Source organism: Thermobia domestica, chromosome 10 (genome assembly GCF_964235325.1).
Source record: "Thermobia domestica chromosome 10, izTheDome1.hap1.1, whole genome shotgun sequence".
Lineage (NCBI taxonomy): Eukaryota > Metazoa > Arthropoda > Insecta > Zygentoma > Lepismatidae > Thermobia > Thermobia domestica.
The window spans coordinates 23425479-23486426 of NC_137463.1; the positions used below are offsets into that span (position 1 = coordinate 23425479).

Below are 60948 nucleotides of genomic sequence, written 5' to 3' on the forward strand. Positions count from 1 at the left end.
GTTTCCGTTCGTGATGTCCCACGTCGTTTTCTACTTCTTCGTCCGAGTACCAGGGTCTTGTTTGTATCTCCTGTTTCCTTGGGCGCTTCTCGCCTAGAGTCTCTAGTGTCAGGGCCGTTCACGTCAGCGTTGTTCCTAGGGGTACTTGGGGTTCGCGGCCTCCTGAGATCTGTTGTGTGGGGGAGCGCTTGCTCATTGGCAGTGGTGTCACTTGGGTTTTGTATCAGGTTCTTGCTGATATCATTTATTCTGGCCAAGGTTCTCTTATATGCTGCTGTTGGGGATAAAACTAGCTTGGCCAATCAGGAACGAGGAGACAAAGCTTTCTATCCCGTCCGCGCTCTTGAATAACTACTTTTCAAGGGTCACTTTTGCAGCGGGTGACTGGAGTGCTTTGTTTGTGCTAGCACGGAAGTTTCACAGTTGGAACCTGGAATGTTCATTTCACGAATGTTTTTGTGACAAAGTTTATATTTCCACTCGAAAGTAGCTTGATTTCGTAGCGTAAACACACACATGTTGTGGCCTTTCACACATTCACATCCGGGTGTGCCCTATTGCCTGAATTCGTCTCGCTTATATAGCAATCCTCGAAGTCGATCTAAAGGAACAAGACGTGAAAAGCAGGGAATACGAGTTTACCTCCTCGAAGAAAAAAAAGACAGCTTCTATTTATTACAAATCCGAGAGAAGTGTTTCCACAACGCCGTAAACGTTCGGGAGGTGATTCCTGACACCACGATAAGACAAAAAGTATCAAGGAACCAGGGTGCACAAAGCTTTTTTTTTTTTTTTTTTTCGGAGTTAGAGGCTGCTGAAAACATAAAAAAATGAACTTTAAAGGTCAGTAACTCCAAAACTATTGGAACTACCGTACTCGGGTCAAGACTTCACTTAGGAGCTAATATGTTCCCTATCCAAAAATCCATGTTTCAGAATCCTAAGGTACTCACGCAACAATTTTTATAAAGAGAGTTTGACTAAGTACTTAACAACTACCTCTATAAAATTATTATGGAAGTACAGCAGGCCTAGTATATTTATTTTAACCTAAATTACACCTCTTACTTTATACATTTATATAATATGAAAATATATAAAGACAGCAAAGTGAGTCTTGCAATAAGTGCTACCATTAAAAGAATGAAATATTTGTTTCACGTCCCATGTTATGCCGTGTAGACCAAAGGAAACGGTGATGATGAAAGTTCTACCATGAATTATGTAAAATGAATAATCTATATTTAAGTGCAATATTGTAATTAATCGTTTCAATCCATTTTATTACTAATTAGGTTGTTTTTATTTCGGGTAATTTTATGCTGAATACATGTAATCATTAGCTTTACCCCTCAGTTTCTTCGTAAATTTTGTTAAACTTCATGTTCTACGGGGTGGTGCAAAAAAAGTTTATTCCCTTTTCCTCCAAAATGACATTTTGATATAATTACACTTTGTGCTAAGTGATTGGTCCCATTGTTGGTTGTCTGACCTTAGCAACAGTACACTCGTTATTTTTTTGTCGACATTGCAGATTAATTGTGTTTTGGTGTGGGGAGTAAACTTCCATTTTGTGTAAGCTCATTTTTGCGCCATCCTGTAGATTTGAAGGTAGAACATTGTAGGCATATGCTCTTTTATGTATCTTACACTCTTGTGGAAATGTTGTAATAAAGAAATTGTCGTTTCTTATTTGGATGAAATAATGGTTGAACATACTGGGCCTTATGCAGAGTCGTTCTGACGCTGATTAGTGCCATACTAAAGAGTTTGACTAACGTTTTCTGGAGTATTCAGGCCTTTAGTATGACGCTAATCATACGTCGAAATGACTCTGCATAAGGCCTACTCTGTTTTATTTACTAAGCATGCAAGAGATTGTAAAATACAGTGGCGGATCTAACCCGGAGTGGGGGAGCCTAGGAGCCCTAGTTTTTTGAGTGACAAACCTATTATTAACAATTTAACCTATTATTTATATATTTTTGAAAGTTTATAGTAAACTCATGATATAACTGTCATAGTCTAAATTTTGCCCCCCCCCCCAAGTTTTCACCCTCTAGATCCGCCTCTGATAAAATATAATAGTATGTAGAATAGAACAGGTGGTGTGATGGTTGAACATCTTCTGTTTGATTTACTTAGTATGTAAGAGATTGTGAAGTATAATACATAGTATGTAGAATGGAAAGAATACATATAAAAGTCAAAAATGTAAATATACAGTTATAAACAGTATAAATATAAAATTAATAAAACATTGGTATATGAATTTAACACTGCTAGAGCCTTTTTATTTCAAATTGCCCCTGCTGACGTGTGTTTTCCCGTACCTCCCTCGAAAAAGGGACAAGTTGCCATGGCTGAGATTCTTAAGTGATTGAATACGGACAGAGTTGCCACATTGAATTATTTCACGGGCTTCGCTGGGTACTGCCTTATTAGCTATTCTAAGTAGCCTACAATCTTCACTCTCCAAGACCGAACGACTGAATGACAAATTGGTAACACAACAGAGCTCATTCTCTTCTTTCCCCAAAGCAAAAGGAAGGTTTGCCCCGTAAGAAGTCGGAGGGGGTGGGGCCGAAGTACGTTTCACATAGTTTTCGAGGGCACACTTGAAATAGGAAGGTTCTATGAGCCCTGTTCCATAACGATTTGCGTCAATGCAACGCCAAATTTGCAATAATCGGCATACCAATTTTAATGACTTTTATTTATTTTGTGTGTCGTTGCTATACGCCAAATTTTGTCAAATTGGTACTGAATGTGACCCAATCTCTTGTTTCTCAAATTTGGTGAGTCCATTCAAAATCCATTTAACTATTTGATGCACAGTTAATTCTCGATGAAATCATTTACCAATACTAGATTTGTGTGCGTTTTTAACGTCTTATTTCTCAAAGGGTTAAAGTTTTTTATTTTCTAAACTTTGGCTACAACTATCTTAAATCTACTTTTTGGACTAGATTCTTTGGTAAATTATTGTAAATCTTTAGACAGCATATTTAATATTCTTATAGTTGGACGGGTTACAGTGGTGTAAGCCACTTTGTCGAATACTTCGACACATAAACCAAATTTAGATGAGTCAATCTGTTAACAGGAAACCCGTCATTCAACTGTCAACATATGCCAGTGGAAATATTAGTAATAAAGGGAAGAGGTGCTTTGCGGTTAGTGCCTCACCAATCATATTGCAGTAGTGTTAATCACAACACTTTGTCGACACTTCCCGGGATGCATTATCTCCAGATTTGGTTATATCCATTGGCCACCTCGATCTAACTCCACCGAACTATTTCCTGTGGGATTTTCTGAAGGGGAAGTTGTACACCACGAAACCCACTACCATCAATGGACTGAAGTACAGCATGCGAAGGGAAATAGCGGTTAGTCCTGCCAAACTATGCTGAACATGAGTGATAGGGCCAAAGAATGTTCTCATCAAAAGGGGTTCCTATCTAGATGATGTAATCTTCAGACACTGAACACAGTGTAAAACTCCCGTCCTTTGGCAATATGTTCCACATAGTTGGTAATAAATGTTGTGTTCAACATGCTGCACAAATGCACTAAATGTTTCCCATCAATATGGCCCATCCTATACTGTATAATGTGGTAAATAAACCCATTTTTTTCATTGGTTGCAAAAATTGAAAAACGTTATTTTATTTTCATACACTTGCATATAGTTATTTCAGAACAAGAATTTGAACAGTAATTAAACAAATGCTAAAGTAGAAACATGATACATATAAAATAAGGGCTGGTGAGGTGCATCTATAGTGATTTTGAATAGTATAATAAAAACCAGTGTCAGCAGTGTACAGAAATTAAACATTCAGATTGATATTACTACAATAAATATGTTGTCTTTCACATATATGAAAGGTATCTATCTACCTAATTCAATGTAAATATTGAACTATAGCAAAAACTACAAGTTATGGAATTTCAATGTGGATTACTTATGGTAAAGATCCAAACTTGACAATATGCTAAATTTGAGGGAACGCACAAGCCAACATTACAAACAGTATATTGATAAACAGGTTCTTTCGTCACTGTTTCATACCTTCTCAGTACAACCTTTTTTGTCAGTTTTCGGAGGAACCTGTGTGTGTGTAGGAACTGCCCATCTATCAGTCGTTCTATCTTCCTAGATCCACCCTGACTGTGCATCATCAGAACCTGTAATAATCAGTACAAATTATGTGCATACTTGTCTGATAGAAAACGTAGTGCTCACCTTTTTACCATACACAGTGTTGTATAAATGAGCAGCATTAACAACAGCAAACATAATTCAGTGGAAACTATCTTCTTCAACACTTTACACACTTGTATTTCCAACTAGCATATGACAACTTTTGATCCGATAGATGAACCCATCTTATGTTTGTTGTAGTCAACAACTGCAAATGGTTTTGTGATCTCTTTCCCAGATTTTCTCTTGACAGTGATCATGTTACCGAAATTCCTTGTAGATGTCATGTAAACATCTCTTTTGTCCTTCCATCGGACAACTTGTACCGTAATACAGTTTCTTGTAGCATGTTAGCACTCTTGTGCTAACATAATTTCAAAATGCTGTACCTCTTCTGTTTTGTAGAGTTTGATGTTGGGTGGGTGGGTATATTACCGCGCATATGTGAGTGTTTTTTATCCGGATGATGAGGGTTTTATGTCCATTTTGCTCTTACTTTACGAACATCCATGTATCTCCTACAGCATCAAATATTATATAAGGTAGCCTCCAGGGAGAAATGCCGAAGGATCTGTCTTCCGTTTGGCATTGTTTGTTTTCCTGTGCATTTCCATTCACAGTCGTAAATAAACAAAATAGGAAAGAAGTAGACGATTCATCCGCTCTTACTCTACTCTAGCGTTTTGTAAGACTATTTAGCTAATTTTTGTAGTCGTATTTACTAATATTAACGTGGTATAAAGGTTAAATATTCGAATGTGTCTATATAGAGATTCAAACAAAGAAGACGTGTTAATTTCATGTATAAAAATACTAACAGATGAAGAAAATGTTTGTTATGCTTCTGTATGTTGATCTATATTTATTATTTCATTGTTGATGTCTTAAATATGTAATTAAACTAATGTTTCGTGATAAAAGTAGATTGTGATTTGTAATGAATATAATTATATTTGTAATTAAAAATATATTTTTCAGTAAGATTTGTCCATAGTTTTATTGTAGTGATCCTGTCTTCAACATCCACGTCAGAACTAATTAACCGTTGCTGAATGAGTAAGTGGACAACATATATTAGTAGATGAGAGTCTTGCAATTATGGCAGCCACACAGAATATGTCACTGTAGACCTGTGAGTGATACTATAAAAGGTATTAGGTTGAATTGATTCTGGGCTTAACGGCCTTTTCATCAGCGGGGCTATATGAGACAGGACCTACTGACTAATGTGGAATCCGAACCACATGAGCTTTCGCCAGGAATCGAACCCGGGTCTCCCGTGCCAATAAAATGTATTGTGGATGCACAGAGGATGTAATCTCAGACACAGAAAATGCAGATTCTAATATTGCAATAGAACAAAATATACAAATATATCAGTACAAAAACAGTCATTTATAGTAATCTTTATTGCAAATAAAGTACAACACTGCCTTCAAACAGATCATTGTAATCAGTAACGATGACCACCATCAGACTGAATTTTCAAGCCGCAACAGGGGTACCCGCTTCCAAGAGAGCTTAGCGAACAGAGGTCCATCACCTCAGATATTCAGGCAAAGCAGTTTTACTAAATTTCATAATAGAAGAAAAATTAGAAGCTTATGTGTTGTTTGTACCAGCGTAATGAACAATGAAACAGTAGAAATTAGTTCTGTAGACCAGTAATGTATGCAAGGGCCGTTTAGGGGTTAATCACCCCATGAACAAGATATGGAAAAATAAACATTTACTATACTAAGATATATAAGGATCATTTATTATAGATTGAAGTGGCAACACTGCTGTGTTTCGATTTTCATTTGCCCGGGAAACAAATTACGAATATAGTGTGTTTTGGGGCGATGTAGCGACCGTGACCATGTGTTCTTATAAGTTGGTAAGGATATTATTATTATTATTATTATTATTGAAATTGGAGAATTTAATACTGCATCTGAAATCGCAGAACACGAAATTAAAAAGCAGTATGACTTACAAGCGGTAAGATGGAGCCGTGAACTATCCAGAGTTTACGAAGGAGGCATGAAGAATGCAGGTTTATGAAGGTGGGTGCGACGTATGCAGAGTTTACAAATGGGAGCGTTAGATAAACAAGGTTGAGATCAATATAACCGGAAGTTGTAGTGGATTTCTTTCACTTCCGGTTTGAGTAGACAGTTAAGGATGGAGATCAAATGTATTCTTAAGACAATTGAAAACATGAAACTACTTTCCGCTATATATTGCCATATTTGCTCCATACTAAACAACTTTAAAACCGGAAATGGTTTATTTTTACCACTTCCGATGGATGGATCACCTCCATGAATGAGCTCGGTTCCTAATTTTTACACTCTACAACCTAGCCAAAATAGATGCTGATTCATTATTTTTTTTATTTTTTATTTATTTATTTATTTTTTTTTTTTACCCCGGAGGGACGGGCACATGGACAGACTATTTTGGTCTCCCGGACGGACAGACAGGATAAATAAACGCGTATAAAGGAGTTTCAGGAACACTTTAATAAAAGAAAAGATTGTTCAGTACATCAAATATTGCAAACACACTTCTGTTTAATAATCGATAAAACTTTACGTACAAATAATGGCTTCAGGGAGTTCTGTTTAGTTCCTTCTGCGGTCAGGGCCGGCCCTAGGCAATTTGTCGCCCCGTGTAATGGCATCATTTGTCATCCTCCCTTTCTCCAGAAATAACAAATCCTAAAAGACACGATTTGAAGCATGCTACTCCATCATGAACAACGAAGGGGAGGGAAAGCGCACTCGCTCTCACAAAGACCTAAACACTACAAATATAATATCGTTGTCTTCTTTTCTTTAGACAATAATCTACAGTATAATGTTAGTGAAAGATAAAGCTAACACATCTGCAGAGGAAAGATGGTATTTTTTTTTTTTTTTTTAAATAAGAATTCAATATCAAACTTCAATTTCAATATATCAGTTTGCAATTTCAGTGCAACTAGCTCTTTTATCTTTATTTCTTGATTTTTCATCTACATTTGTTAAAAAATTGTTTAAAAATGTTTCCACATTCAATGATAAGGAACTTGTTTGTGATAAAAATAAGACTAGTTTCCATATAAAAACTGTGATTAACCAATTAATTGGAACAGGTGTTCACTACTGTTCGAGAAATGAGTTGTTGTATTGGGCAACACTCAAGCAATTCATGCAGGGATTTGTTTGACCATTTGCTTTAGCTCTGTCCGTGCGACCTAAACATGGTTTATGAATGTAGTGTTCAAATAGAAGGTCAGCTTCGTAAATGTAACTAACATCATCATGAAGTCTGTTTCCAATAAGAAATAGCCGCCTCGTGAAAATGAACGTGTTGCACATATGGTAGAGACGGTCCCTTCTTCGTCCAAATTTCCAAATCTAAAGGAAGTGGGAATTCGCTTGCCATCTCAATATAGCTTGAAAGTTCAACAAAAAATATACGTATATTTAAAACAACTGGTCAACTAGTGATAAACATGGTGATCAGCATATTTATCATTAAGTTAATATTCATGCCAAGCTAAACAACATCCACATTACCCAACACCGGAGTTAACTGGGTTATTTTCTTTATCTTTGTTGAACTTTTGTGACCTTTGGTTGATAAAATGAGTTTTACGTTGTTCTAATATGGATATTTTATTTCATCACTCGAGTGCATGTTTAAAGCGTTTATTATACATAGCACAAAAACCGCGCCTCATTTGTTTTTGGCAGTTGTCCAATGAAGCTAGAAACCTCCTTTTTAATTTTCTTTATATAATAAGGCTTCCAAGGTTAGTTCAAAGACAATTCGCTTTAGTCGATCATCCAGTAGTTGAAAAGAGAATTTGGTTGTTAATTCTTTTGCCGCCATGAGTAGCAGCATACATATGAATGGTGAGGATGTCCCTCCAGATACGGTGAGTACCTTTAGAAAATCATTGGTTGAAAATTGTAAGGAAAAAAATACGAGCAATGTATTAGGTACTTGTGCTCGAGTACGATCACCGTCAGTTTATATATATACACACAAATTGCATACGTTGAATAGTCACGTGATGGCTTTGGAGGGGGAAGGGCAAGTGTTTTTTTTTTTTTTTTTTTTTTTTTTTCAGTGGTTAACGGAAGATTTGACTTACGAAACAATATCTGATGCTCTGGGGTTGGTAAATGTTTAGAACATGGGGGTTCTATACAGAATCGTTTTCAGTGTCTTAGACCAACGTGTTGTGATAACTTTCGAATTTCGTGACGCATCGATGGCGTTATCAACGATTTATATTGAAAAAGGCCAGCTACTTTTCCGCAGGGTTGTCCAAACACGTTAAGATAAATCAAGGAAGACCGAATAATTCTCTTACCTCCGGTACTCCTCATGTGTTTAGTTGGAGCAGTGTTCATAGATTTCCTTAAGGAAATTTCCCTCCAATGACACATTTTTTTCCCTTTTCTTACAAATTCCCCCTACTTTGTTGAGTGACGAATTCCTATGACAGAAGTTATATGATAAGATTAATTTAGCTAAATTAAAGGAAGTGCGAACCACGTGTTTCTTTTATTACTTGCTTTTTCTATTTTTTAAATTTTCCCTTCACATTTTTTAAATACATACAGGGCCGCGGTGGCTCAGTGGTAGAATGTTCACCTCTGGTGCATGTGGTCTTTGGTTCAATCGAGCTCGCGCCAAATGAGCTCTGTGTGGACAAACCGTTTACGTGGGTTTTCTCTGGATTTTCTCGTTTCCTCGCAATTTCTTCATTCCACCATTTTTGCATTCATGTCTTCTCATCACCGTTTCCATTAGCCTAGCTGGCATAACGCTGGAACGTAAAATTTAACTATTTCACTTTAAAATATAAATACATCCAACCAACAATGGCTGCAACTTATACTACTTTGAGCACACACACACATGCACATAAACTGTTGCTATTGTGTTGGTTTCTTTCTGAAGAACAAAGAAAAATTTAAGCTCTTATTTTAGTCAATCAGTGTGCGCAAGAATTTCCCTCGAATTTTCACGTTTTATCGAAAAATTCCCCTTTACTCTATATGCTAAATTTACCTACGAAATTTCCCCAGATTAGAGAAATTTTCTTCAAACTACGAACACTGGTTTGGAGACTTTGGACCAAGGATTATAAAATAGAGGATGTGTTCATACGTATCTTTATCATATAAACTCAATGAAGCCAAAAAACAACCGAGCAGTTTGAGCTAGCACGTCTGATTGGCTACTCTCGTTTCCGCCATGATTGTTAACTCGAAACATTGCAATCTTAGTGGCTCAGAGTGGGCAAAGTAGGTGTGGCGAAGCTGTGACGTATGGCTTCACGATTTTGTTGTATGGACAAATCCTCTATTTTATAACATCCTTGCTTTGGACACCTCTATGAAGCAGTGATGCCAATCAGAAACGTTATAAAATCCCATCTCGTGAGGCAAAAATTTCCATTTTGCATCTTAATTTCGCACGTTGTACTACTACTACTAGCTATTATTAATAAATCAAAATGAAACTTTGTACACCGTGTGTTACTTTTTTTTTCAATTTCTCTGTGAATTATCAATAAATTTTGATTTTCCACTATTATAAAATACTTTGTGAACAACTAATTTCCTTCATCCAGAACAAGTATATTTTCTTACGTTTTTAGAAATGCAGTTCATACCTTTGTACTAACTGAGCCAAATGATACAGAAAAGTTTGTTCAACACACATTTCATGTGGAACGTTTGAAAATTGATTGTTTCTCGTTTGATATTCTGCTACCTTTCTTTCATTCGTTCCAGGGGGGAGCGATCGGAGCGACCGCCCTCCCCAGAAGAGGAAACTTTCTTATTTTATATATATAAATAAAACCCATCCCAAAGTTTGGAGTCCTTAAAAGTAGCAGTATGACAACTCACCACCACCCCCTAGAAGTTGGTCCTGGATCCGCCCCTGATTCGTTCACAGTTTTGTTTTCTTCTTTCTTCAAATATCAGAGTACAAATGTCATTTCTTAGTACTTAAATTTTAGAAATAACGTTATCATTAAGTTACTCCTCACTAGCATGGACTTTGCTGATAACAAAGAAAATGACTTCAGACTAAAAGTTGAGAACATTGACATGTTTTTGATACCTCATTATGTCTACTTTCCACTCGTAGAGAATTTTGTTTGTGTGGATCATACATATAGTGAAAACTCCCATATACTGTATGTTTCCAATTTTGACGATAATCTCCTTTATCCTACACCAAATAATTAATATCAAAAAATCCCACAAAATGGTAGTTTTCTCATGGGTTGGCATCACTGCTGTGGAATACTAGTGGCTGACCTTTTTTAATATAGCCTAAATGGTTGATAATATCGCCAATTGGTCACGGACCGTTGTAATCAACGATTGCTACAGAATTTAGGTATTAACATGTGGGCTCTTATAGATGCTACTTTTCGATATTAATCGTTCCTATAATGGTGCTTGAGCGATAATTGTTTTTTTCTTTCTTCCCATCTGTGGGAAGTCACGTGCCTGTATCTACGTGGGTTTTAGCGGGGTTTTAAATTTTTGCTGTCACCCTAAAATTTCCATGGTAGGTTTGCAAATGAACTAATAATGTGATGAACTATGGTTGGATCGGGCTCCCCCTAACTTCTACCGCCCCCCTACATTTTTCGGCTGGCTACCGGCCTGGGGAAAAAGTACATTATAAATATATTTTTATATGAGTTAATACTTTACGTTGATCAGAACTTAAATTCCAGAATATACGGTACAGAGATATATCACACACACACAATATATATATATATCGATGGTTGAGCGCCAAAAAGGCGTAACTGCAATTTTATTAGTTTAGAGGCTTAAGTGATATGTGCCTCTCTGGCACAGAACCAAATGCTAGTAACTCAGTTATACCTTTATATCTTTTTCGAATAACGTTCCAAGGTTAGAGATTTTCATTAAGGCGTCTTGGCACAAGAAAATTCAATCCATTATACATGTCCTCATAGCATTAACACAAAATATGAAAATTCGACAGTTACGCCCTTTTGGCGCTCAACCATCGATATATATATATTACTAACAAGGAATGTTTCCCAACTGTAAAAAGGGTTTACTAAAGCTGGAAACCGGATTTAACATATTCCTTTAAGGCAAGACCGTTTGCTAAGTTACAGCTGCTAAGAGCCGTAAACAACAAAGTTATGACAAAAAGATTTGTAGATTTTGAATTCAGATTTCTGGTGTCTGTGTTTGTTTATAAATCGATATATCTTCAAATACAAGTTAGCAATGAGAAACTTTTTTTTTGACAATTATAGTCTACTTTAAACACTAACCCTCCATCTGTCTTTGATTTTTTTTTTTTTTTTTTTTTTTTTTTTGTATTCTTAACCATGAGATGAAATAACTTCAGTAAATATGAATCATCTTTGATGATTTTTATTTCAAGTTAAAATTTCCTTCATACTTTGCAAGAATATGTCTTTAAACTTTCTTTGTTTGGCTTTGTCGTTCGAAACAAAATATTATGGAAAACACAAAAGCATGGAAATCATATACGTAATATATATTGTGTAAGATAAACGCTATATCATATTTTGTTCACTGCACCATTACTTATTTTCAATATGTAATGATTAGGACTAGGATTTTTGGTGGGAAAAAGTACTCAGATTGGTAATGGAAAGGTGAAGAAAACCAACGTTTTTGGTAGAATTAAAATTATCTTAATTAATCATTATTCTACATGGCAAATACAATTTTAATACTTTTGTATTAAATACCATACGTCTAGATATTTAGTCACTTTCAACAATATGTCTAATTGAACATTTAAAAAAATGTAAATAAATATCACAATTTGACCTTCGATTTGTTGAAATTTCAAGCCATGGAAGAGTGAAATAGAGATTAATTGAATTTGACAATACATCATCTGAATGTCAGACTTTCTTCAATGCCAGGAATGTTTTATACTGCGAATATGGAAGTTTACTGTTTAGAGACAGTAAGAGAACATACTTTGTTTTCACGGCAAACTCCAGGTTTTTCACACTAGTTGGATCATCAAGTTCTTCACCACTTGAGTGCTAAGAAAGTACTATGAAACAAAGTGATTTGTTCTCTTATGGCATTGTTAACTCTAAGACAAGAGCCTACAGTTTAACTTGAAATTCGAACCATACAAATTTCCATTGTGTCTTTCGCAGCAAAGATAAAAAGACTATGACCCAAGGCCGGAAGTAGGTAATTTGCCTTCCTGTGTAATTGCATCATTTGCTGCCTCCTTTCTCCAGAAAGAACAAATCTTAAAAGCCGCCATTTTAAGTATGCTACCTCATCATGAACAACGAAGATGATGAAAAGTGCACTCGCACACAGAAAGATCTAAACACTGGAAATACAATCTCGTTGTGCGTGTTTTTTCTTTAACCAATAATCTAGTTTGTTAGTGAAAGATAAACAGGATGTCTATCGGTCACGAAAGTTATGAAAAAGTCACGAAATCAGAAAACAGTCATGAAAGCCAAGAAAAAGTCATGAAATTTAGTTTTTGGGTCACTAATCTGTACAAATATAAGATAAGTATAGACTGGAAAATTTTGTTCTATAAAACGCCAAAATTCACCACCAAAAATGTGTGTGGTCGACTTTAGACGCTAACCAAGTCGCAAGCAAAGAACGCTTCTATCACATGCATGAAAATACAGCCTAATTCGCACCGAAATTTTCTCTTCAGAATGTTGTGAAATTTTATTGTTTGGTAAAGAAAAGGTCATGAAAAGTCACGAAATTTCATTTTGGAATTATAGTAGACACCCTGATAAAGCAAACATATCTGCAGAGGAAAGATGGTTGTTCTTTTTTATAGAATTCAATATCGATCTTCAGTCTCAACATATCAGTTTGCAATTCCAGTGGAACTAGCTCTTTTATCTTTATTTCTTGATTTTCCTTCATCTGTTGAAAATTTTATTAAAAAAAAAAAAAACAACGTGTTTCCACCTTCAATGATTAGGAACTTGTTTATGACAAAGACAAGTCTAGTTTTCATATCAAAACTATGATAACTGACTAAATGGAACAGTGTTTGCTACTGTTCGAGAATTTAGTTCTTGTATTTGACAACAATCAAGTAATTAGTTCATGCTGAGATTTGCTTGACCATTTTCTCTAGCACTGTCCATGTGACTTTAAACCAATGCGACCTAAACATGATTTATGTATGTAGTATTCATGTAGGTCAGCTTAGTAAAGTTAACTACAATCATCATGAAGTCTGTTTCCAACAAGAAATATTTATTTTAAGGTGGAACACTAGGTGTTCTCGGTGCTATTCTAAACGCTGCTTGAATAGTGCGGCATTGCCAGATAGTGCCGAGTGTTTACTGATCCAGATAATAAACTGAGTAATCATGGAATTCTGTTTAGATACTTAGTGGAGAACTTAGTTTTCGAGCCTTACCGCAATTTCTCTTCTCGAACTGCAATGCTAGAATCCAGGAATTTTCTTATTGCGACTACTACAGTAAGCCTATAAATTTGGCAACAATGCATTATGGCGTTCTGCGCAAATTTCGTTTCAAAATCTATTTCCTTAAATATAAATTAATATTTAAATAAAATACGAAAAGTAACACAAAAAACGGTCAAACAATATATCTATTTCGTGATAAGATTGTTACCTTAAAATACTTTACGCATATAAATAAACATTTCATAAAACGGAGCAATTCTAGTAAGATCTAACAGCAAGTGCCATCTTGTGTGCTCATTGTAAAATGAATCAAATATATATATATATATATATATATATATATATATATATATATATATATATATATATATATATATATATATATATATATATATATATATATATATTATTTGTTACATTTTACGATATCATGAGAGACAACCAAATGAATCAGTGCCTTGTGCTGTAGCTGAAACAATACTCTATCTTATAGTACAATATTTATAATGTGTAACGTTTCATTGCGCAGTAGTTAAGGCAATGACCTAAAATATGTACTGACTTCCGGGTGGTGATCCACCTTAACCCTAACAACGAACTTAAAAAGAATGGTATACATTGCATATATACAAAGTCATTTGATATATTTGTGTATTATTTGGGGACATGCTAATAAATCAAAAATACAACCACTCATAATATAACAAAAGAAAGCCATTAGAGCAATGTATGGTCGACTTATAGACTATCCAAATAAGAGTTTATTTATGGAATCAAATATACTGCCATTCGATTTATTAATTAAAATTCAATCCTGTATGTATGTCCATAATGTTTCTTCAAATAATATACATAGTAATCTACTTTTAATAAAGAGGAAAGAGGTACATAATTATAATACTAGAAGAAAGAATGATATTGATATTGATAATGTTAATACAACAAAGTATGGTATAAATAGCGTTAAGCATAACATTACACAAACTTATAATAGTCTGCCAAAAGATATAAGGATACAAAAGCAATACATGTATTTATAAAAGAAATCAAAAAACACTTTTGGAATAAATTTCCTGAATAATCTAGTAGCCATAAAAATGATAAATGAAGACAGTGGATACTGATACATTACTACATAAAAAAAAAAAATAGCAAAGAGACATACCTAGTCCCTTAAAGTGAGCTATTGCTCGTTGGGACAACATTTTCCATCTTCTACTATCCACATGTTATACCTGTCAGTCATAGGGAAGTTGGAGGACCAGTTCCCTTTCTAATTTAGAAATATTAAGTGTGGGAAATCTGGAAGACCGATTTCCATATTAATGACGTATATTAAGTGTGAGAAATTAGGATATTATCAAAATAAATTGTAGGAAATTTTGATTTCCAATTTCCGTATAGTGTGGTATTTATGTTACTTTTCGTTTTTTTTCTTTTTTTCTTTTCCTCTTATTTTTTTAAAGGACTTGTGTTAGTAAAAATATGTTTTGATTGTAATGGTATAATATATGGAGAGCAAATGTAGATATCTTGTATAAATCTTCCAGCACTGGTCTAAATTCTGTAGCATCTCTTTTGTATAATAAATAAATAAATAAAATAATATAGTTATGATAGATTTTGCCGTCCCTCGAAACTTCCCGCCCCGTGTAAATGCGGTAAAGCCGGCCCTGCTATGACCATATAGCTACGACGTAACTCAATTTAAAAAAGTAATGTAAATATTCTTCTAGTATGTAATAGATTAAAATTCCAGTCACAATAATTCCTAATTACGAAGCAATATCTTAACTTTCTCGTGTTGTGTTGTCATAAAGTTTATCCTTTAAGTACATTATGTCATTTTTTTCACCCCGACTTACACAATTTTTGTATTCCTCTGCAAAAGACCTCGCATTTACTGATAAGAACATTACAACACATTAGCGTTGCTAAATCAAGTATAAACTTTCAGGGTAAATCACAACAGAAATGCTAAAAATGGCCACTTAACGTTAATAAATCAAAATAATAAGACATTACTTAAAGCGGATTGACCATAACCTGACCTAACCTGACCCCTCTTATCACATTGATAAAAGAGAACGTGTGCACGCAATAGAGGTTTCAAAATATCTAGACAACACTTGGCACTGTTTGAGCGACCTCAGAAAAAAAAATGTAACACAAGCTTTCTTATCAATGCAATATGATACTCTTTGCTGTAATTGATTATATTTTTTCACTGTTTCATTAGGATGTTTGGCAATTTCGCTCTGGGTTTCAAAATTACGATTAATGAAAAAATATAGTTCGTGTCATAATGTCAATTCGTTCTTTTGCTTTATGTCTACTAGTGACGCATCCACAGGGGATTAACCGAATCCGGATGCCCCCAAATTTTCGTGATTCGACTAACATTTGTAGGCTTTGTTAACAGAACTATACTTGTTTAACAGAGAAATGATTGGTGTAGCCTGAAGATTTGATTTTACACCTCATCTGTACTTTTTCTTTTCTTATAAAAACCATCTAGGTTATTATTTTTCTAAAAAATATAGGCGGCAGTAATTAGCAAATTACTTATTGTTTTTTTCGGGCGCAGAATAACACAGGTTCAATATTATATAGACTTATTGAACCTCCCCAAAATACTTTGGACCCCTCCCCGCAAACATTTCTGGGTGCGCTTGATGTCTACTAGTACAGTACAGGGTGGCCCAAAAGTAGGTATACAGTACCGTACTGCATTTGATATCATTTCTTATTGTTATCCATCAGGTAGGCTTAGTTTCTTTATTATTTGTTCTTAATGTGTTTTTACTTACATCTTAAGCTCGGAAGAGCCGAAAGCAAATAAACCCATAAACTAGAATGTTATATTTGATCAATGCAGGGGTGTATACCTACTTTTGGGCCACCCTGTATATCGAAAAATGCACGAGTGTCATCATTAGAAGTATATGTGTCACTGTTAGAAGTATGTGTCACCGTTAGAAGTATGTCTCATTATTAGAAGTGTATATGTCACTGTTAGAAGTATATGTGTCACTGTTAGAAGTATACCCTAGTAGCAGAGACAACTTGCAAACTGCTTGCTGTATGCAAGCCGACCATTTGAATTGCAAGTCAGCCAAGCTTGCATCCGGCTTGATTTGAAAACGTGCAGGCATACCGCAATCTGGATTCCAGTAACGAAGTTACATGCAGGCAATCTTGCATTCAGTGTTCCATTCAAGCTTAACGCAAGCGTTTTACTAGTCAAGTCAATAGCCAATGAACGGTCAGTAATGCTATGACGCTCTGCAAAGGGTTTAAAGCATCACTTGCAAGTACAACAAAAGGCAGATTGTATAAAAGCATGAGTTTCATGTGCAAGCATAGAAAGCCAAAAGCCAAGCACGCGCCAACTAGCCGAAAGCTTTCTTGATACTAGGGTATGTGTCACTGTTAGGAGAAAAATGAAACAATCCGCTATTTCATAGTGTATTGTTTACATATACAGTTCATAAAACGTAAACAATCTGTTACTTTTAAAACAGGATAAAAACTTTGAATTCTTATTGGCAACGAACGAAATACTTTCAGCGCATAGTTTTTCGATTTTTCGAAAAGTACGCATGAGAATTTGCTCTCAAGTACGTTATTTTGATCCGCTCGATGCAATCTATCAATATATATATATATATATATATATATATATATATATATATATATATATATATATAAAGTTTAGGTATAAGTCATAATTTTGAATTATATCTCACCAACCATACTATGTACTGTAGTCTCGTCTACTTTTAAATTTGATTTGAGTTCAACGTTCCTTTCAGCAGGAAGACTATATGAGACATGAACCTACAGATTTAACGTGGAATCTGAACCACATGAGCTCCTTCTGGGAGTCGAACCCGGCTTTCCCACATCAAAGGTTTATACGCTATCCACATAGCCACGAAGGAGCTCTGTAGTCTCGTCTACAGGATAGCCACAAAGTCCAGTTACCCCTTGACAAATGCTAATGTAAGTTTTCCCATTACCTCTTTACGTTTAGTGGTTCCATTGTTTTATTGTATGAACGATAACAGATACTTCCAGTCAGGCCCGTATCCAGGGGGGTCTAGGGGGCCGGGCCCCCCCAAAATATTCACATTAGGTTTGCAAATGAACTATAATATGATGATGAACTATAATGTGGTTGGATCCAGCCCCCATAATTTCATCCGCCCTCCCCCCCCCCTACATTTTTGGGCTGGCTACCGGCCTGCTTCCAATTACAATATTGAAGAACGTGTTATTGCAAGTTGTTGGGTGCATGAGAGAAGCCGAGACCTCACCACCTGCGATAATGTACTTTTGGGGTTCATAAAGGACATCGTTGCACAAAACCGTTAGGAAACCACTGCCGAACTGACAGAAGCTGTGAAACAAACTTTCACTCAAGTTACACTTGAAATGTTCCGCAAAATGTTGCACAGAACCTGACGGCGTATTATTCTTTGTCATGAGGCTGATCCTTTGAACATTTAAATGTTTCCTATCTTGATAAAACTTCTCGGAAGCATTGTTGTTCATGTCATTCAGTTCTTTACGTGTAGTTATTTACGTACGTTTAGTAGTGTATGTTACTTATTTTCAGGAGGAACGGGAATTTGTGGCCACCCTATAGTATAGTAATGAAAAGTTTGATGAAGTATACTTTAGTAGGAATTTCATCCCAATAGGAGCATGGTTCTCGAACAGCATCAATTTTCAAGTTCACAAAAAATCGTTTTTCTAGATTTACTCGGAAATTACGCGTGAAGATTTATATCTATTCATATAATTTTGTTGAGCGGGATGAAATGTATTGATTAGTAAATCTCTCATCTTCAATTTTAAAAAAATGTTTCATGTATTAAGTCGCTAATTCAGTCGCTAGTACTCAAATAAATAATGATAATAAAAAGTTATTCTTTATAATTTCAAGGTTACGCTACCTCACTTAAAAATCAAGGTCAGAATTTAGACACGAGGCAAATAGTAATTTTCCATGTTATACTGTTCCAGTTTCCAGTCCTGTGAAAGGAAATAGTTTTTTCCCGTATTCATCATTGCTTTAGTTTACGCACGTTAATGATGTACGTTACACGAAATTTCATGTGGCCATTCCTCTCCAATTAATAATTTTATTTTCCTGCAGAAGCGTTTGTATTATGCATTTTGAACTCTATAAGCCACTTTGACGATAGCAAGGCTATAATATAGAGCAGTGGTTCTCAACCTGGTATCTATCACGACCCCTATTTTATCACATCCTCGTGCCAGTGACCCCCTTATAATTTCTGGTTTGTAATAAGCTTGTGTGGGATTTTTAATATATCTATTGCGGAGATTTCAAGATATCCATCTATAATAGTAGAATCCATTTCTTGTATATAGTGAATACAGTAACTTTCCTAAAAGCGAATGGATTAAAACCAAAATGGAGGTCGTTTGAAAATTTTAAAACTTTATAACTCCCTCAATTTTGGGTCATATGTTAAAAAAAAATAAAGAGATTTCTAATTTTGGTTTTAAAAACTTCGACAGTTGTTAAAAAATTTATTGAGTTTTTTAGATGACTTGATGCACGTCATGAAGATTGAAACGAACATGGCCGCACTAGTGAAATCACAGTAGGTCTATGCTCAGGTATCTCATTAGCTTTTAATTTTAATTGTATTTCAATAGGCAGGTTTGTTTCATTTGTATTTTTCTTGTATTTCAAAATGCAGTTCTTGCAAGTTTCATATCACACCTCTTTCATTTAAATTAATTTTTAAACAACTCTGTACCTGCTGAAAATGTTTAGGCTAATAGATCTATTTTTTGTTCTTCTTAACAGTATGGATCAGGGGCGGATCCAGGACAGACTTCTGGGGGGGGCGGTGGGTTGTAATACTGCTACTTAGAGCTGCTTTTAAGAGCTCCAAACTCGGGGATGGGTTTTATTTATATATAAAATAAGAAAGTTTCCTCTTATGGGGGAGCGATCGCCTCCCCCCACTGGATCCGCTCCTTATATGTATAAAAATAAAAATGTGCCTATCAGAAAAAAATTCCAAATAATATTTAAAAATATCTTCCGGTGTTAGATTCTAATTATATTCATCTCTTCCGCTTATCTTTGTGACCCCCCATGAAACCCTTTCGCGACCACCAGGTTGAGAAACCCTGATATAGAGGATATGTCCATACAGCAAAATCATGGGGCCATACATCACATCTTTTGCCATGCTCACTCCGCCATGTTTGTTGGCTCATCTTATAAACAATGTCCTATAAGCTAAAGCTAAAAATTGCAATAACTGGCGCACTCTCTTGGAAATAAACCTAACATGAGACATTAGATAAAGAATATTGTTGCTTATAGACAATGTAACTACGAGTGATAAAAGCAGTTTTATTTTTGCAAAAATTTGAAGCGCATTAAAATAAGGGACACAATAAAGAATAACGCTTCTTCAGTATACCAATCTGAAATAGTTGTACTTTATTCTAGTTAGTTTTTTGTGTTATCAATTCTTTTCCGGAATTGACTTTTGTATGCAGCACAGGAGAATACTTGGCGAAAGGCAACATGATCACTGTTCCCGAAAATATGCATTATTTTTCGCAAAGCAATTACACTCAAGTTGATTCTACTTTTCTGTTTGTAAGATCTACTGTACACTAGATAAATGAGCAAATAGCAATGCCACGTGTACACCACGTGAAGGAGTTTGGTTTATATGGCGTGATATTTTTTCAATTATTATGAAAATCGGAAGTGGTAGTGGGTGGTTGTATTTTGTGTTACTGCCAATTTTAAAAAAGAAATCAGATTAAAGATGGAATATATTGTAGGGACCCTTAATTGACTGCAGAAGACCACTCCTTGCTGTTACCGTTTTCACCCTATATAATCAATGATAAAACCGGAAGTGATTTATTTCTACTACTTCCGATATGAATAGAGGGTTAAGAGAAAAGGTAGTACTTAATCTTAGAAAATTAAATCGGTTCCATAAAGCCGCTTCTCGATATCTCTTACCGGTTTTGCTCTATATACATCAATACTTAATTCAGAAGTTGTGGTAAATTTCTGCCACTTCCGGTTTTAGTAGAGGTATTAAAGATGGAAATGAAAGATATTTTTGAGACGCTTAATCGATTGCAGGAAAGCACTTTTCCCTATTATTATGTGCTCTGCATGTGTCAAGGTCATCTTCTGCTAGTAAGTTAAGTTACTTGAAACGATACAAACAAAGAAACAGTAATAACTTCATAATAATTAGCACCAGAGATGGTGTGGATCGTGGGTCAACAGGACGTGACCTACTGCGACCGACCACCCACTGTGACCCACTCAGATCCACCGACCCACTCTGCTCAGTCCATTGCAAACAGCTTGTCTACATTTTACTTTCAAGGACTCAATTTTTTCTTCCTTTTTTATTTGTTTCTATTTACTTACCTGAGATGAGTATATCTAATATGTAAGTGAATAAAGAACTTTCGGATATTGATATTTATAATTGTAATAATAATAGCACTAGGACTTATTACTTGTCTTGTCTTGTCTTGTCTTCTTCACTATTAAAAGTGTTTTAGAAAATAAGGGCACCGGGAAATAACCAGCTTGTGCCATAAATGCTCAAAAGATTATTGTTGTGAGTTGAATAATTTGTTTGTATAGTTTGTATTATTTGTAAGTAGTCTTGCAAATGGCGGAAGCCGCCATTTGCATTTTTTGGGCCGACTAACTAGTCGAATTGTCTGTAACATGTAATATTAAGTGTATATAAGTATTAATTGTTCGTAAGTTAAGTTATTCGTTAGTAGAGATAAGGTATGTAATAAAAGAACAATGAGTCAAATCCGAGTAAAAATAGAAAATGTCATAATCAGGTAAAAGATTGTCAAATTCGGGATGGAGTTCCAACGGGAAGAAGAGGGCCAGTTACCCAGTTGATCGGGGTGAAAATATTGAATAAAGTGAAAAATAAGTGATATGAATACGTGAATGTTAAATGTAATTGTGTATAAATGATTTCATGGTCTAATGTGATGAGTGTAAATGATATACGATGAAAATTTTTCACTTTAAACACTTCCTCTTCGGCAGCTCACTATTCGAGATGTTTACACTGTCACAATCACCGCGGAACTCCGACTTATTACTTGGCTTTCGATACACAGTCGAATTTAACACTTTTATTTTTTTTTCTTCTTTTTCTTCTTCTTACTTTGGCCTACTTTAGCTTGATTTGAGACTTACACAAATTTCATCCCATTTTCTACTGGAAAGTATCTGCAAGTCAATAAGGAAATAATTATATATGATAATTAAATTGAAATTCATCGTAATATGGCCCATATGACAAACAGTTTAACATTTTATATCATAAAGCTCAAATCCACTGGTATTGTAACAGAGTGGTGCTTGAGGATTGATCGTAGAAATTCAAACTCTGAATAGTGATAATTTCACAGCCTTGTTTTAGTCTAAATGTAAACTTTTTATTCAGTGGAGGAGAGGGTGTGGATCATGGGGCAGAGTTGATGACGATGGCTTTTGGTGGATCGGAGTAGGTCAGAGTGGTTTATGATGGGTGGTGGGTTAGTGGGTCGTGGGTCGTTTTCATTCACCCACGCAATCTCTCATGAGCGCTAGACCAAAAAATAACAGTAGCATTCAATTTCTACACAAATTTGCTATTAAAATGACCTAGCACATGCTATGATTTCCATTTAAGACAATTGCGTAAAAATCAAGATGACGGACATAAGTGAGAAGTGTCCTCAAACATATCCCCATTCCTATTCCTTATGCATATTATTATTTTGGTTGTATTTTGCAGCGTTTATCACTTATTAGGGTGTTTCCACACCTTTGGACCACTCTTATAATATTAGAAACAATGTTTTAAAAAGAGAGGGCATTATTTATTTACCTTATCTAGGTCTTTTGAATGGAACTGAAAATAATTCTCACAATATAGTAATTTTTACTAGGTCATTTTTTGAGGTTGTGACAAATGGAATTTTAAAAACAACTTAAAGTACGTGTGTGGATAAACTTACATCATCATCATATGTATTCTGCTATTATTGGCATGTCACTTGCTGCAATTGAGAAGCTTCCATGCGCCACGGTCTTCCGCTAACCTCTTCGTTTTCGCGTAAGATTTTTTTGTTTTGATATTGTCCATTAATTGTAGTCTTCTTCACCCTCTCCCTCTCTTTCCTGCCACCATACCCTCTAGCACGTCCTTCATGATACAGTTTCTTATCCAATATCCCAACCAATTTCTCTTCTTCTTCTTCTTCTTCTTCTTCTTCTTAATAGTAATATCTAAAATTGTTCCTTTTCCCCCACAACTTCTAACACCTTCTTATTCGTTTTCCGCTGGACCATCTACGTCAATCCATTCTTCTCCATACCCACATTTCGAAAGCTTCCAGTTGTTTTTAATCTTTTTTATATAATGTCCATGTTTCTGACCCATACAGCACAATACTGCACACGAAGCATTTTGTAGATCTTTTTTTCAACTCTTATTCAAGATCTCACTAAATAATCTTTCGTTTGTCCTAAAGACTTCTTTCACCATTCCTATTCTTGCTTTTATTTCACGTTCACACTTCATATAATCACAAATACCCAAGCAGCAAAAACTAGTCACCTGTTTTATTTGCTCCCTTCCTACTTCTATATTTGACACCGACCGCTTCCTCCCAGTCACCACGACTTTTGTCTTGCTAGCATTTCTATTACTCACTATTATACAATTATTACTAATCACAATGATAAGAGATATGTATGACAAAGACTTAAGTCTTCACGTGATAAAATACCTTCTTTCATAACCTCAAAGGAGATTTTATACCTTAAGGTGCAGACCTAGGTCCCACTCATCTATACTATTTAGTTACGTCCTTAATAATATTTAAATTAAAAATTAATGGAAACGAAGGGCGTAGGGCGATGATGAAAGATGGTGATGATGGCGAATGTTAGCGTCCTCTGATAAAGGATAAGAATCTCAATTGTAGTAGGAACAAGAAGAAATATTTATACGATTTTTAACCCAGTATGAAATTCATTTCAAGAGACTAATATTGTGGAATGCATACTAATGTGCACAATTTCCATGAACCCAATTTGATTGCCTCACTTTGGTCCGTTGCAGAGATATAAAAAGCTTTCTTTGTTTATATAACTATAATATGTAGAGAATTCTATCTATCTGGAAAAAATCGAATGAAAAAAATAGTAAGCGAATAACAAAAATGATTAATTAGTACTTTCTTTAACCTTTTATCTGTGTAAGATTTATAAATGCTTCAACCAACTCAGATACCTACGAAGGAATTTCTTTAGGTCGTTCCAAATTCAGTGTGAGGATAAATTGTATTAAAATTTGTAAAATAACTCCTAAAATTAGATGAAATGTACAGAAAAGTTTAGATTTATGGAGTTGCAGACCCCCAAGACCCACCCTCTGCGTACGTCTCTGATTCGACTTATCATTTGAAACTTCAAAAAATAAAAAATAAAAACTTAGATGCAACATATTATGGAGAAATATGATCATGTCTATCCGGCCTTAAAAATAAAAAACGAGGCACGTACGGTGACTAAATTGAAAATTTACACACATTTTTTTTTCTAATATGAAAATAGTAATTGAATGAGAGTTTGTTTTACTAGAATATACATCAAGCTCATTTGTAAATGTTTATCAAATTATGTTTGTCAATAAGACGCAGTAAAGCTTATCTCATTATGATATTGGTTTAAGAAGCAAAAACTTTTCTTCTTTTTTTGATCTTGCGGAATCCCAATCGACATGTTGCAATGCAAGCTCGAAGTGGCATCATATCATCTTTATCTTACGGATATCTATACGGATGCAGATGATGAAATTACTCATGTTCTTACGATAGACAATTGAAGGTTCTAACCTTTCGATCCTCCTAAAAAGCTAGCGAAAATTCGGATTGCGGCAGAAAAGGATCCACAGATTCAGTGGCGTAATCACGGTTCTTTTTCGTGGTTTAACCCCTTCTTCTGAGAAAATATGGAAATACAAACATTTAAAATATTAAGATATAATAATAATAATAATAATAATAATAATAATAATAATAATAATAATAATAATAATAATAATAATAATAATAATAATAATAATAATAATAATAATAATAATAACCTCTTGATGAAATTCTGCGCACATCACTACTAAACATCTGATATATTTCTTATTGGGAACAATAAAACAAAGTACATTTTAAAAAACGTTACATATTCAATGTAAGATTATTATAAAACCTAGACTATATTGTTTATTTGAAATCTTGGAAGCATGATCATTAATGGTAACGGAACTGAAAATATTTTGGGTTCCGATTCCGAAATACAGTTTGACATAATCATCCTTAATTCAAAGTCATTACAAGTTGTCAACAATGTTCAACAACAATGACATGAACTTCAAGAAAGCCCCTACGGCAACGAAAGGTCGGTTTCGTTACGAATACCTATTTTTTTGTTTTCTCTGTAATATTGCTTCCATCTCGATATCAGTTTCGATTCCACAATCAGAACCGGTTTTCTCAGATTGATTTCGGAAAATTGGATTCAGCATCAGATTCGAAATCTTTTTTTTTTTTTTTTTTTTTTTTTTTTAATCAGGATATCTCTTTCGGTTCCGCAGTGGAATCGTTTTATCACGAAGTTTGATTTCGGTTCGGGAACCGAATCCCAGTATAATTCGTTTATCCCTATTGGTGCCGTTACCATTAACAGTGGCCCGTCCATGGAGTCCGTTGTTCAATCCGATTAGCGCCAAATGATGGATGAAAATCATGTGTGGGTTTTTTCTCGCGATTCTCTCTTTTCCTCTCACTTTCTTGATTCCACCATTTTGTTCATTATCATCATCATATTCTTCCTTAGCCTCGGACCACAATCCTGGGGTGTTAATAAAAGAGGTATCACTTGTTTAATTTTGCATGCAAACTAATCTCCGATAACAACAAAATGTTTTACTAATTTCGATTTAGGTGTATGCTTATCATTTACAGCTAGTCATTGTGTGACGTCAGTGCACTTCTATCTCCGTATGTAAAAGCGACACGAAGAGCACATGGCACGAAATGAGACCAAAAAATTGAGTAGGAAAAGGTCAGCGCCAGAGTGCAAGTGTTTTGCAGTAGTACAGCAAAACGATCAATGCTCATGGTTGCTTGCCAACACTTCTTGACGAAGGTCAAGCTGCTGTCTGCTTGCCAAACAACCCGTAAACAACTAAGAATGCGGATAACAAAGTATGAAGTCACAGAACCTCAAAATTATATTACAAGCAAGTAGTAAGATACGAACTCAGAACATATTTATGGATTAGTGTTGTGCAAATTACAATCCAAGATATCACTACTACACTATAGTCATCGCAAGAAATCGTGAAGCTTCACCTAAATCTACCAATTTTCAGCACCAAATTGAACAAGAGGGTGTTCCGATTTCCGTCCATCAAATTTTGCCAGTATCATATCTTGCGCTATATAGAGAACATCTTCTCTGTTTACAATGTTGTCGGATTGCCCGCTAAATTTCGTTTTGTTTATTTTTGTTGCCGTTGTTTGTAATATTTTTGCTATTATTATTGTTATTTTTTAGTTCATGCTATAGTTCTTTAAGTGCTGTTTTTTTTTCTTGTCACTTGTCTTATAAGTTCAGCAACACTGTTGATGCGCTTCTCTTTTCACGTTTTCTGAAGTGTGCGTTTGGAAGGCAACTCGATGAAGCGTACCGAACTCTTCTACTGTATGCATCACACGTGAACCAAAATAGTTCTATGATTGGTGCAGAGCCCAGACTTCACCAGTCACCGCGGTCACTATAGCAAACACTGCCTTTCCGCTGGTCCAGTGAGTAGCGCACCCGCTTTTGATGCAGGAAAAGCTTTGAAATTTGAACGCATGTTGATTCGGATTTCACCTTACACATCATCATCATCTTCATAGGCGTTCTGCCATCATTGCCAGCTTACATGCAACAATGTAGAAGCTTACATACTTCACGGTCTTCAGCTAACCTCTTCTCCTTTATGTTCGATTTTTCTTTTTTGATAGGTACCATCCATCAACTGTAACGTCCTTCGCCCGCTCCCTCTCTTTCCTGCCACCATATCCTGTCATGTCCCTCGTGTTAAGGAGAGTTTAAACTAGCCTTAAATGGCAACATTTGCCCCCTTATTTTCTAATGTATTTTGTAGGAAGTAAGAGTGGTGGATCTAGAAAGTAAAAACTGAGGTTGGCAAGCCAGACCTCAGACTATGATAGGTACACTCATGTCCAAAATTATTGTCGCATATTTATAACTGTCTTCTTGTAAGAATATAATTTGATAATGATTTTGCGGAGTACTTTTAACACTGATACTATGTGTATAATCGGGAAATGTATATTTGTGGTAAATTTCATAGGAAAAGAATTATAAATACGAAAATTATAATGAGTAAAATAAAATGTTGCTAAATGGACACGAAAATTTTATTTTCGTTTTATTGTTCTTATTTACTGCTCTTTTAACATGAAATTTGCCACATACATGTCTTTGCCGATTATACGCCTACTAACATTAGAAGAAATACCGGGAGAATTCGTTATCAAATTATATTCCTACAACAACATATTTATAGACATGCGACAATAATTTTGGACATGAGTGTACATGAGGAGTTTACTATAAACTTTCAAAAATATATAAATAATAGCTTCAATTATTTTTGTTGCTCATAAAAATAGAAGGTGTAGCCCCCCCTGGCTTCAGGCTAGATCCGCCATTGGGAAGTAACAACATTCAAAATAATTCAATCAAATTAAAGAGAGAAAAATTACTATTTTATCAAATTATTATTTAGTAATAATTCAATCAAATCACTATTTTATAAAAAATTACAGCCTTAGAGAAGAAGGTCATCCAATCTCCTAATTGTTGTATATGAATTAAACATTAAACAAGTTTTCTGTTCCAAGCTTATAACAATAAAATTGTAATTTGTACCTATGTTGCTTCCCTCAAGAATCACCACTGATCCTGAAGTTTACAAATCTATAACACTGAAATGTAAAGAGAAAAGTATTTTTTTTTTGTGTGTGTGTGTGTGTGTGTGTGTGTGTGTGTGTGTGTGTGTGTGTGTGTGTGTGTGTGTGTGTGTGTGTGTGTGTGTGTGTGTGTGTGTGTGTCTGTCTGTCTGTCTGTGTCTGTTTGTCTGTTCTGTCCGTCTATGTCTGTGTTTAGTATGATAAAAGAAACTACGTATATGGAATAAATTACGTCGGAAACAAAGCCAATTAGTGCTCGTAAATTCATACACTTAACAATTATATTTGCATCTAATGAAAAAGAAAAAGTGTGGAGATGAGACATAACCTCTCTGGAATAAAAAAATAGGCATATCCACTAGCGAATCCATACCGGTCGTTTGGGAGGGAGCAGATCGGCTCCAAGACGATGAATGTAAGCTTGAAATAAGGAGTTTTAAATCAAATCACAATAAAGTAATATATAGTGCAATTATATATATATATATAAAGTACCCTGGAGGTCGGTTACCCCTACCGCCCTCCCTGTGGATCCGCCAGTGGGTGTATCTCAAATTTTATTACTTAATTGAACTTATACCTTTTGGTGATTCACCATATCGATATCTCAGGAATTAGAAATTAGATTTCTGGGCTTTCGACATTTATGGCCATGTTACCCCGTCACACATATGAGGGATGACGTCTCTTGGCGATCATATTGTCCGGCAAATTTGGGAGGAACAAAGGAATGGGGAAGGTAGGAAGGTGATTAGGACCAATATGTAAGGTACCATCCTGGCATTTGTTTAGTGTGAATGAAGATAACCCAGTAAAAACTTCACTCAAGATGGCTCACCAGCTGGCCTTTCAGACCGAGTGCCCCCCACCGGCATCAAACTCGGGAGCACTCGCACCAATGGTCATCGAGACCTCAGGTACGAAATCTCCGTCGCCTATGATTCTTACAGCGATCGATAGATGTAGTTAAATCATAGAGATACTAAACTAATCAGTAACTTTATGAATAAAATCATATAGGCCTAATATAGTGCTGTTAACTCAACATTGCAAATTTAGAGATACGTCTATTGACTATTCCAACGAATAGGTCTCATCCAACTAAATAATTTGATTTTTGATTTTCAGTTTACCATCCCTTTCAGCAGCGAAGCTATGTGAGACGTGGACCTACAGTTTAACGTGAAATCCGAACCAGATGAAATCCCGCCGGCCGGGAATCGAACCTGGATCTCTCACGCCAAATGCGCGTACTCTAATCGCTTATCCGCGAAGGAGCTCTCGAATTGAACAAAAAATGACATCCCTTACAAATCCTCATGAGTAGTTTACGAGAAAATCGGCAGAAACTAGTTTTTTATGTCAATGAAAAATATGTCATTCATCGCCAAAGAGAAGAGGTTTAAAAACACTCCACCTATCGAGATGAAACCGATACTAAAAATAGTCCCATCAAGTTTTTCATTATGATATTAGTAAGATGGCATTTTGTACTATGGTTAATGAGAAATAATAACCTGAAACAATCATTAATTCTTAAATCATTAAATTTTATATATTTCTCAATTAAAATTTTCAGAATTGTTAATTTCTTGGAAAAACTATTGGTGCAGGAATCCAACAGGTAAATATACCGGTACAAAATTCCTATTATTGAAACTGAAAAGTTGTTTTCTAACCAAAAATTCTACGCAAATGTTGAAATTAGGAACCAGGTAAACAAGAGAAGAATGGATAGAAATGAAATAGGTTGCAAAGGGAAACAGCCATTGGAAGTAATCAACAGGAATCACGTGTTTAGTGTTGTCTTACGCACTAGACAACTGTGACGTTATAGCGTGGAAACTTCCTTATAGATTTCTTTCCAGGAACAGTAACTTCCTCTTAACAGTTATTTAATTAATGGAAGTGTCGTAAAAGAGCAAAAGGTCAATGAGAAATATAATGGAATAGAAAGGAAAAGAAATTGACTAGGACCAATTATGTAAAAGGGAAAAATTTTCTAGTATATTTTTCCGAGAACGAAATCAGTTGAAAATGCTCCAAGAGCATTGCCAGAACGAACTTAAAAAGAATTAATTTTTATTAACTTCTACAGGCTTTATACCAATTGTTCTATGTACTTTATTACTATACTCATTAAACAAATCTTGTAATATATCTATCCATTTATAATTTCCTTGAGCAGCGGCTGAACCTCGCCGACTGAAATAAAGAGAATTTCAATTCAATTCAATTCAAATTTTTCCGCATGTTTTGTTTGAGAATTCTGTTAAAACGTTCTACGGTTTTTTTTAAAAAAAAAAACACATGCTCAAAAATGGAGGGCTCAAAATCAGCGGCGTAGCGAGCATTACAAGATGGGGGGGGGGTGATGAAACTTGAAATTACCAAGTCTCGATTTAAAAAATGCCAAGTCTTGGTTTTAAAAAAAATACCAAGTGTTTCGAAAATCTTAGTCTCACTTTTACCAACCCTGCGTAAAACTTTACTGCAACCTTATTTTCATATTCGTTCCAATCCGTGGCCCCAAAATTGAAATAAAATGAGCAAAATATCATCTCTCTATGACTTATGGTTCTCGAGGTATGGCTCCTTAAATCTCCAGAAATTGGAACTCTTTTGGCCACTATCTGGGGAACGGTGGCCAGTTGGCCATTGGCCACCGGTTACTATTTGGTACCAAAATGTTCACCATCATCTTAGGTATTGATCAACACTAATGTGATCTCTCTATGACTTACGGTACCCGAGATATGACTCCTTAAATCTCCTGAAATCGGAATTTTTTGGTCAATATCTCGGGAACGATAAGAGTGACGCGAAAAACTCCCATCACTTCTTTCAGATAGTTTTAGATAGTTTTTGATGCTCTATCGAATGGAAGACTTAAAATTAAAAAAAAAAAAATCACAAGTAATATATACACACACACACACACACACACACATATATATATATATATATATATATATATATATATATATATATATATATATATATATATATATATATATATACAGAGAGAGAATTCAGTAACGAACGTGTTAAGTTCGTTGAAAATCCATTTTAGGAAAAAAAAAACACTTTGAAGTATAGTGCAAATTAATTTAACTTATATTTAGCCCAACCAATCCTCCTGAATGGGCAATATTTAAATATTTGATTATAGAATACGTAATATTTAAATTGAGAATTATTTTTCTATGTTTTTTTTCAAAGGACGGAATTTTAATAACGTGGGTTTTACTGATTTCTTCAACTTTACTGTCACATTCCGTGTTTACACAAAATGAATTTGCATTATTTACAAATGTAATAACAGTTAAATTAAATTTAATTATTAAATTATAAAATTATACATCACCAACTTTATCAGAAAGTAAGAAACAATTAAATAGAATTTTTTTAGAAGAAATCAATCAAATCAAACCATTGCAATTACAATTCAGAGTTTTTAGAAGAAATCAATAAAATCGAATCATTTCAATTTCAATTCAGAGTGCTTTTGAAGAAATCAATAAAATCAAGCCATTAGAATTACAATTCAGAGTTTTTAGAAGAAATCAATAAAATCGAACCATTTCAATTTCAATTCAGTGTGTTTTTGAAGAAATCAAAAAACAAGCCATTACAATTACAATTCAGAGTTTTTAGAAGAAATCAATAAAATCGAACCATTTCAATTTCAATTCAGAGTGCTTTTGAAGAAATCAATAAAATCAAGCCATTAGAATTACAATTCAGAGTTTTTAGAAGAAATCAATAAAATCGAACCATTTCAATTTCAATTCAGAGTGCTTTTGAAGAAATCAATAAAATCAAGCCATTAGAATTACAATTCAGAGTTTTTAGAAGAAATCAATAAAATCGAATCATTTCAATTTCAATTCAGAGTGCTTTTGAAGAAATCAATAAAATCAAGCCATTAGAATTACAATTCAGAGTTTTTAGAAGAAATCAATAAAATCGAACCATTTCAATTTCAATCCAGAATCTTTTTGAAGAAATCAATCAAATCAAGCCATTACAATTACAATTCAGAGTTTTTAGAAGAAATCAATAAAATCGAACCATTTCAATTTCAATTCAGAATGTTTTTGAAGAAATCAATAAAATCAAGCCATTACAATTCCAATTCAAAGTTGGGGTCGCGGGGGCTCAGTGGTAGAGTATTCACTCTGGTGTATGGGGTCCTTGGTTCGATCCCAGCTCGCGCCAAGTGAACTTTGTGGTGGAAAAACACCGTGTGCGTGGGTTTTCTCGGGGTTTACCTGTTCCCTTCTACTTTCTTCATTCCACCATTTCATTCATTTCTCATCATCACCGTCTCCTTTAGCCTAGTCGGCATAATCGTGGAACGTAAAACTTTCTTTTTCCATTTCAAAGTTTTAAAAGAAATCAATAAAATCAAACCATTAGAATTACAATTCAGAGTTTTTAGAAGAAATCAATAAAATCGAACCATTTCAATTTCAATCCAGAATCTTTTTGAAGAAATCAATCAAATCAAGCCATTACAATTACAATTCAGAGTTTTTAGAAGAAATCAATAAAATCGAACCATTTCAATTTCAATTCAGAATGTTTTTGAAGAAATCAATAAAATCAAGCCATTACAATTCCAATTCAAAGTTGGGGTCGCGGGGGCTCAGTGGTAGAGTATTCACTCTGGTGTATGGGGTCCTTGGTTCGATCCCAGCTCGCGCCAAGTGAACTTTGTGGTGGAAAAACACCGTGTGCGTGGGTTTTCTCGGGGTTTACCTGTTCCCTTCTACTTTCTTCATTCCACCATTTCATTCATTTCTCATCATCACCGTCTCCTTTAGCCTAGTCGGCATAATCGTGGAACGTAAAACTTTCTTTTTCCATTTCAAAGTTTTAAAAGAAATCAATAAAATCAAACCATTACAATTTCAAATCATTTAAAAGAAAATAAAAATAAATAATTCCACATACAAATCAATGGACTTTAAAGAAACAAAACATGGGCACTTAACACCATTAGTTTCCGGTGTCTACGGACATCATATTGATCTATCAAAATTGTTTCCTATCTAATATAGGAGCGTTAAGAAAAAAATAGGTGTCGTCCTCCTAAAACATCGGCTACGAGTCTACTATAGTGTGATTGACACTGATTTGAAAGTACAGTTTGAACCAAGGGCAACAAGTCAATCCATTCCATTCTTTTATCTAAAACCTCAGATGTTGGTTCTCGGTGAACGGGAAATAAAACTAATTCTTATTGCAGAGGAGAGAGGTTGCTCCTGGCATATGTAGGATTTTTTTTTTTTTTTAAATAATAATATCATGCAAATGCTTTCGAGACGAAATGAATAACCTTGGGCCAGGTTATTACCAAGAAAACTACTTATTAAACACAACAAAATCTAACCGAATAAGAACACGAGAAAAAAAAAAACTAGTATACATACACATACATACACACACTCCCCTCAATATTAACCAACCACATAGAGCCGCAGACAATCACGTGATCTAAAATTACTGCTGGTGCAATAAAGGCCCGATATGTCGTTAGTTATTATTTATCTCTCCAGCTGATGAAATCTACCAAACTTCTTACGTTTGATTTTTCTTCCCAAAAATTATGACGTTTTTTTGTTGTTAATGGCGTCAAACAAAATGCCTTAAAGCGAATTTGATTGGTAGTTGTACCACTGTAAGGTGCCAAGCCCTGTAAAGAGGAAACAAAAGTTGATAACGTAGTGAAAGTATTGCGAAATAGATCTGATGCGCATTGCGGGGCATCCCGTTAAAATTTTAAGGATGTTTTAGTTTTCTTTTCCGAGCAAAGTCCCAGCTCGTGGAAGCCTATTACTCAACACCTATTATTATGACATAATAAAGAAGTATATAAAATTGTGGTGCTTCTGTGTGGATCAGTCAGTACACACGATAGATATCAAACTGTAACATCTGCTTTAGAAAAGCAATAGCAATCGTTGTGCCTGATAAGTCAAAGGCTTACGGCCTTGGCTCTTCGAAATAATTTATTACCAAAGCAGTATTATTAAGTGATTGTGATTTTTTAAGTATTTATATTTATTTTTTTTATACAATTCAGTATTTATTACCAATACAAACATGGGACGATCAGAACTTATATCAGCCACAAACGAAATTAAAGAGGTAAGCTAAAGAAACGAATTTTTCTGTTTTTTAAAGTTTAGAGACAGATAACAATACTATATACATAGATAACAACATATCGCTACTATGTTCTGACGTATTTATAATTCGTAACAGTAATATATTCAAAGGGTCGGCTCTACCATATGTACAGCACGTGCATTTGCACGGAGCGGCAAATTTCGAGGGACAGCAAAATCTGTCATAACTACGTATATTATTTAAAATAAATATTTCTTGTTGGAAACATACTTCATGATGATGATAGTTAAATTTACTAACCTGGCCTTCTATTTGAATACTACATACATAAATCATGTTTAGGTCAAATTAGTTTAAGGCCACATGGATAGTGCTAAAGCAAATGGTCAAACAAATCTCAGCATCAATTGCTTGATTGTTGTCAAATACAAGAACCCAATTCTCAAACAGTAGCGAATACCTGTTCCATTTAGTTATAACAGTTCTGATATAAAAACTAGTCTTGTCTTTATCCCAAACAAGTTCTTTACCATTGAAGGCGGGAACTTTTTTTTTTAAATTAACAAATGTGGAAGGAAAATCAAGAAATAAAGATAAAAGAGCTAGTTGCACTGAAATCGCAAACTGATATATTGAGATTGAAGCTCGATATTGAATTCTATAGAAAGGATTATCGTCTTTCCTCTGCAGGTGTGTCTGCTTTGTCTTTCACTATCATAATGGATTATTATTTGAAGAAAAAACAGACACAACGTTATTGTATTTGTGGTGTTTAAGCCTTTCTGAGTGCGAGTGTCTTTCCTTCCCCTTCATTGTTCATTATGGGATAGCATACTTAAAATCGAGGCTTTTAAGATTTGTCCTTTCTGGAGAAAGGGGGTAGCAAATGATACCATTGCATAGAGCGGCAAATTGCCTAGGGCCGCTCCTGTATATTCATCAACATTCCTTTTAGATATATTAAGATACGTAAATACCAAGCGAATCTGATATATGGAGCTTATCATATAATTTCTAAATTTCTCTGAAGGTTTCCATGAAACCAGAGAAGGCTCGTTCTAGCTTTCAATTAAAAATATATAAAGTATATATATTGGTAATGTTTTGAGGATTAGCTTGAAATCTTAATTTTATTTATGTTGATTTTTGCGGGGATTGCTTAACATTCCAGATTCAATATGGGCATGGAAATTGTAGTTAAGCGAATAACTAGGTAAACGGTTAGATCTCTCATTTCGTAATTGGAAGCAGGCCGGTAGCCAGCCCAAAAATGTAGGGGGGCCCGATCCAACCATATTATAGTTCATTTTCAAGCCTATTCTGAAAATTTTAGGGGGCCCGGCTTCCCTAGACGCCTCTGGATACGGGCCTGATCGGAAGGTCCTGAAACCGAATCTGCCTGACAAATACTTTGACTAAAGTCTATCCAGGTTTTCTCCGTTCACTCGTTCTAAACGAATGCTAGAATGGAACCTTTATAGATAGGCACTATCGACTTCTTTTCAAAATGTTTTCCCAAATTCCATTTTTTTATTATTATTATAAAATGAATCCGCAGCTATGCCTGAAATATTGATTGGAGCTATTACCCTGACCTTAGTTCATTAAAAGTTTTAAAGTGCAACTTGTATTTGTACAAGATTACCAAACAGTCTGCTTGAGAATAGGGACCTAAGGAAAATATGGATGTTTATCAGTTGGTGTGTTATTATTTACTGATTACCAATAACAAGACACAGATCATCCAGCAGGAATCCTACACAATGAGTCATAAGCACTAGTGATAATCATAACATAAGATAGAGAAGAAAATAGCCTTCCTATTAGAAATGTAAACACCCATTAAGCAATCACAGGTCTAAAAGAAGACTTCGTAGACAAAATTACTCTTTTTTATCATTTAAGAGCTTGCTTGGCAGTAAGAATACGCGTTTGCAACGAAAGGTTTAACTCTTACGTCTGAAATAGTGGAAGTAGTATAGTACGAATTGCAACTCAGATAGGACTTTTAGAGACGAAAGCATAAGAAGACGAAATATTGAATTGTAATATTTTATTTGTGTCAAGCATGCTTCCGAAAGGTTTAAGTGATACTAACACAGTAAGACTACTTTCTTTCTTTCTTCTTTCAAAATATATATTTTATTTTGGTGAATATCAGGGATGGAGGAAGTACGCGATGGCTGAGGAACCGCAGAACCGGTTTTATGGGGGAAGCCGCAGCACTACATCAAATCACTGAGTGTAAAACACGCCATAGACCTTAAATCGTTAACATCAATTACTAGGATAAGGCTAGATTATTAAAGTTACACTCTCACGTCAAGATAACACATTGACCACATTATAATTTCTAATAATAATTTAAAAACATTAAGTGATTTTGTAACTCTTATTGCAATAGATAATTCCTCTTTAATACTTTCTGTAGAGTATCATTGATAGTGAACAATATTCTAATAACATGAAGTAATTTAACATAATTATCAATTTTTGTAAAGATTATATTATTGTTAAGTTCTGGTATAGTAGTTTAGTAACTTCTTAAAATTCAGAGCCTTAGAAAGTATAACGATAACATTTATAAAAATGTATATGTTGATATGGACAACAGTCTGTAGCAGGGGTGCCCACAAGGGGGGGCTATGACGCAAACTGCGTCATTGAAATATTAGGGGGGGTTAAAAATCTATATAAATATGTTTGATGGGGGGGGGTAAAATTAATCGAAAAGAAGATTTTTTCATGGAAGAACACCTACGGATAGACAATTGGGGGGGGTGCGTCATGGACATAAGGGGGGGTGGGCACCACTGTGTAACGTATGATAGCACTTTCTTCTATGGTCAGCCCTGAACATTTAACTTGTTAAGTTTTGTGGCCAGACATGTATAAACATGTTTTTTTTTTTTCTACAGTTCGAATAAAATACGGAAAGAAACCATGAATAATAGATGTATTTTCAATGATAAAGAAGTAATTTTGTGAAAAAATAAAAAAAGTAAATGCAGAAAACCTTCGAACAATAATCAGTTTAAATATATTTTATCGTTATTATTGAACATTTAGTGAGTAAACTACGTTTTAATTAGTTCCAGAAATTATAATATAACGAACTTAGGGCAACATATAGATGTTATAAAGGGCTATGGCTAGCCACAGGATTTTAGTTGGGCAATGTGTGGTCAGCAAGTTGCCTTGCATCACGAATTATTTCTGGCTTTCTAGATCGCAATTCGATACTAATATCCCAATTACTTAACGATACTGCACGGATTCACCGAGAATCGAACCCAGAACCACGTGTTCTAAGAGCACAAACGCGTATATGGGTGGGAGTATCATTATTTTGGTAAGACTGTTAATATTTAATGGAAGTTCATAATACTGTTCATAATGTTATCATTAAAATATTTATGATTTTTCTTTCTGAAATAAACTTGTCTTTTTTTTTTTTTTTTTTTGTATATACCTGTATATGTACTGGTCAGGTTGTAATGAGAACATTCTATTATACTTTTCAGCCCGTTCTGATGACTGGAGGCAACTATATCAAAGAGGGTAGAGATTCCTCAAGAAGCACTTGCATCATATTTTCTCCCAGCAGAGAAGATGAAGTTGGAGCACTTGCCAAGTCTCTTAAAGTATTCGAGGTGAGTACTTAATAAGTTAATAATCTTTCTTCAACGATAATAATAAATAATGTGTGTTTCTGTCATCAGCGTATACAAACAAATCCCCTAGAACCGCCAATCTTTGTACACAGATAGCTCTTCACATAGATCTCATTGCGTATTTTTCGATTTTCGATTCGGGGAGATCTGGGAGGTTACACCTATTCAATTTCTTCTCTGGTTATCTCTAAGAACGCCTCTCTATATGCAACCATCTTTACATATGTATTGTGCGGATTTACATAACAGCAGAGGATAAATACCTTGGCAATGAAATGGTTGTAGAGAAATACTTCTTTCTCTCTTTTTACCCAGGTTCGCAATTAAGACCAGGCACAACGGGTGCTTACTTTTTTAAATCAAGATTTTGAATTAGGACCCGCTAGCAATGGTTGCACACAGTTAGTAGATATAATAAGCGTGTAGATCAACATCATTGGCAATAATTCTGCTTTGATGGAGACAGTGATTAATTCTTACGGTCACTAGGATCACTCGTGACAGGAGAGCTGATTTCTGAATTTTATACATGTGATAATCATTAATATTACTACATGCAATAATGATAATAATAATAATGATACATATATACAGGGTGGACCAAAAGTAGGTATACAACCCTGCATTGATTAAGTATAATAGTTTATTACGATAATGAGGTTATTTGCTTCGGTCTATTCCGACTTTCACGTATAAGTGAAACGAAATTAGAAACAAATAATAAACTAGCCAAAGTTAAACCTGTATGAACAAGTAAATTACTTAGGTATATAAAATGCCATAAGTCGATCGGTACGAGACTGTACACCTACTTTTGGGCCACCCTGTATAATTAAACGCTTAATAAAATGATAAAGTGCATGGCTGCCTTACAACTTTAAGATTTTTATTGTAGTTAACAATATAACGGGTTTTCTTTCCTTGAGTTTAGACAGGCAAATAGGTAATATATTTTGCGTGAGTGAATGTAATGTACTCACGATCATACTCTGAGGCTAGGAGAAACGGTAATGATAATAATATTAAACGAAATGGTGGAATGAAGGTACGGGAGAACACCACGCACACAGAGTTTGTCCACTACAAAGCTCACTTGGCGCAAGCAAGGATCGAACTAAGGACCTCAGACATCAGAGGTGAGAGCTGTACTACTTAGCCACCGCGACCCTAATAGACAATAAATTATGAAGTTTCGATGTATGAAAATAAGTATATTTGTATCTTAATTACAAGAAGCGAGTACTTCTATTACTTTCAGTACTTAAAAAAAAAGTAGTACGGTAATCTAATTTCTAACCGTGATAAGTAAACGCTTAATGCAGTCACAATATGTTTAGTTCAAGAGCTACAAGTTATTATTATTATTATTATTATTATTATTATTATTATTATTATTATTATTATTATTATTATTATTATTATTATTATTATTATTATATGTTTCATGTTTATTTCAAGTTTTTTTCTAATAGATTCCTGCATGATTTGTTAATTCATGTATTTATTTTAATATGACAAACTAATGGCTCTATTGGTGTAGTATCACTTATATCAATAAAGATTATTATTATTATTATTATTATTATTATTATTATTATTATTATTATTATTATTATTATTATTATTATTATTATTATTATTATTATTATTATTATTATTTCCTTTTAGACTCATCAGGTAAATCTTCTCCATATTGAATCTCGTTCATCGAAGAGGTTTCCTAACCAATATGAATTTATGGTAGAATGTGATCCTGCTTCAGGAAACCTTGGAGCAGCCATTGAGCAGCTACGAGAACATTCACCGTATTTCAATATCATTTCACGAAATCACAAGGACAATATTGGTAAGTCAAAATATATAATAACATTTTTTATTCTTTTATTAAAATACATTTAAGTAGTAAATTAATGCTACATACACAACAAACTACTAGTAAAGATCAGTTGTGCTCTTTGAGGGAAGTCATATCTGTTAAACACATATTTTTATCACTACAAATTGAGAAAATAAATCTTTAAATATTGTTTACAAGAGCTAGAACAACGGTTTCTTGTTTTAGCTTCTAATAACGATAAAATTATAATTGTTATCAATGTGACTCAAAAACCGTTTCTGATAACCTTATAACCAATGAATATTGATGTTTATATTGTTCTAGTTTACAAAATAATAAAATTAAGAACGCATGTGGACTTTAAATCGTTAAAAGAAGTAAAAAAGAAAGAAAAGAAGTATTGTACATCAATTTTTCGTTTTTGTGATGTCATTTCATTCCTTGCCAAGTTTTTCTATTCGATTCAGTGATTTGGATCTTTTGGTTCCGGTTTTGAGAATGCATCTGTTCTTCTAGATTCGTACTGGTATCGAGTCACGTGATGACTTACTGTTGATGATTAGGTTAAGTTAGGTTAGCTGAGGAACTGGTTTCCGGTGATATTTAATGAATTGTTCCCAGGAACCAAGTTCCTTACGAATCAATTGATTGAACGATTCACTGAATGAAATGACCGAAGTGAAAACTTGCCCATTCCTCCTATGAATAGAATCAGTGGCTCACCTTGAGGGAAATCACGTAAGAAAAAAAATTAAATGACACCAGAAAAATTATCACTACAGGCTAAGGGAAGAGAGCTTCAAAAAGCACTACTCAAGAGAAAAAGTTGTTTTCCGTTACCTACTGATAAAATTTCTTTGGTAATGTGCACTGTGGAAAAATCACAGTGGATTAGCTTTCATTAAAGTTCACGTTTCATTCAGTGGTAGGCTATTGCAGAGAAACAGTCACTACACTAGGAGATTACAAATATCTATATTTACTTTCAAAAAACGAAAAAAAATGAGAATCTACACAAAAAATAGTGAGCTTAACTAGTAACAAATAACATCATGGTAACACATAGAAGTTTAACATTATTATTATTATCTTATCTATGCGAGAGAAAAGGTAGTTCCAAACGTTGCTATCAAGTAAAAATGAAATGCAATCTCAAGTAATAAGTAATTCTTACTTTCCGAACTTAAAACAAAATCATTTAAGTGATCTCATGAGTCATAACAATGAATTTTCCAGTCTGTAATGAGATTTCGAATAATAATAATAATAATAATAATAATAATAATAATAATAATAATAATAATAATAATAATAATAATAATAATAATAATAAAATATTCTGCCTTTTGGCAGATCCTAGGAGTTTTTTTTTTTTTTTTGCCTGGAAGTGTTTTTTCCACGTTTCTCGATCTTCAGCTTCCTCCTTTAACAACAAATATTTACTTCTGTTTCTCAAAGCATTTATCAGTTGTGTTCTTCTTCTTCCTACTCCTCGCTTTCCTTCCATCTTTCCTTCTGTGGCGGTATGAAGAAGATAATTTCTTTGCAAGATGTGTTCAATCAAATAAAGCAAGATATATATTAAGTATATTTTAAAAATAGCATATTGCCTATTTACAAAGATAGTACGGATGATTAATTTACGCGTCTCTGATAATTTATTTACAGGAACTGTTCCATGGTTTCCACGGAGAATTCGAGACTTAGATAAGTTTGCTAATCAAATTCTGTCCTATGGTTCAGAATTAGATGCCGATCACCCTGGCTTCACAGATCCTGAATACCGTGCAAGAAGGAAGTACTTTGCAGATTTGGCATACAATTATAAACAGTAAGTTTATATTCTTAGCCTATTTTCTTTCTTCGTTTCTCCTTAAAAATTTAAAAGTACAATTACAAACAGTAAGTTTATATTCTTAGCCTATTTTGTTTCTTCTTTTTCCCTTAAAGATTTAAAAGTACAATTACAAACAGTAAGTTTTTATTCTTAGCCTATTTTTTTTCCTTAAAGATTTAAAAGTACAATTACAAACAGTAAGTTTATATTCTTAGCCTATTTTCTTTCTTCTTTTTCCCTTAAAAATTTAAAAGTACAATTACAAACAGTAAGTTTATATTCTTAGCTTTTTTTGTTTCTTTTTTTTTTTCTTAAAGATTATGATTTACGTAGACTTTTAAAAATAAAAATCAAATAATCTTGTATGGACGTAGCCAATGAAATAGGTATACCTGAAGTCTTTATCTAGTCTAACAGACTTTTAGCTGTTAGCTGTTCAAATGGTTTTCCGAACTATTCAGTACAATGTATCTTTAATATGATAAACTCTTTAGTTAAATTTAATTATGTACATGAGAATCAAGTGAATAGTGTATTCCTATTAACTAGCAAAATTGTTACGATAATTATTGATAGTCCTGGGATTGAGATTTTTCAAAGGAACATACAGTACCTTTTCATTAGCGTATGTGAGGTTTCCACTGTAATCTACATACAATTACTTGATACGTCATGTAATCTGAATTATCAAGAGATGTTTTAGACCTACAATAAAAAAGAGTTAAGAGATGCCGGAACGAAATCCAGTATGTGGTGTATCAAGCATGTTTTGCTATAATTAAATAACTAAATTAAATGTGAAGTAAGATTAATTGAAAGTAATTTAATAAGATTCTTATGCAGTTCTAAAACCAAATGATATATGTTCTGACAACCATGATTATTTCAAGATACAGAATGTTCATCATTCTGGTATTAAAAAAAAAAAAAAATAAAAGTCTTCACATTTCCATACATCTCTTTATTCTTTAATTTTTGTGTAACCTTTTATCTTTTCTTTTACCTTACTACTATATATATATATATATATATATATATATATATATATTAAATGAAAGTTTGAGTAATTAATTTTTGAGACCACCTTATTATATCGGTTTGCAGTTCTTACTCATCCATCTGGATCAAATATATAAATGATATGGTTCTCTTGTAATAAAATCCTTAAATTTGAGACTTGTCATCAAAACTAATTTTTACTATCTTATAATTAACAACAACAATAGAAATCTTCTATTGCTATTCAATCGAAAATATTCACAAACATAGTTCATTTTAAAACATGACATCTTCAGTACCGGAAAACATTTGTAAATTCACTTGGTGACATTTCCTTAGCTTTTCCTCTAATAACAACACGAAGGGCGACCCCTAAGTCTAGATTTGCGACAATCTACAGTTATCTTCCTGCTGAGCGTATAATTTGATTCGGAAGAAAATGTAATAAGGACTTTATGTTCTGAAGTGAGTTATATTCATATTTGTTATGTGCATTCTCCAAGAAGATTGTATATTTCAGATAAATATTGTTTCAATGGGACCACTTTGAGAAAATATGAAACAACTGAACATCTAGTATAAACAGAAGTTCACGTAGCTAGCTAAATTTATATCGGCCATTCAGAAAAAAGCTATAGGTGCCTTCCATTTCAACTCAGGCAAAAAAATATAAAATTGTACCATCACCATCTCAGATATTGTTGAAACTTTTTTTATAGCAACTAGACATGTTTTTAAGAGACCCATATTTTTTTGTTTTGTCGAAAAAAATTTTCCCGCCAAGTAATGGGCCATCAAAGACGGGGAGTACAATTTATGAATTGTAGAAGACATGGAAAATGGTCAATTTCGGAGCCTCACCATTCGGCTATGGAGACAGGTAGAGTTATAATTCTTGTTGTGGTATGTACATAGAGATATAAATAAACTATATTTTATTATAGTTTGGTTTGCGCATGCATATCTTTTTGTACATAAATTAACAAATGAACGTCAATTTATCTGAAAAGTCGAAGTTTGCGAATTTTTTTCGAGCACTTCCAGTTCGAATTTTAAAATTCTGTTTTCACGGTTGGTAAGACCTAGTTACCCGCTTTCCGAAATAAAATTTGTGTCGCTTCTGTGGTCAACCGTTTTGTCGCAAAAAATTCGAGAAATTGTAAAATTTTCAAAAATCGCCATTTTTGGGCGCCATTTTCTCGAAAACACCATTTTTTAAAATTCTGAAATTTTGTCAGATGGTTCAACTTTACCTGAATAATAAACACACCAAATATCATTCTCGACCAATGCTTCATGGATTAACTGCAGCCTTTTAAAGTTAGCAAAGTTTCGCTAATTTTGATGTCACAGTTAGCAACACTGGGAACAATGAAAGTGCAATGATTTGATGATGTTTGTGGTTCACATTCATTAAATGAAGAATAAAAGGTTTTCTTGGCTGTTTTTTTTATTATTTTGATTAAAAAGGCTCTCTGACAGTAAAATGAGCCTCCCTCTACTCCTCCGTTTTCTTAAACTGAAGTAATCTGAGGTGGAAATTACGATTACGAAACACACAAATTTCAAGTTCACTTACTTAAAATGGTCTTCGGAAACAAAATTTCACTGATTTTTTTTGTTTTTGTTTTTGTTTTTTACATGGACCAATCATTTGCTTGGTTGTTGTCTTCTTTGCTAATAGCATGTAACGTGCAGATGCTCCAATAGATGTTGGTTCACTCATAACTCATCCAGGAGTGGATCTAGGGGGACGATTGCTACCCCCCCCCCCAGAAGAAGAAACTTTCTTATTTATATATAAATAAAACCCATCCCAGAGTTTGGAGCTCTTAATAGTAGCTCTAAGTAGCAGTATTAGGCCTACAATCCCCCCTCAGAAGTCCGTCCTGGATCCGCCCCTGCGTAGCACATTGTCGATAGTCACAAAACACTTATTTTCACTTCTCTTATGCTCTTCTGGAAACCTGTACCCCGCTGAAGGTTCATGTGGAAGCATAAACAGCACTTAAACTTCACGTAATTCATGATTTATTCATAATATTTCTGCTACGCACCACTGGTTATCATACGTATATGTATATAACAAAAGTTCCTTTTTGGAGATTTCTTAAATCTACACTTTGAATTGCAAAAGTTCGATTTTGGGGGAAGTATGAAGTTAGTTCATGGTGATCCGTTACTACCATAAAAACTTCGCAATTTTCCGAAAGCCAAAGATAACTTCGTTGAATACCAGTTACTGGTCGCATACTTTCCCTTTTTTCTTGCGGAAGTCGTCGAATTCAGTTCCAGGTAACAAAACGAGAGTAATACCCGGAGTTTGTACTTGCACTATACTCACGAATTCTCCTGCGGTTTTGGTGGGGACGCGGTGGCTCAGTGGTAGAGCGTTCACTTCCGGTGCTTGGGGTCCCTGGTTCAATCCCAGCTCGTGCCGTTCTGCATTCCACCATTTCATTCATTTCTCATAATCACCGTCTCCTTTAGCCTAACCGTGGAACGTAAAACTTAAAGATTTCATTTGATTTTTTTCTTCAGCGGTTTTAATACTGTGTATCTGTTTTAGCCTAAGGCTATGGCGCGTTGCCACATTCTTGCCCCCCCCCCCGCCTTCCCCACTACCGTCGTAGAGACCCTTGCATGGCCGGTTTCACTGCAAAAACACTGCTTTATCGGACCTGTCTGCATCTCGAACATCTGAAAGCGATTTTTAAAGTGGGATGCAGCACCATCAGAAATCACTGACACGGTTTGGGAAATTGTAGACACCTATTTTCACGTATTCAAACCTTTTTCTATAAAATATATTTTCGCTTTTCTTCGAGTATGTTTAGAATCTTGTCTATGACTATAAGTACATGAGCCGAATCGTGTGTTTTACCGTCGTTTAGTACAACAAATTGTCAATTGTTTCAATATTTCGGTGATAACTGAATTTCACTTTGCAGAATAACAGTCCAGTTTTCAACGAAGTCCACATGAAGTAAAATAGAAGTTGTATCTTGAAATTTTATACGGTGGTCTTCGGTAGCAATTGATTCTCTTTGGATTTTCTTGATGTAGTCATTAATTACAATTCTTACAGTTAAACCGGCAATGTACGATACGAAAACAGAAAGTGGCACAGTTTTTTTTTTAAACGAGATCATTATTCTCCCATATGGCATACGTAACCACTTTCATTTTCATCAGGATCAATACTTAAAGACACCACACTTATTTCTTCCACTCCAGGACATTCACCACATTCTTGAAGAAAGCTGTCATTTTCTACGGATCATACTACTAAAGGAAATAGGTCACTCATGACAGCTTCAATACAGGTTGCACCTTTGATTTGTAGCAACGCAGTAGCAGCTAACTTAAAATTTGCACAATACACACACTTCCCTCTCAGGTTGCGGACTGACACACTTTAGTCGAATACTATAAAATTCCGAGTGACCTATTTTTATGCTGGGATTGTTCTGTTTAAAAATTCAGTAAATTTCTTTGGAACGCGTAAGAAAACGTTTCGATTTTTTTTAAACTTTTTGTCATTTTTCGATCACTGTAATGACATCGCACTTAATTGAGACTTTGTCTGGAGCATTCCAAATCATACTGAGGTAATAGTTTAGGCCTTTTATAGATCATCAGAATTCATTGGATGGCCATTTCAAGTAAACTTAAAATTTGTGTGTTTCGTAATCGTAATTTCCACCTCAGATTACTTCAGTTTAAGAAACCGGAAGAGTAGGGGGGGCTCATTTTACTATTTCAGAGAGCTCCTTTGTTCAAAATAATAAAAAACCAGCCAAGAAAACCTTTTATTCTTCATTTAATGAATATGAACCACAAACATCATCAAATCATTGCACTTTTATTGTTCCCAGTGTTGCTAACTGTGACATCAAAATTAGCGAAACTTCGCTAACTTTAAAAGGCTGCAGTTAATCCATGAAGCATTGGTCGAGAATGATATTTGGTGTGTTTATTATTCAGGTAAAGTTGAACCATCTGACAAAATTTCAGAATTTTAAAAAATGGTGTTTTCGAGAAAATGGCGCCCAAAAATGGCGATTTTTGAAAATTTTACAATTTCTCGAATTTTTTGCGACAAAACGGTTGACCACAGAAGCGATACAAATTTTATTTCGGAAAGCGGGTAACTAGGTCTTACCAACCGTGAAAACAGAATTTTAAAATTCGAACCGGAAGTGTTCGAAAAAAATTCGCAAACTTCGACTTTTCAGATAAATTGACGTTCATTTGTTAATTTATGTACAAAAAGATACGCATGCGCAAACCAAACTATAATAAAATATAGTTTATTGATATCCCTATGTACATACCACAACAAGAATTATAACTCTACCTGTCTCCATAGCCGAATGGTGAGGCTCCGAAATTGACCATTTTCCATGTCTTCTACAATTCATAAATTGTACTCCCCGTCTTTGATGGCCTATTACTTGGCGGGAAAATTTTTTTCGACAAAATAAAAAAATATGGGTCTCTTAAAAACATGTCTAGTTGCTATAAAAAAAGTTTCAACAATATCTGAGATGGTGATGGTACATGCTCTGCCTGAATTGAAATGGAAGGCACCTATATCATACCTAGTGAGATCTCTATCGTGTCATCCTGGCTGCACAGGGTTTGATTCTTCTTTGTTTTGATCGGTTTCTTCTGCAAGATGTCTGCTCATTGCCAGTGAGTAAACGTTGAACCAAACATAAATAATGCTGAAGTTGAGACTTAGGTAGTAATTCCAGCCACTGAATTTTTATTCAGAAATGCTTTAGTTTTTACCTTTAATCCTTAGAAACACTAAAGAATAAGGAGTCCAGGTGGAGTAACATTACGAAGATAAAGCAATATATTTTCGAGAAGTAGTTGATCGTATCGTTAAAATATATATGTACAAAATATGTTATATATTCTCTTGTGTCTTGTGTCTAACTGTATACGCTAATTTTCTCCCTTTCTATTTTCAGTGGCCAGCCATTACCTCGTGTGGAATACACAGAGGAGGAAACCAAGACATGGGGAACAGTTTTTAGGGAGCTGACTAAGTTGTACCCAACCCACGCTTGCAAGGAACACAACCACGTTTTTCCTCTGCTTATTGAGAACTGTGGATACAGGGAAGACAACATCCCACAGTTAGAAGATATCTCGAATTTTCTAAAAGGTAATTGATTCATAATATTTTGGAGCAATTAAACAAACTATTTATATTCTCAGGAGAGAAGGTGTTCAAAAGAAGGAAGTAATTTAAAATTTATGCCAAAAATAAACTTTCAAAGGAAGGAAGTAATTTAAAATTTATGCCAAAAATAGACTTTCAAAGGGAGGAATTAATTTAAAATTTATGTCAAACTTTCAAAGGAGTAACTAATTTAAAATTTATGCGAAAAATAAACTTCCAAAGGGAGTAAGTAATTTAAGATTTATTCCAAAAAAAAAAAAAAAAAAAAAGTGTTTCAAAAGGAGTAAGTAATTTAAAATTTGCGCCAAAAATAAACTTTCAAAGGGAGGAAGTAATTTAAAATTTATGCCAAAAATATACTTTCAAAGGGAGGAAATAATTTAAAATTTACGCCAAAAATAAACTTTCAAAGGGAGGAAGTAATTTAAATTTATGCCAAATATAAAATAACTCATGATCCCTTTAAGTTAGGAAGCTGAAAATCCATACATAAACTCAATATTAAAAATAATTGGATACATGTTACAGCGTTTTCAAAAACTCCACTTCTGAAAGGGGGAGGGGAGCCATTTCTGTAATTTCTTCCTCGCGTCACCATGGGAAAATAGGAGAACCATTTGAAATGAATTTTGGAACACAGCACTTCAGTCGTGCTGGATTATTATTTTACTTTCATTGAAATACGCACCCTAAGGAAGAGGAGGGGGAGGGGAGAAGGCAGTTCAAATATACCTTTCGTATATTTTCCATAAATCTTGTTATTCTTCGAGTGCGAAGACTGGGTATTTTAGCTAGTACTAAATAAACACTAGACATTATAACTAGGTGGTTTCAAGGGACACGTAACTAATGTGGCACCAATTAGTAGCACATGTCACGTGAGAAACGTGAAACACAGTAGCAACTCATCAAAAGCTATGACCTGAACATGCAAGAAAAGTATTCTATGAGTTTTAACAAGAATAAGATAATTTCAAGAGATCAAAATGGCGGAGTGGATTTGTTAAATTTACTTTCTTTTCAGATGCAAGTGCATTACATTAATACACTATTAAATTTCATTTCAGACTGCACAGGTTTTACTTTACGACCAGTTGCTGGTTTACTCTCATCTCGTGATTTTCTGGCTGGATTAGCGTTTCGAGTTTTTCATTCGACGCAGTACATTCGCCACCCAAGCTGCCCTCTGTACACACCTGAACCAGACGCATGCCATGAGTTGTTGGGACATGTTCCTCTCTTTGCAGACCCTGCATTTGCTCAATTTTCACAAGAAATCGGCCTTGCTTCTTTAGGGGCACCAGATGATTACATTGAGAAACTTGCAACGGTAAGTTAATTTATTTCTTTCAGTTTTGTTCTTGTTAGACACTAAACAGTGTTCATATATTTATTCTCAATTTCTTCGATTATTGTATACTATAATGAGAGTTTTCTCCTTTCTTTAAGTAACTTTTTACAAATTGTACGTAAGAAATCATTTTTGAAATGTGATTAACTCCTTGATGCTATAATCAACAAAGGACTGTGGTAGGTTAAATGATGCAACTTGACAATGATTCATGGTTAGCACATTGGCTTTACATCACTTTTGTTTCTGGTTGTTTACACAGCTATATATTAGGAGTTTTTATACATTACCAGCTTTAACAATTTCAACGGGCCTATCCGTTGCCATAAGCACCGCGCTAAATCGTGTCTAGAGATTCCAAATTAAAATGTGAGATATTGCAAGCAAGTAACTTACGTGGGGTGCCCTAAGTAATTCGAAGAAGATGCATATACTTTATCATTATTATTGATTTTATCCAAACAAGTTGACTTTTGACAATGTTCTATCCATATTTACATCACGTGCTATACATCGTTTTTTAGCTCTTCATTATGCCTTTGTAACTAGCTTTCAATCAGCTCCTTAATATAGTTTTGACATATGTGGACGACTTTATTTTTTTTTTTTATTATTGATTTTCCATTGACGTTAATGTTAATGTTTCGTGCTTTTTTTTTCACTATGTTCCATGCATTTTAGAACAATTTGATTTACAAATATAGAATCTACATAGTCTCTTCTACATTTGAGCTGAATTTCAGCAATCTCCTCCAAAGTCTGTTCACATCATTGCAGCCGGAGAGAGACTTTGTATAATTCGGACCCAGAACTTAGTGCTCCGCGGAAGAAAGAAAAAAATAGCACCTATTTGACTAAATTACTGTATTTGTCTCTATTTCAAAGTTAACCATAACGAATACAACACAAGTTACGATATATATTAATAAAATAAAAACGACTGGAATTTCTATTCAGATAATATATTTTTTCAGGCTCCTAAAGATGCTCTTTTTCCATAAGAATTTAATTTCTTTCCTTATTAAGACTATACAAGGCTTAGAGAACTTGTCAGTTTGCACCTCGATCAGAACTGTACCAAAAGCTTTGCTAAGAATAAGATCGTAGCTATATTTACAATTAAGATCATAACGCCTTTCTTTTCCTAAAGCGACCTAATATGCATCGTAATCTGATTTACGAAAACTGCACTAATACTGAATTTTTAAAAATAAGACACATCTATTTTATCACGTGTTTTCTTTAAACCGAAGGTATAACAGCAGAAAAATCATCTTCTTTCTCACCTCAACCAAAGGTTGTTAGTCAGCATGAAAATTTTAAAACTTTCCTCTCTCTTAGGAGAGCTCTTTTATACTTTGATAAGGTCTCTTCTTCATAACTCCATTTAAATATTCTATTCTTGGTCTTCCTCTTCCTGGTTTTCCTTCTGTCTTTTCCTCTGTCAACACAGTGATCCAGAGTGCCGAGGTGGCTAAACATGCTGTTTCTTGTTTTCCTATTATCTTCATGATCTGTCGTCCTTCATTAGCTTCCTTTAGTACGTCTTTATTCCTTTTCCTTTCGGCCCATGCTATTCGCAGCAGTTTTTCCTCAATGTCCACGTCTCTTATCCGTGAAGTCTTAATAAATCGTTTTCGAACGTCCAACGACACATTTCTTGATGTTACCAGTTCTATTTTCTTATTGAATGCTTGTTTAGCTTGCACTATTCTTGAACTTACGTCTTTTTCACTTCTTCCATCCGAGGATATTAGACTTCCTAAATAGGGGAACGTCGTAACGTCTTCAATGAATACAAATTTAATTTACTTGAATGAAGTCAATGCTCGTAGATAATGAAGAAAGATTTGTGCAAAATATTGACGATGGTGAAACATGGGGGCATTTACAAGTAATGAACAAAATCCACTCTTATTATTTTTGGTGACCATGGCTTATTGTAGACACTGTACTAATATATAAAAGCAAAGATGACATTTCAGGTTCTTATTAGATGTTTTGTTAAAAGTCATTGATTACTTATGTCATGCTGCTTTTTTTTTCTTTTAGTGCTACTGGTTCACCGTAGAATTTGGATTGTGCCTACAAGACGGCCAACTGAAAGCTTTCGGTGCTGGTCTTCTATCATCATTCGGAGAGCTTCAGTACAGCCTGAGTGGAAAACCAGAATTAAGGCCATTTGAACCTTCAAGAACATGTCTCCAGAAGTATCCTATTACAGAATATCAACCAATTTACTACGTTGCTCAAAGTTTTGAGGATGCCAAGGAGAAAATGATGTAAGTAGTCTTGGTTTAGTTTTCTTATTAGTACAAATGTGTTCTGGCTAGGGTAAGTTTTATCTGAATTAAAAATTTAATTCGATGAACAGAATTATGCTATACTGTCTGAATAAGAAAAAGGAACTTTACAGAAGAAAAAGGATAACAATACATGGTATTTATTCACAACTTCTTTTTAAAAAATGGCAAAATATGGTATTTTGTCAAACTGTCGGTTTTTACAAATTGTATTTATAAATCTCATAAAAGAAGTGAAGTTCAAAATAAAATGAATTTATATCTTTCGATAAGGGATCATTTTTGTGTAAGAAGCATCAAACTGTGGGCAAACTACAAGAGCCTTATTCTGTCTTCTGCCTTTTACCGAAAATTGAATATATGCTTGAACTATGCTTGAATATATGCTTGCAGTTATTCTTATAACTGATTTCCTTCATTCAAGAGATATCCGATTAGAAATACTATATGTTTCTTGTTTATTGAAGTTCATCATCCCTTTACAGCACCGAGACTATACGGGACATGGACCTATACTTTAACGTGGAATCTAAACCAGCATAATGTGTTCAATGCTTTCCCACCGGAAATCGAACCCGGAAACACAGTTCTAGCCACTAGACCAGTGTAGAGGACTAGAAATATTATTAGTTTGAATGTCATGCAATATAAATATTTATTATGGTTTTGTTTCTATTACGAGAGTATTATTTAAGTTCGAAAGAGTTAAAATTTACAGTCCATTTGATACAAATTGTCCTTTCTGACAGTTGCTTTCCTCTGTTTTTTCCTTTGTGCACGTAGTCATAACAAACAGGCAAGAAGAATTGTTTCTATGGCAACAGCACATTCAGCCAATTATAGTGGCTCATTTCTCTCGCTTTGTAATGGTAAACATTCCACCCTTTCCGCACGTTGTCAATTTGAATATAAAGAAATGCACATTGTTTTAGTCGGATATCAACTTGAGTAGTGGACCTACTGGTTAATGAGAGTATTCTTTTTAGTTGTCTTTTGACATTTAATTTTATAAAACTGAGACTTTCTTGCAGTGAATAGTTTCATATTTCAATACCCGACGCAAAAGCTGGCAACATAGCATTGAACACCACGTGCGCGCAGCGAGCTGTCAGAAAGGACCAGTAGTATCAATTGTAGTATAATATACTATGTATGTGTGTATGTATGTAGAATAATGTATTTAAATAGTATGTGTCTATATTGTAATTTTTATTTTGATACAGGAAATATGCTCAAACCATTCCTCGGCCATTTGGTGTTCGCTACAACCCATATACTCAGAGCATCGAGATTCTGGATTCCAAGCCACAGATTGAGAACCTCGTAACTAACATTAATCAGGAAATGCAAATTCTCATAGATTCATTACGAAAGCTTTAAGACTTCTTATCTTCAGAACAATAAAGAATGATTAAAAAAAAAAAAAAAAAAAAGTAAAAACGCTATTTTTGAAAGCTTCAGCAGGAAAACTTCCATAGAATCATCCGTTCTTATGACAGAAAAATATACTACTAATGCACTACACCATCAACATCGCATATATTATTAAAAACAAATACATTAGTAATAATAATGTAAACAAAAATGATAAATTATTTCCACAAGGTTCATGTAAGAATGATGTGTATTTTACATGTCTTTAGGCTTTACATACATATGTAACTCATTACTTCTGTAGAGACGAGATTTTGGGCTGAAATAGCCTTAAATATCATTTGAACAGTGTTGTTGAACAATCCAATTTTAATGAGATATATTTTCATATCTAAATACATACGTACTAAGTAAAATCTTCGTTTATTTGTGAGATATTTTTGAACAAAAAGACTGTTAGATTGAGAGAGATTATGTAGAAGACTGGAAATCTGTTAGGTTAGATACAGATAGTTTAGTTACATTGATTACTTACAGATAAATTTATTACTCTTCTCAAATTGTAAAGGTATAAAATTATCCTTGAAATGGTACTTTACCGGAAATATAGAAGTATGAATTAAAAAGAGTTCAAATTAAAAATCTACCCAACCTACTTACGTCAAGGGCATTATTAAAGTAGTATAGTTCCTAAGTGCGTAACAGTGCAGTGCATTTTTAATGTGTTCAGTTATGTAATATGAATGTTATTGTCTAAATGATGTATTCAAAGCATCGTAAAGTCAGACAAGATTATAGAATATGTGCGTAGTTTTCGTGTTTACTTTTGAGAATGAAAAAAATTAGTTCTGTTCTCACACTTTTTTTTAAAAAAAATCACTATATATATTCATTTTCTCATTTACATAGTTGTTACGTGCGATATGTTGTATATAAAGTTATTGTTATTCTACTTTTGTAAAGATCATTGCAATAAAACTGAAAATAAAATAAAAAATAGTTTCAAAACAGAACATTTCTGTTTTTTCTTTTTTTTTTTCTAGCCTATGAACAACTATTGTACGCTAAAAGGCTTTTATTTGATTTGACTAATATTGTTTTGCATTCTTATACAACAGTAATCACCAAACCATTGATCGCGAGCAACTATACTAATGCCACATTGACTTGATCCCTAGTCTTCCGTTGCAAGCGCTGTTATCGGCTGAAGGAATTCCATTTGCTTTCTCTCGCTTAGCAACAGCTAAACCCTTATTGGCTGAACGCGTGGGTGTGTGAGCTTTAGTTCGCATTTTTGCCACGGCTCAAGACATTTTGGCAGCACAATAGTAGCTCGCGGGGACATTTTCGGTAGATTGCGTTAACGCTTCGGTTGCCTAACTTTGATTCCTCCACTGAGCAGAATCATCTTAATGGAAGATTTTTTTTTTTTAAAAAAGTTGTTAGTTCTTTTGGTTGGTAGCTCTCAGTAGAATTTAAAAGCTGTACGGTAGCTCAGAAGCTCCAAAAGTTAGGTCACCGACTACTGTTATACAACTATAAAACTCACTCTTTACATGGGCTCCGAACTACTCAAAAACTTAAATCCAAAGCAGTTGGCGGGTGCAAACTATCATCCAAGATCATCGTGCACAGCAGCAACTGTTTACCATTATCTTATCTCCATGAAAGCTGGTTTGCATATACAAGGTGTTTCAAAATAACACCGACAACGTTTGGGAGGTGATTCCTCACACCAAGATAAGACAAAAAGTGTAGACCACCCTGGTTGCACATACGCTTCGTTTCGGAGTTACAGGCTGCCAAAAACATGAAGAAATGAACTTTATAGGTCCATAGCTCCAAATCTATGGGACTTATCGTAGTCGGGTCAAGACTTCACTTAGGAACTAATATGTGCCCTACCCAAAAATCCATGTTTCAGACTCCTAAGCAACAATTTTTATAGAGGGTGTTTGGCTACGGGCATATAATTTGAAGACTCACGAACTCTCTATAAAAATTGTTGCGAAAGTACCTTAGGATTTTGAAACATGGATTTTTGGATAGGACACATACTAGTTCCTAAGTGAAATCTTGAGCCGACTACGGTATGTCTCATAGTTTTGGAGCTATGGGCCTCTAAAGTTCATTTTTTCATGTTTTCGGCAGCCTATTACTCCGAAAGGAAGCATTTGTGCACCCAGGTTGGTCTATACTTTTTGTTTCATCTTGGTGTCAGGAATCACTTCCCAAACGTTGTCGGTATTGTTTTGAAACACCCTGTATAAATCTTTCAGTTTAACGTACAACGATGCAATTTAGGTTAAGGGAGACAGATGATTACGGCAAGTGAATGATGATGGAAAAATCAGTAGAATGAGAATGTGGCAGGGAAATGGGAGTACCCGAGAAAATCCACGGACACGGTATTATCCACCATAAACTTACTTCGCCAAGGATCGATCCAGGGACTCCACAGGCCCAGAGGTAAGTCCCCAGCTCACTGTACTCCCAGCTGGTTTCCGGAAAAAGCCACAGGCCCCGGGACTTCGAGATTGGGTGATATGTGGTCAGCTCATCACCTCTCACCGCCGTTAATTCTGGCTTTCTAGACCAAAGTTCGAATCTCCAATTGCTCCACGATGTTAGTTTAACACCAAAATTTCTGTGCCCACCTAGAATTAAACATGGTACTACGAAGTTTAAGTATTCGATGCATGGGATGTTTCCTGCATGAACATATCCACAAAGTGATTTGTAAGAAAACATATGAACTTACTGCGTCCGGATACACTTTAACTAAACTAAATTGTTTCAGCAATCTCAGTTTCCTTTGAAAAAGCATCTAATCTTAAAGTTTTGTAATCACAACAATAACTTTATTAGTGCTTTTCAATGGGCACAATTCTACACAAAATAGCAGTGTCACGTGCACACCTCGTGAAGAAGTTTGGTTTGTATGTCGTGATATTTTCTAAATCAATACATAAACCAAAAGTGGTAGTAATTTTTACCACTTCCGGTTTCAATAGAGAGATTATACAGTGGAGTTGGAATATACTTTTGAAACGCTTCATTGATTGCAAACAGCAGCCTCTGTCTATTACCGTCCTTACTCTATAATGATAACTGTTATAACCGGAAGTAGTTGATTTTGTTACTTCCGGTTTAATAGAGATTAAGTGCAGACGGAATATCTTCTTGGGACAATTCCCGATACCTGTTACACTTTTTATTCTATAACAATCAACATTGAAACTGGATATGGTTATTTGCTACTTTTGGTTCTAATAGAGATAGAACGGAAATGACATATATTCTTGAGACATTTGAATGATTACAGAAAACCCCTTCTCGCTATCTATTACGGTTTTATTCTAAGTTATCACCATTAAAACCAGATGGGGTTGATGTTCTATCACTTTCGGTTTTAGTAGAATTAAGGATGGAGTTGAAATATATATATTCTTGGGATGCTTATTCGATTGCAGAAAACTTACTTCTCGTTATGTTACTATTTTCACACTATAACGATCATTAAACCGGAAGTGGTTGATTTCTACCGCCTCCGGCATTAGTTGAAAGTTAAAAATAGAGATGAGATGTATTTTTTGGATGATTAATAGATCATAGAAAAAAAATAGCTTTTCGCTATCTATTAGCAATTTTGCTCTATAGTGATTAACGTAAAAACCGAAAATAGTTAATTTCTACCACGTCCGGTTTCGATATGCTCCATAAACCCCAAACTTGATCCTATACTGTCCAAATTTGGTATTGTCTCTCGAACGGACGAATAAGGTAAATATATAAAGGAGTTTTGTTAAGTTCTAATGCAAAATATTTCGTTGATAGGAGTTGTTTGAGCACAGAGATCTACATTAACAGGTTTAAACCTAATCGTTTTTGAACTAGGCACATGAAGAAAGTGAAAATACTTAGAGTTTCCAAGAGCTACCGACGATAACAGTAGAGATTGTTGAAGCAGTTTAGTGCAATTTAAGTGCATTTCAACGCAGTTTTTTTTATTTATTTATTTTTTACAACTTATATAAATATGCGTCAAATTAAATCCTTAAATAAATATTCATAAAATACTGTGGTATATCGAGTCACGAATAAATCGACCCACAAACACACTATCTGAACGAAGTTTGATTCGACACACGAACAATGTCTCGGCGTACGGACGTACGTACATGGTTTTGGCGCAATGTTTTCGGTTCGCTAACAACAGCTGTTCTCAGGTTTGCACGTTGTGAAGATTGTTGTCATTGCGTTGTTCCTAAATTAAATTTCATTATGTCAGTTACCTGTGCAAGCAATTATCACGCACAAAGGTAAAGTTATCTTGTATATTCTATGTTAAAGGGGGTTGCCACGTTAGAACTTGTAGCTGTCATTAAAAGAAGAAAAAAAAATCTTGAAACTCTACCATATTTTACCATGTACACATAGTCTTGAAAGGGTCATAAAACATTTTTTGCATCTTGCAAGGAGTCGAACAGTGTGCAACTTTCTGGGACGTCTTGCTTGCTACCTGCTATCGCCCTCCCGCTGACAAAGGAAAAACCAGTTTCGCCGCTTCTGAAACAACGGATTCTTTTGGAAAGGGAGGGGGAGTGCGCCAAAATACACGTTTTTAATGAGGAGGTTCACTGTTTGTCCACTAGAGTGCAGTGCTGCATAGGTGGAAATACCTTTCTTGCTTTCAAAAAGTTGTAATATGTACACAGTAAATAGAAAGGTCGGGTTGCAAGATTTTTTTTTTTTTTTATGACAGCTACAAATTCATTTAACGTGGCAATGTGGCCTTACAGTATATTTTAGCCAGAAGTAAATCAAACAATATAAACAAATCAAAAAAACAGTTTCTGTGGCGGGCGAATGGATTAATTGGATTTCTATTAGTTTCGATGCTAAAAATTGCTGAGATTTCGGTTCACGAACATTATGGAACTCATTAAGTTTGTAATCCAAGGTACAACTGTAGTTGATTGGCGTAGCTACGTAGTTAGGAAGGTTAAAGGCTTGGCTTGAGTTCTTAATTGACAACGTTCACAATTCAAGTCCTGCTGAAATATGGATGTTTATAATTAGTTGAACAACATGGCAGATCACAAATTTTGGATATGAGATGAGCTGTTCGAAATTTGATATTAACACTAGCTGAACCTGCGCTATCTACACAGCGCACCGTTTATATATGAGCATGAATCTCCTTATCATTCCTCACAACATCTGTACATGTCCCTTTACAGACATAAGTGAAAGGCGTCTTGATAAAAATTGCCAATGGGTACCATAAAGGAGAGATTTTCTTTGATTATTTTTTCAATATCTCGCACCGTTTGTAAGATTTTGAGCCTACTTCCGGTTGGAGTTTCTAATTCATGTATGATCAGTGTTTTCTCTTTCTTCTTGCATGCACTATGCAATAAACAAATGCATTACACACATAAGATGAAACAATAAAGATTCATCTTAACTGGAGAAATGGTTATCCTTCGTTCCTCATTATCATTTGGCCATGAAACAAATGCCGGAGAGAGAATTCCGTATACTAATGTGTGGTGTTGGAATGTATAACTTCTAGGATATGATGCTTTACTTATTCAAATTTCAATGCTTCCAGTGTACCCCTAAAAAGTGTAATAAAGAAATAACGGTTATTTTTTAAAAAATATTCATTTAGAGCTGAACAATCTACAAAATTTGCAATCGATCAGTGAAAACGACATCTTTCTAAAGCCTATGGTTGCCGAGAACTCATTATCGAAAGGATTGGCCACAAACATATAAACCTAGCATTTTAATATATAGATTAGAACTACAACGAAACAATAGCAAAGAGCTATGACTGGCTCTCCAAACAGGTTTTGATTGGTCACCAAATAAGCTCATATCGCTCTCCTTCTGGTTATCTGTATTCGCTCTTTATTCTAATGACTTCAAGAGAATTTGAATCCGCGAATACGCGCACTGCACTGGAGAACCATGTTCTTTAGGCTATAGAAGACGGATGATGATTACGAAAGAATCTGTGGAATGGGAAACTGGAAGGAAACAGGAGAAAAGCCATAAATACGATGCTTTCCACCACAAACATGGCCAGGATTGAACTCAGGGACCCCTCGCACCAGAGATGAGCGCTCTATACTACCACTGTGCCCTCCACCAAAACTAAGAATTTTAAAGAATAAAAACAAGGATCTAAACTAATAACAACAACCATAATATATCATGTATATATATATATTCTTCTGACAATTCACAACAACACTAAAATATATTTTCAATATATCCAAGTAACATTATGATAACGTAATCAACTACAGTACAATTTCTCCAAGATATATATAACACAAGAATATATTACATGTATATCTTCTATACCGAAAATATTGTAAATCTCAATTTATCACTACAGAATATCCGTACACACGCATGAATATCATGCAAACACCGAAAGGTTTACATAATAATGAATTACACTGTTGTATTTCCTTTTTAAAAATTTGACTATTTTGTTTGGTCAATACAATTTGTGATAATCTCAAGATATGCTACCACAAATTACGAAAATATTTTATTCTTTGTGATTTTTATTTGAAATGATTGATTTTACAATAAAATAGCACACACTCAATTGATCTATACATTTTTAGACAAATGCAGCTCATATGAATACATACTTTTCTTTTACATTTAGCTTAATAAAAGTTGGTGCTTCTTTCATTTCACTTTAGAAAATAATTTGATTGTTACCTCAGTTTATTGCAATGCACCTCATATAATCTGGTTGCCTTAGACCAGTCATTTTCCAACTGAGTGCTCTGTGACGTCAAACACACAGCTCTTTCTCAGTGAATCACACGGAGAAAGGACGGAGCTGGTAGGTGTCCAAGTTGATAAAAGGCAGTGTTGACAGGCAAACAAGAACTACGATGTTATTTGGAGACATCCTACTTGCGGACCCATAACTACGTGAGCACTGCCAACACTTGCTCTCTTACTTCATTCTCCCCCTCCCTTTCTTTCTAGCGTTTCTGTGCTCTTACAGAAGATTGTAGGGGGTCACCGTGACTCAGTGGTAGAGCGCTTATGTGGTGTGTGGGGGTTTCTGGTTCGATCCCCGTCTATGTAAGTTTGAGGCGGACAACATCGTGTCATGAGTTTCCTCCCACTTTGTTATTCTGCCAATTCCTCCATCATCATTCATTTGCCTTTATCATCGTCTCCGTTAGCCTATAGAACATAATCACGGGAATTAAACAGAAGGAATTAATTTTTTTCTGAAGATTGTAAAATTGCGTCTCTACGTCTCACACCAGCCAGTTGGAAATGACTACCTTAGAGGGGTTATTCTTTCATTAAAACGTCAATATAACTTTAAAGCTCTTCGCTACATTCACCCCGCACTTTTCTTGACTTTACTGAATAACTTAAAAGACAACAATGAACATAAAAAAACTGGGCCAGATGGTATCTGCAAAATATTAAGTCAACTAATTAGTTCATTCCAAGACTTTTTTCTTATAGAACAGTAATCTGGATATGCAGTTTACGTCATAATTGTCGGACAGTCGGATTCCTGCACTATACGAAACATTTTGAAATACGTTACCATGTGTCAGCATTTCTACGAACATGTCCGAATTTTGACAGTAAAAAATTTCGGTCCGCATACATTTTCAAAAATTCCCTGATTTGTGCGCATTTTCCAAGTCAGGGTTCCCACTAATTTTAGTGAGCTCTAATTCCCTGACTTTTCCAGGTTACGAATTACACATCTCCTAGTCTATAATGATAAGAAAAAAGCAACCATATTTTTCCCGACCAGGGGATTTCTATCCACTCTGGATATTATATATATATATATATATATATATATATATATATATATATATATATATATATATATATATATATATATATATATATATATATATATATATATATATATATATATATATATATATATATATGCAAAACAAAATAATATATTTTATAAAATGTATTTTTCCAAATAGCCGGGTAAGGCAAAAAGAGATATGGGTTCTGAGAATTCAAAATCCGTGTTTAAAACTTAAAATTTAGCTAAAATATCCAAGCTGGAAGCATTTGAAATATGGTGTTGGCGCAGAATGCTGCGCATATCATGGACCGAAAGAAAAAGGAATGAAGACGTACTAAAAGAAGCTAATGAAGGACGAAAGATTACGAAGATAATAGGAAAAACAAGAAACAACATGTTTGGCCGTCTTATTCGGCACTCCAATTGGATCACCGTGCTGATAGAGGGAAAACCAGGAAGAGGAAGACCATTGATAGAATATTTAGATATAATTACGAAGAAGAGGCCTTATCAAAGTATAAAACAGCTCTCCCAAGGGAGAGAAAAGTTTTAAAATTTCCATGTTGCCCACCAACCTATGGTTGAGGAGAGAGAGAAGGAATAATTAAAATTTTCTGATT

General features: G+C 34.5%; 1 protein-coding gene across 2 annotated transcripts; it reads left to right on the plus strand.

Annotated features, from left to right (window-relative positions):
• Window positions 1–7943: 7943 nt before the first annotated feature.
• On the plus strand, window positions 7944–53501 carry Hn (phenylalanine hydroxylase). 2 transcript variants are annotated; one of them, XM_081727884.1, is made up of 8 exons: window positions 7944–8120; window positions 37441–37569; window positions 39259–39436; window positions 41096–41258; window positions 47246–47442; window positions 48528–48790; window positions 50864–51093; window positions 52338–53501. In XM_081727884.1, the coding sequence occupies exons 1-8, from the start codon at window positions 8073–8075 to the stop codon at window positions 52492–52494; spliced, it is 1365 nt and encodes a 454-aa protein (XP_081584010.1). In that variant the 5' UTR covers window positions 7944–8072; the 3' UTR covers window positions 52495–53501. The 2 variants fall into 2 exon arrangements, with proteins under 2 accessions (XP_081584010.1, XP_081584011.1); XM_081727885.1 differs by lacking the exon at window positions 7944–8120 and adding an exon at window positions 33673–33934.
• Window positions 53502–60948: the final 7447 nt, after the last annotated feature.

Coding starts and splice junctions, on each gene's coding strand:
- Hn (XM_081727884.1), top strand. CDS start 8,073: ATGAGTAGCAGCATACATATGAATGGTGAGGATGTCCCTCCAGATACG. Junction 37,570..39,258: donor AGTCTCTTAAAGTATTCGAG/GTGAGTACTTAA, acceptor ATTTCCTTTTAG/ACTCATCAGGTAAATCTTCT. Junction 48,791..50,863: donor ACATTGAGAAACTTGCAACG/GTAAGTTAATTT, acceptor TTTTTCTTTTAG/TGCTACTGGTTCACCGTAGA.